The 70,469-nt window shown below is 36.8% G+C and overlaps 2 protein-coding genes across 2 annotated transcripts; one reads left to right on the top strand and one right to left on the bottom strand.

Moving 5' to 3' along the window:
• Positions 1 to 27,058: 27,058 nt before the first annotated feature.
• Positions 27,059 to 27,652, bottom strand: LOC147794811 (uncharacterized). The gene has a single exon (XM_087125040.1). The coding sequence runs from the start codon at positions 27,650 to 27,652 to the stop codon at positions 27,059 to 27,061; it is 594 nt and encodes a 197-aa protein (XP_086981166.1).
• Positions 27,653 to 58,643: 30,991 nt separating this feature from the next.
• On the top strand, positions 58,644 to 60,584 carry LOC111805772 (zinc finger protein WIP6). Its single transcript, XM_023690996.2, has 2 exons — positions 58,644 to 59,722; positions 60,039 to 60,584. Exons 1-2 carry the CDS (start codon positions 59,309 to 59,311, stop codon positions 60,501 to 60,503), a joined length of 879 nt encoding a protein of 292 aa, XP_023546764.2. The 5' UTR covers positions 58,644 to 59,308; the 3' UTR covers positions 60,504 to 60,584.
• Positions 60,585 to 70,469: the final 9,885 nt, after the last annotated feature.

The following is a 70,469-nucleotide window of genomic DNA, read 5'->3' on the forward strand; positions in this document are numbered from 1 at the left end:
TTCAGATATCTTCGTACTTCCTGGGTGGAACGTACCATATGTATTGTGCGCTTCAGCTATAATGTCTTTTAGGATTTCCTCGTCTGGGGGGAACACACAGGCAATTTTTGCCAGTAGGCCTCCATCTGACGAGATGGGATACCCAGTTGGTCTCTCCATCGATGTCCGACTCCACACTTTACTGAGTTGTTCATCAGACCTTTGGGCGTCAATAACTCGTTTTCATAAAGTGGGTTGCATGGTCATCTATGCTATCTTAGCGGTACCACATTTAACTGCAACCTCGATTTCTAGCATTCTTCATCTCATCTTGTAACTTCCCTTGCTTGGTGATCAATGCAAAAGTATGAACGATCTTCTTGCTTTATGTATCAGCTACATTGTTGGCCTTATGATACAGAATCATGATGTCTTTATCAATTCCGACCATCTTCACTGTCATATATGTCATTCCATCTGCATGACCAAGTACTTGAGGCTCTTTAGTCGATGTATGCTTGCACTTTTCTTCATGCTCGTAATGTTGCCATATCTCCATGGCAAGCACAGCTGCCGCTAATTCAGGGTCATGGATACGGTAATTTCGTTCGTGCTCCTTCAGTTGCCTTGAAGTGTAAGCTACTGTCTTACCCTTTCCATAAGCACATGCCCTAAGCCCTTACATAAGACGTCTCTATACGTTACAAGGTTGTCTGACCCATCTAGAACTGATACAATCACCAACCTTTGCTTAAGTTCTTGGAAACTCTGTTTGCCTACTGGTATCCAATCGAAGGGCTTGCCCTCCTTGGTTAACCGTGTAGGCGTTGCAGAGATCCTAGAAATATCTTGTACGAGTCTCCTGCAAAATTTTCAGAAACTTCATACCTAGGTGACTATGTCAGTTTTGGCCACGTCATAACTATCTCGGATGGCCAAAACTTGCACTTGGAGAACTTAGCATACAATTGATGTGTTCATAACACCACCAAAACCATCCTCAAGTTTTTGCTGTCATATTGTCAAAGGTGACTACAATGATGATAGCAGGAAAGTCTCATGGACCTTCGATTTGTCTAAACTTAAACTTTTACAAGGCATTCTTCAGGTCGAAGGGACTTATCAGTAGACTCACCTTCCTCATGACTCTTGAAGGTAAACCTCCGACATGTCCCTCTCTTTAAATCCTCATAGAAGGTATCTTGATTTGTTGAGACCTTTACGGTCCTTACTACCTCACCAAAAACGGCCTCGTAATTGCATCTCATTTGGTCAACACAGGCCTTTCCTCACAGTGATATGCCCTGTCACCTAGTTCTCTTGAGTATTAATACTCATTTGAGCTACGTACGGGCTCTTTTGGAAGTAAGGGATCCTTGCATGAGTTTTTTGCGCGCACCTTGGCTAGCTCCTGCAGTATCTTTATGACTGAGCTAGTCGCGTCTCCTCTCGTAATGATTTCTCATCACTAGCTTTTTCGGGCACGTGAACCTTTCAAGTTCTTGTACCGTATCTTAGGGAACCCTCTGAAGACTCTTGTTTGGTAGCTATCCTCCCTCAAACTTTGAGGATGCTACGTCAGTGTCTTCTGTAAGACGTATCATGTCTCTACTAGTTTTACCTCTTTACAAGTCACCATCTGACTACCCTCCGGTGGTCTTCAGCATCACGTTGTCTAGGAATTCTACCTTTGTCTGAGCATGCTTCACAAGTACGACGTCACACTCATGTGTGTAGTTAGAATCCTGCTCTTTGTAATCTAGGTAATGTATGCGAGGGTAGGTTCTTAATAACACGCATCTGGGCTTTCTCTCTCCAAATGGCCATAGCGTGACCACAGCTTGACCTCTTTTCCTGCTGTTCTCGACCCCAAGGTTTACCAAACTACCTTGACGATTCTACGTCCTTTACTTTGTGAGCATGCCTATGCTGACTAAAGAATAGATTAGAACTCAATTTTATGGTCCTAACAACCACATGCTGCCTTTGGACTTGGTCCTCTCCACCAAAGTCCAAAGTCCAAAGCGACTTGTTATCTATTAGGTAATCCATCAATAGGAATATCTTGCACCCCATATCTCATTAGTGGCAAAGCACACATCATACTTTTGGAAGTCCATAACTGAAACTTAGCTCGTGAAGATTCCGACCGACCTTGAAGCCATGACCTCCATGGGTTCACTCTCAATGTTGGTGAATCTTATTTCTCGACCTTCACTTAACCAAACTCACTAGTGAAATTGGTTTGCTTGAGAGGTGCATAATTTCTATAGTGGTCGCCCTTGTCTGTAAGAACTTTGTCTGGGTCTACTATGTGGTTTGCCCTAAGGCATGCTCTATACTGTCTAGGCCTACGATGTGGTCACAAAGGAGGCATGCTTGACATCTAGAATTATGGTCATGGGAGACTGAATCATAGGTATACCATCTATTACTAGACCTTAGAAAGTATGATGTACATCTCTATGGGTTGGACATCACGCACTCTGTGGAGTCACTCCTTTGTCTTCCTAAGGCCAATAAGCTATAACGTGAATCCTCTCGGCCTCCTCACAATAACTCAAATCTAGCACCGACAGTAATAGAGTGAACATTCACTGTAACCATAGTTACCACTTAACACCTTAAGGCGTAATCATAGTTACCACTTAACCCAAGGCAAACATCAAGTTATTACATATCATAGCCTACTTAACCCAAGGCGTAACCATAGTTACCACTTAACCCAAGGCAAACATCAAGTTATTACAGACTTACAACATATCATAGCCTACTAAAACCTGACTACTCTGATACCAATTTGTAACGACCTAGGCCCACTGCTATATTGTCCTCTTTGGACTTCCCCTCAAAGCTTTAAAACGTGTCTACTAGGAGAAGGTTTTCACACCCTTATAAAGGGTGTTTTGTTCTCCTCCCCAACCAAGGTGGGACATCACATAATTCAATCTCACTTATATCGAGCATTCACCTATTTTGAATATAAAGTTAATTAATTGAATAAAAAAATCAAATTCCATGTTTTCATTTTCTCTATTGTGTTTGGTGATAAAACTTAAATTTAAAAAGTAAGCCCATTATTTCACGCTGATTTTGATCATATTCCCATATTTTTACTTTTCTTTATCTCCGTACATTTTTTTAATTCTGTTGGGCCATTTTGGATGAATTCTGATATCCTTTTCTTTCCTAAGAATGAATGTGTATCATTCTTTTCTTTACTAAGAATGACGATGTATCATGCTAACTCTGTTTTCAATAATTCTTATTTTCACGAAATCTAACCTATTGTGACAAATTGTTTTGCACATCCTTATGCCTAAAACCATTTTTATTTATTTTTATTATTTATTTATTTATTATTATTATTATTATTTATTTTATTTATTTTTTTTTTTGTAGGAGAGAGTTATTGATACGTAACATAGAGGTATGTTAGGGAAGGAGAGGTGTTTTGTTACTTCTTTTACTTTTCTTTATTTTATTATTATTTTTACGATTGTTACCGCTATTATCTTAGCATCACCTTCATGCCTTCCTCCCTCGCAAACAACTATATTTACTGTTTTAGTCTAAGAAAATAAACACGATTACCCTATGCATGTGTCATGGTCTCGAGTTGCAATATCGTCGTTAGCCGTACAAGAATATCTTACCTTAACTTGAAATAGAAGTAGCACGTGGCTTGAGTATAGTAGTAAGTGACCCCACTATTGAGGGTTACATGTAATAACATGCAAATGCAATGATGGGACCTATCATAACAGTCTATTTTCATATGGTACTCTCCTAAGCTTGAATGTGTACCATATACTCTGCACACATCTCATACGTGCGAGTATAGACTCACTAATCAGTTTGCACACCGTTGGACACTAATCAGTTTTCACATGTCGTATCATAATAATATCATATCATAAATACTTTGTGGTCATATTGTTCCGGAACTTATCATAGTCTTAACATTCTTATACCTATCGCAATCAGATCGTTACATGAACGTACCTTAGTCATATCGTTATAGGAACGCATCCTAACACTATCGTTCTATCAATCTATTATAATCTTATCCCTTTCTACCCATAACCTAACCATATTCTTTTATCAATCGATCGTGACCATATCATTTTTATCAATTTCTCATATCCATAGCACTTCGATACGTAACCTAACCTTAACGTTTCATGAATATATCTTACTCCTATCATTACATCATGTTTAGTGCATTCTTCTCATATCCTATCTCAAACATATCATTGAACACATCGTATTGTAAGTATTTTTATACAATTCACATATTATAACATATACATATCATATCATAAGCATATCGATGCATAAAAAATTCACACATATCAATATATATGACACGTGCAGAACTATGGGGCAAGTGTCAACATGAAATGTAACCATACCGATAGTAAGACCACTTAATTAGTTTAGGTTGGAGCCACCAATTTTTCGTTAATGAAAATTCAATTTTGTCCTTTGCATCCAAGTCAACCTATGTAAACCCATAACATCAATTTCAAGTCAACTCTCTGTATTTTATGAGACTCTAGTGTTAGATTTGATGTGAAGCGAGCAAAGTCTTGGAATGTTTATTTATATTTGTTATAATATTATTTCTATAAAAGCCAATTAAAATTTTTAACACTTTCCAAATCTTGTTTTTGGTTGTCTGTTTCACTTCTTTTTTCTTTTACTTTGTTCTAACATTTCTTCTCCTTCTTTTTTCTTTTACTTCTGTTAATTTTTTTTAAAAATTATGTTAGCCATTACTTTTGGTCAATTTAATCCATTCTTTTTTTTTTTTTTAATTCATTCTTCCTCTCTTTTTTTGTTTCTTTTTTTTTAATGTTAACAATTACTTTAGGTCAATTTAATTAATTCTACCTTTGGTTCTGCTATGGATTATGACATATCTTTGATAAATAACACTAAATAATTGGTGAGCTCCAAATCTCTCCTCAGTTAAATCTGCACCGTCTCCTCTAATTACTAAGAGGCATTTTTGTTTGTTTTTTTTCGTTTGAGAAGATGGTTGAGAGATCTCACAAGTAGATCAAACCGTTCTCTCTTTTCTTAATTTATTAATTGATTTTGTCTTATTCATTATTATAATTTATTTATTATTATTATTTTAATTATTTTATTTTTCGAGTGTTACAGGACCTCATAAAATTCCTACCCATTCGGGTTTGACTTTCTTCTCACTATTAGTGATGATTTTACTCGATGTATTTGAGTTTTTCTTATGCAACATAATTCAGAAGTTCATCATTTGTTAATGAACTTTGTTAAGTTCGTTCAAACTTAATTTCATACTACTATCAAGATAGTATGATTGAACAATGGGACTAAGTTCCTATCTTTGCAACCATTTTTTACTTCCTGTGACATTAGCATATTTGTGTCTATACTTCACAACAAAATGGAGTCGTAGGACGTAAGCATCGTCATATCCAAAATGTAGCTAGGTCTCTTCTCTTTCAGTCATAGGTTTCACTTAATTTTTGGGAGAGACTAACTGTTGTTTATCTTATAAATAGAACACCATCACAATAGTTATCTAACAAGACACCCTTTGAAGCACTTTAAAAATGACCACTTGCATTTCCTCATCTTAAAGTTTTTTTTTTTGCTGTAAATGTTATGCAACTGTAGTACATCCTAAGCAAAAATTTGAACTTCGGGCAATACCTTGTGTTTTCGTAGGATATCGTTGTGGTCACAAAGGTTACAAGTTGTATGACATGCAATCTCACAAATTCTTTATCAGCCGTGATGTTAAATTTTGTGAAGATAATTTTCCTTTTTCATCAACTTCACAAACTTTGACATTAGCTCATTCGACTTTCATTTTGCCACTTCATGATTCATCCTACTCAAACATCTATTCTAATCCTATCCCACCTTCTATTCCTTCACCTTCTATTTCACCATCTCTTCCATCTTCTATTCCTTCTTCAGATTTACCCACTAATTCTAATCCTAATCCACCTGATACGATTCCATTCTGACGTTCAACTCATACCAAACAACCTCCAGGTTGGGTTAATGATTATGAGATGTCTTCTATAGCCAATCATTTAACCTCTAGTTCAAGTCCCAGCATTGGCACGAGGTATCCCTTCATGATTACCTTTCATTCTCTCATTTTTCACCTACTCAACGTGCTTTTCTAGCTTTTATTACAACCTAGACAAAACCTAAAACCTATGATGAGGCAGTTGGCGACCTATTATGGCAGCAGGCTATGAATGCTAAAATTGTAGCTTGGAACGTAATCATATTTGGTCTCTCGTTCCTCTACCTCCTGGACATAAAGCTATTGGTTGTCGTTGGGTGTACAAGATTAAATACAACTCTGATGGTTCTATTTAACATTATAAAGCTTGATTGGTAACAAACGGATACTCTGATGGTTCTCTTACAACAAAACTTACTACACTTCGTTGCTTACTCACTGTTGCTGCTGCTCGAAAATGGTTCACTCATCAAATGGATGTTCAAAATGTCTTTCTCCATGGTAATATAGAAGAGGAAGTCTACATGTCTTTACCACTAGGTCTTCGCCGATAGGGGGAGAATACAATATGTCAGCTACATAAATCTCTTTATGGGTTAAAACAGGCTTCTCGCCATTGGTTATGGATATTCTTTATCACTATACAAGATGCAGGCTACACTCAGTCCAAAGCAGATTACTCTTTATTTACTAAGAGTAAGTTACTTCTTTCACTGCCGTTCTTATCTATGTTGATGATATTTTGTTGAGACAATGATTTCAAATAAATTCAACATTTAAAGACCAGTTTAATCGAGAAATTCCTTATCAAGGACTTATGGAATTTTAAATATTTCCTAGGCATTGAATTTTCTCGATCTAGAAAATGAATTTTTATGTCTCAAAGGAAGTATGCTCTAGACATTCTTCAAGACACAGGTCTTACAGGAGCACGTCCAGAAAAATTTCCTACGGACCAAAATCTGAAACTTTCTTTAAGTTTCAATTGGAAGATTAATATATTTAACTATTACTAGGTCTGACATAGTGTATTCAGTTCATATGCTTAGTCAATTTATGCATGAACCAAGAAAACCACATTGGGAGGCAACTCTTCGAGTTCTGAGATACCTCAAAGGTATTCCTGGTCAAAGACTTCTACTCCCATCTGAAAACAACTTGAGATTACAAGCATATTGCGATTCTGACTAGGGTGGTTGTCGAACTTCCAGACGGTCTATTTCTGGGTTCTGCATTTTCCTCGAAAATTCAATTATTTCTTGGAAGTCTAAAAAACAAACCAATGTATCCAAATCATCAGCAGAAGTCGAGTATCGAGCTATGACAAATACTTGTTTAGAGTTAACTTGGCTGAGATACATTTTTCAAGACTTGAAAGTTCCACGGTCCGAACCAGCATTATTGTATTGTGATAATTAAGCAACATTACATATAGCCGGCAATCCAATTTTTTACGAACGTACGAAGCACATTTAAATAGATTGCCATATAGTTTGAGAAAAGTTACAAGCTGAATCATCAAATCGTGTTATGATTCGACTAAAATGTAATTAGCAGATATTTTTACTAAAGCTTTGGTAAGACAACAATTTGATTATGTGAAAGACAAGTTGGGTGTGATTGACCTACACTCTCCAACTTGAAGGAGAGTATTAAGATGTCAAGATATTGGGGAATATATTTAGTGGTATAATTAGTTATAGAATATATTTTAGATATCTGTAATCAGTTGGTTAGTAACATATTTTATCTTATCTTATTTTCAGAATTTGGTCAGTAATATATTTTATCTTATTAAGATGATTAGTAGCATATTTTATCTTATTTTTCAGGATTTTGTTAGTAGTATATTTTATCTTATTTTTCAGGATTTTGTTAGTAGTATATTTTATCTTATTTTCATAATTGGGTCAGTAGTATATTTTATCTTATTTCTAGGATTTAGTTGATAACTTGTACCCTATTTATATATTGTGAACCTAATGAAGATCACACTTTCGATCCCACTTTTGCTTCTCATTCTTAACACACCTGCTCTAGAATTGACTCCCAGCCTCGATTAGTTTCTCACTAACCTGAAAAACATGGAAAACATGGAATGCCTTGACTCGATTTTCACGAGCTGCAACTTGCTAAAAACTTAAAAACATGAAAAGACACGTAAAAATGAAGTGTAAAATTTTTTGCATTTAAAATAAAACATAAATACAACTTAATTATAAATTCAAGTTTAATGTTCAAATACATGGGCCATATAAAGAAAATAATTTTAAAATATTTAATTAGTTGGAAATGGTGTAGATCTGTATGGCGCCTGCTCCATATCTGCGTCTCGACCTCGACAACTCCTTATTTGCCTGACAAAGATGAGAGAACTTGAATGAGTACAAAGACTTAGTAAGTAGGCTACGTGTAGACTTTTGATCATATCCTTTGTATGCTAGGAAACCACACCCCTTCTTAACTTGTTATATTGCAAGTACCTAGGTTCTTCGGTTCTGTTTTTGACTGGTGAGTTCTTATCATGACCTAGCATGAGGATCTAAATCTTTGGATTTTGAGGTATCAACCTTGGTTATGATCTAAGTACCTTAGTACTAATGTTCTGGGTTCTTGTCTTTAAAACTTGGATTTTAATCCATATCCTAGTTCTTGATTGTGAGTGTAATACTTCCTAGATTAACATACTTAAATTTCAGAACTTAATTCCTAATAATCTTCGTGGTTCTAAGAGAAATTCGAGGACAAAGGACTCAAGAACTTCGGATCTTCCTAATAATCTTTGGATCTTCCTCGTTTCTTGACAGTTTTAGATGGTTCAAAAGTTCAAAGTGCTTCTCCTTGAGGTTCTCTGAAGGTTTTGTGAAGGAAGCTCGACCGAAATTGGACTCCAAGTGGGCAGAACGGAGTGGATGACGATTTGAAATAGTAGAGATCATCTTAATCATGACCGACATCTAAACCCTAAATTATTTTAGAGTTTACATCTAAAATATTAGATCCATATTGAACTCTCATCCTAAATACATGAACATATACTTAAATCGCACCATCCCACTTAAAATGTTGCCTACTTTTTTTTTTTTTAACATAAAATAACTTACAAATTATGTTTTTTATTTATTAAATATGATTAAAATTTCAAGTGCATTTAAGAAGTAAATAAAAAGAAAACATAAAATTATTGGAAATTGGAAGGGTTTGCCAAAGTTTGACCTTTCTCTACGAATGGTCCGACAAACAATCAATAATAAAAGTGAGAAGCAAAGTAATCAAAGTGATAGAAGAAAAAGTAGAGGGATGAAAAAGTAGAGGGATGCGTGTATACTAATTGAGTTCAACTGAAAAAAATATTTTAAACTAACTAAAATTTTTTAATTGGTTAAGCTAGTGACTCGAATAACTCTAATAGAGTTCATAAACCAACCAAAGCCAACCTTTTATATAAGAGATGGGTTGAGTTGGGTTGTTTGGTTGTTCTTTTTTAATTATTTAAAAAAATCTTACTTATCAATAATACATGTTACATTAGTAACTAAAATTTCAATGAAACATTCAAAGTCATAACGTATCACTAACATCGATGACAAATATCAAATATTCCTAATCTTCATAATAATTTTTAAAATAGGGTAGGGTTGAGTTGGATTGTAACCCTATTTTTGGATTGGTTGGATTAACCCAACAAAAAAGAATGGCAATACATCAATTGACTCGAATTTTCGATTTTCTAAAAATTCAACCTAATCTAATTGAAAAAGAAAATCTAACCCAATCCAATTCATTGGCTAGTCCGGTTCTCGAATCATATGAACACTCTAGTCAGGCTAAATGTGCCCTCTAATCCTTTTGGATAATGCTTTCAAAATTATTTTTGAAGATGTGTAATAAATTATTTTTTGACGAAAGTGTTCAAAGTTTATGAGTGGTAAAGTTGATCTAAGAGAGAGGGTAGCGTTTTGCAGTGGGAGTTGGAAGTACTATAGACAGTGAATGGAAAGGAGTGGTGTAAATGACATATCATTGGAAGAGATCATGAAGTCTGAGATAGCATTTGTTGGCTTCCCAAAGTTTCCTTTTATAGTACAAAAGCTTCAATTTAGCAAACGTTTCCTCTCCTTTCTAACTTTGAACTCACACATGCACTACAAATTACAGAGCATCCCCCATGCCTCGCCACAGTAGCCTTTTCTACTTTCTATAATACCCAATAATGCACAATAATTTCAAATTAAAATAGCCACAACAATGCTCAAATTATTGCCACATGACGTTTTTTTTCTTTCGATTAAAAGTCACTTTTCATGGCCACTTCTTATCAGTTAAGAAATATAAATAATAAAGAATAAAATTTTTTAATAAAATGGTGGAAATTAAGCAAGAAATGGAGCCAAAATTCCTTCCCTCCTACCAAACCTACATAACATATTTTTGCATCAACACAATCCACAGTCTCAACAAATCGGGTTAAAAACTCAGTGCTCCAAAGGAAGTGATAAGAGAACATACCAAAAATAGAAGACAAGATGAGTTTGGTTTAGGTGGGATTGCTTACGAATTCTATTTGGAAGTCAACTTAAAAAAACAAAGTAAAAAAAAAAGGACAAACTATGTCGGTTCATTTAAACTACAAACGGCTTATGTCAACAAAAAGACTAGGCCTGCAGTCTTCTTTCTTGGCTTCCCAACAGTAAAAATCCAACACACCTTACTTTTACTCACTCTACCTCTCTACAAACCCATGATTTGATGAACAACGTACGAACGGATAAATTGGGCATTAAAAAAACATATTTCTACTAAGGTTTCGTACATCTAAGAGCGTGGAATGATTTGACATCTATGCTCCTACTGCTTTACTTTCGTAGCTTCATCTAAAATATTTCATCTTTTATGTCATTTCAATTATTGTTTCATTTTGTTCTCTTTTTATATTATTTCTTCCTTTCTATTTTTTAAAATTCTTCTTAAAACAATGTATAAAATTTCATAGTGTTTTCATTTAATTCTTTTAATTTCTTGTTAATCGTCATTTGAAATCTACCATACCCATCGCCGACCACTGTCCACCACCGTCGTGCCCCCATCCAGCAACCACCCTGTCGCCCACCCCCTATGGCAACCACAACTGACTGCCTACCTCCAAAGACCATTCCCCCACGCACCTTAGTGTTATCTTGATGTACCTATTGGATAGACAAACTTGGAGGACTATGACAAATAACTTCTCAAACAAATGAATAACTCACATTAGCATTTTGTTTAAACATGGTCTATTAAATCGGCCTATACATTATATTATAGAAAATTCTAATTAGGTCTTACAACTTTTAATTTATGCTCTCGTTTTAATGAGAATTCAGAATTTGGATTTGATAACTAATGGTTCCGAAATTCTCCTGCGACATGATCAGGTTGTTTACTCCTCGGTTCGAAGAGTGGAAATTATTCCCACATACTAACATAAGTTTTCTAGCATATTTTGTTCTTATTCACATGCATTCTAGAAAATTTTTGAAGAGGTCACCTAATATAAAATTACTTCAAGCAAGCAAGTTTAGTTTTCTTGTTTCAATGATTGAGTTACCCCAAATAAAGGTGTACCTTATTGGTATAAATAGTAACTTTTAATTGTTTTAAATCTTTAATAGTAATAGAATCTGGCAGGCTTCCAAAATCTGACCCAACCGTGACTAAGAGGACCAAAGAAAATCAAATAAAAATAAAAGTAAAAGATAAAAATCCAATAAATTTAAATAAGAAAAATATAAACAATGCCCAAATTAAATCAAATTATAAGAAATGTTGTTCAAAATTTATAAATGGGGATACAATTATAAAACAAAATACAAAAGACAACAAAATGTAAATTAAACTGACGCTACGGAACTACCTCCTCTGTGGCCACATAGCTTTCGAATGCTCCTCCACCTCGACCAGCATCCTGCGAACAGTTGAAAAATAAAGAGGAAAGGGGTGAGTATATAAATATACAGAGTAAGAAACTTATTTATAAGTTTTCATCGCATCCTTAACTTAGTAGGTATTCACGGGGTTTACTTTAGGCTCTTGGAAGTTCAGGCCTAGTTTCTACTACTACCTGAGTATCTAGGATGACTCGAAGTTCCAAGCAGTATTTAACTGCTCATGGACCCACTCTGGGTACAGAGGGTATAGTTCACCCATTTCTGGTGTCGCTGGTCTTTTGGGCGACAAATTTCATCTCTGGGATGAACTACTTTTCTATTCATAGACTTAGGTACCTTGCTCTGCCTAAGTAGTATGTAACCAATGTCCTAGGTCAAGGCACTACTTTGTAAAACTCTCTCTTTCTAGTGGGGACAACGTGGTGTGTGCTAGCCTGCTCTCATCATCCATGGAAAGTTAGCTGACGAACCCTACTCGCAGGACCATCTAGTCACCCAAGGTTGGGGGAGTGACCCCCCATGTGCTTGCCAGTTTCTAAGACTACCCGCATAATTTTACGTCGCCTCTCAAGATGATATGTTATGCACGATAATCCAACTGAACTATTGATCACATAACCCTAATCGACATAGGCCTTGCTCGACAGTACTGGTATTGGAGTGAAAAGGGAATTAGTAGCTCAGTTGACGCCGTACCAACTACTAACAATCTGGAGGCTACCTTTGTTTTGTTGAGTTGCTACAATCTCTCTTTGACCTTGGCAGCTTACTTTGCTTATGTAGTGAATGACGGGTGACTTGAATTGGAGTAAAACCTCATAAAATCATGATGAGACAATATGGTGATTTCCAGTCTAAACATCATCGACGGGAGGTTGGCTGGTCAATCCCTCAAAACTATAGAGTCACTTAAGCTTGGGGGATGCCATCTCCATGTTCTGGCCTACTACTAGGCTGTTCGACGTGGTCTCATGTGTTAGGATCGCACAACAACGCACACGCTCGATCTAGATGATCACAAAGAGAAGGATAGAGAGAATTGCAAGGAGAACTCTGGCTAAAAGGATTTTTTTTATTGATGACTTCAGGCATGTACAACAAGAGAGTACAAAGAATAGAAAAGTACATTTAAGAGCTTTACTGGACGGGATATATATATGGTTCAGTCTACTAAATATAGCTTTACCAGATTTAACCATCTACTATATATAGCGATTTAACCATCTACTATATATAGCTATGTACCATATATAGCTTTACCGGATATAGCCATTGACCAAGCTATAAATACAGGGAGCAGACTCCATAACTCAACAATTCTCCCACTTGGAGACTGATCCTACACCATACCAATTAGGGCTTTGCATAGCTTTAATTTTCCAACATCAACACATTTTGTCAACATGTCTGCTGGATTCTTTGCACCCTCTATCTTCTCCAAACACATATCGCCTTCTTCAACTAACCTGCGAGTGAAATGGTACCGTCTTCTAATGTGTTTTGTTCTTGAATGATAGACTGAGTTTTTCACCAACTGTATGGCACTCTGACTATCTGTATAAAGGATCTTCTTGCACTGCTTCCGGCCTAATTCTTCTAGATAGTCTGTCATCCATATCATCTCCTTTCCAGCTTCAGCTATGGCCACGTACTCAGCTTCAGTAGATGAAAGAGCAACGCATTTCTGAAGCTTAGACATCCAACTCACTGTTGTTCCATCTATAGTGTAGATATACCCAGATGTGCTCTTTCTGGAGTCTACATCTCCACTCAGATCAGCATCCACAAAACCTTGCAGAACTACTTTGCCATTGCCATAACAAAGTGTAGTATTGGATGTACCTCTCAGATATCTCAGAAGCCACTTCACAGCTTCCCAATGTTCCTTCCCTGGATTTGCCATGTACTTGCTAACAACTCCCACTGCATGTGTTATGTCAGGTCTAGTGCAGACCATAGCATACATCAAACTCCCAACTGCAGAAGCGTACGGAACTGATGCCATGTGCTCACGTTCCTCAACTGTCTTGGGAGATTGCCCCTTTGACAATTTAATATGATTTGCCAAGGGGGTAGTCCTGGGTTTAGCGTTATTCATCTTGAATTTGGACAACACCTTCTCAATGTACTGCTCTTGGGATAGATTTAATGTGCCAGCAGATCTATCTCGAGAAATCCTCATCCCAAGGATCTGCTTCGCTGCACCTAAATCTTTCATCTCAAATACTGAAGACAAGCTTGCCTTCAGGTGGTTTATCTCCCTCATACTTGATCCAGCAATTAGTATATCATCCACATACAGGAGTAGAAACACATAAAAATCAGTGTATTTCTTGAGGTATCAACACTGATCCTTTTCACTTCTGTGGAAACCACTCTTGCTCATGAAGGAGTCAAACTTCTTGTACCATTGTCTCGGTGCTTGTTTCAGTCCATACAAGCTCTTATTGAGCTTACACACCATGTGCTCCTTGCTTGGAGCTGCAAATCCTTCGGGTTGTTGCATATAGATCTCCTCATCTAGATCTCCATGTAAAAATGCCGTTTTTACATCCATTTGCTCAAGGTGCAAATTCTCCGATGCAACAATACTCAGTAGAATTCGGATAGTAGTTAATTTCACAACTGGAGAAAAGATCTCAGCATAATCAATGCCTTTTCTTTGTGAATATCCTTTAACTACTAACCGAGCCTTAAACCTCCTTCTGCCATCTGGTTCAACCTTGATTTTGAACACCCATTTGTTCAACAGAGCTCTCTTTCCTGTAGGCAACTCAGTCAGCACCCACGTATTATTCCTTTCAAGTGAGCTCATCTCATCATCCATGGCTTGCTCCCACTTAGTTGAATCTTCCACTTGTAGGGCCTCATCAAAGGACTCTGGTTCTCCTTCGTCAGTCAGCAACAGATAGTGTAATGAGGTTGAATATCTGTCTGGTGCTCTGGTAGTTCTGGATGATCTTCTCAACACCTGTTCAGGTGCAACTTGCTCCACGTCTGGTTCTTCAGCAATAGGATCAGCCACGTCTGGTTCTTCAGCAATAGGATCAGGAGTTTCTTGAGCTTCTGTTGTACCATCACTGTGTGAATTTTCTTGCCACTCAAATTCAACTCCCACTTGCTTCGTAGTCTCAGAGTTTATCTTCTCTCTGTCCTTGTACATGACATTTTCATCAAATGTCACATCACAGTGTCTTAGGATCTTCATATTTTTCTCATCCCAAAACCTATACCCGAACATGTCAAAGCCATAGCCTATGAAGTAGCATTTCACAGCCTTAGCATCAAGCTTATCTCTCTTCTCTAGATCAACATGAACATATGCAGTACAGCCAAAGGTTCTCAAGTGAGAGTACTTGAGTTCTTTTCCTGTCCATACTTCTTCGGGCAATTTGAACTTCAAGGGTACTGACGGCCCTCTATTAATCAAATATGCTGCTGTGTTCACAGCATCAGCCCAGAATGCCTTTGGCAATCCAGAATGAATTCTCATGCTTTTTGCTCGCTCATTCAAGGTTCTGTTCATCCTTTCTGCAATACCATTTTGTCTTGCCTTACCGGGAATTGTTCTTATTAATCTAATTCCCTCAGCTGCACAAAATATTATAAACTCTGATTTGTTGTACTCTCCTTCATTGTCAGACCTCAGGCATTTGATCTTCAAGCCGGTCTGATTTTCAACTTCAGCTTTCCACTTCTTGAAGATGGTAAACACATCTGACTTGTGTTTCAGAAAGTAAACCCATACCTTCCTGCTGAAGTCATCGATGAAGGTGACGTAATACCTTGATCCACCAAGTGATGAAACTGGAGATGGTCCCCAGACGTCTGTATGGACCATTTCCAACCGCACTTTCTTCGGTTCTCTGGCAGCCTTTGTGAAACTAACTCGTTTCTGTTTGCCCATAACGCAGCTCTCACAAAGACCCATATCAACAGATTTTAAGCCTTCTAAAGCTCCTTTCGCAGTCAGCATCTTCATTCCTTTGACGCTCATATGTCCAAGTCTATTGTGCCATAGACTTGAATTGGAAGCACTCTCAGCAGCAGCAGTCATGTTTATACACTCTGCAGTAGTGTATAAGGTTCCGGATTTTGTGCCACGCGCAACAACCATGGCGCCCTTCACAATCTTCCAAGAACTCTTTCCAAACTCTGCTGCATAGCCTGTGCTATCCAACTGACCAATAGAGATCAGGTTCTTCTTGAGACCAAGAATGTATCTGACATCTTGTAATGTCCATTGATTTCCTGCTGGAGTTTGTATGGAGACATCTCCCTTTCCTTCAATCTCCAAGGTTTTATTGTCGGCAAGATACACCTTCCCGAAATTTCCTGATTTGAAATTTCGAAACAATTCCTTACTTGGAGACGAATGGAACGATGCACCTGAATCCAAAATCCAGAATTCAGCTGGGCTATCCACACTAAGGATTAAAACGTCCTCAGCATCTTCTGTTGTGTATATAGAATCATCATCATCTTCAGATTTATGATTCTGCTTCTTCTTTAGCTTTGTACAATCTGTCCGAAAGTGTCCTTTTCCCCCACAGCTCCAACACGTTACGTTGGGTTTGTTTGGAGATTTTCCCCGGTTCTTTGATTTTGAACACCCATGTTTGTTTGAGCTCTTTGATTTGCTTCTTCCCCTTCGATCAACACTGAGAGCATTGCCTGATGAATCTCCAGTTTCCCGTTTGCGAATACTTTCGCTGAGAACTACATCTCGAATTTCATCAAACTTCAGTTTATCAGATCCTCGGGAACTGCTGATTGCGGCAACAACAGTATCCCATGACTCGGGTAAGGATGACATCAAAATCAACGCTTTAATTTCATCTTCGAAATTAATTTCCACCGAACCCAGTTGACTTATGATCATATTGAATTCATTTATATGATCCGCAACACGTCCACCTTCAGACATCTGTAGATTGAACAATCTACGCATCAAATACACCTTGTTCATAGCCGACGGTTTTTCATACATATTTGACAGCGCCTTCATCAGATCTGACGTTGTCTTCTCCTTGATGATGTTAAACGCCACGTTTCTGGATAGCGTCAATCGGATCATCCCTAAGGCTTGTCGATCCTTGAGCTTCCACTGTTCCGTGGTCATGGTATCCGGCTTCACCCCCAACAGAGGTTCGTGAAGATCTTTCTGGTACAGATAATCTTCAATCTGCATCTTCCAGAAACCGAAATCGGATCCATCGAACTTCTCAATTCCAATCTTTGAACTTTCCATCTTCATAGATCGTGGTGAATTTTGCCTTGCTCTGATACCAGTTGTTAGGATCGCACAACAACGCACACGCTCAATCTAGATGATCACAAAGAGAAGGATAGAGAGAATTGCAAGGAGAACTCTGGCTAAAAGGATTTTTTTTATTGATGACTTCAGGCATGTACAACAAGAGAGTACAGAGAATAGAAAAGTACATTTAAGAGCTTTACTGGACGGGATATATATATGGTTCAGTCTACTAAATATAGCTTTACCAGATTTAACCATCTACTATATATAGCGATTTAACCATCTACTATATATAGCTATGTACCATATATAGCTTTACCGGATATAGCCATTGACCAAGCTATAAATACAGGGAGCAGACTCCATAACTCAACATCATGCTCCCCTTTCAAGAATAGGTTTATGGCACAGTTGCCCTATTTAGTTCCTAGAACGCTTAGGGGTAGATCGTCGAGACAAATTCAAGTCTCTAGATGCACTCAGATCTAGACTTTTGATCGTTGCTCAAGATCTTGAATTGTAGGGTCTACTAAAACGTTTTGACCTAGGTTAACGGGTAAACCATACTAGTTTTAGCGCCCTAATCTTAATTGAGTTTTCTTATATATGCTTTACTAGGGAGATATACATATCAATCACCTAAACGCGTAATCCATAATTTAAACTTCGCTTTGGTCATATCTAGGAGCTAAGGAGATTTATTCGATTTCTAGGGCAGCTCGGTGGCTTAACACGGTCTTGTGGCTCTAGGTTACTCTGTTCTGAGTCGTTCTTAGTTTGGGAGCACTAGGGTTTAAACCCTCAAACTGTTTCTCACGATCCTAATGTGCTCAGTCTACCGAAGGCATCTTAACCTAGGTCATCGTCTAACCAACCTAACTCTAAATCCCTAGCTCTGTGCAAATAAATACGCTTTACAAGAACAAATGTTATATCATGCACACATACAAGCAAAGAAATTCAATGGGGAGATACATCCCTTAATCACCCGGAGCACATATCAAAATAACTCATCCTTCTTTCTAACACAGTGGAAAACATATAAAACAACATTTATGAGGAATCTCATCCTAAGGGAATTTTGCTAATTTCTTACATCATACATAACGTACTCATCCATATTGCCCAACTCTTATTTTATTCATATATATTCTCTTTCTAACTAAACATAATACAAAACACAACATGTTTCTTAGAAATCTCAACCTAAGAAATTAACGGAATTTTACCATAACATACATACAATTCATACTTACCCCTAATAAATAAATAAATAAATAAATAAATAATCGTTTTGAAGTTCTGAACATGCATTTTCCAACGAACTATGGTAAGGAATGCTCTCATGCTAGCATGTCCTAGTGATCTCTACAAGTATTACTTGTCTAAAATTCGTGTGGTTACTTACAAAGATGATGTGTGCCTTCATGAGCTAGCTTTTATGCATTTTAAGAGCTCCAAAATTTCTAAAATCTATCTCCCACGTGCTATCACCAGATCATTCGAGTCCGTCAAAATTTCTAGATTCCAATAAGTTTTTTATTTTGTTCTATTTTCTTTGAATTTTCATAACTTTGTCTACATGAAAATGGTAAACTTTTAATCCTTTTTTACTAAGGTATTTTCAAATAATTTTTAGTCAATCATAGCAAAAAAAATAATAAAAATAATAATAAATAATAATAATAATAATAGAGTCCAAAGATGGTCAAAAACTAAAAGTTACAAAAAAAAAAAAAAAAAAAAAAAAAAAAAAAAATCAGCTTTTTGATGTTCATCGAAATTCAAATTTTCGGTCGGACTCAACTTCGACTTCCTTCATAAATTGTGCAAAATCCTTCCAATATCAACATTCTAAAATCTCATAACTTTATTTATAAAAAAAAAAAAAAAAACTCTCGAATGCTAAGGAAAATCGAAATAAAGAACCCAAGAATCATACTTTCTGTTCTTCCCCAATTCTTGATAGGATGGAGTGTTTGGAAAGTGTCAAAATGGTTCAGCTAAGGCCACTTCTTGTGAAGAATCTTTTGTGAAATTGTGACTCCAAATAGCTATTTGGAGTGGATTTCAACTTTTATCTCCCGACTCTCTCTCAATCCCTAAATCCTCATCCTCTTTTATCTCTCTCTCTCTCTCTTTTTTTTTTTTTTTTTTTTTTTTTTTTTTTTTTTTCAATTTTAACAATCTGATTAGGGTCAATCCAAACCCCTAATTAGGAATGCAGGGTGAAAACGACCGATTTACCCGTGAGGTTGACTTTGACAAATTTTCACTATTTATTTTTATATTCTACTTGAATGGTTGAGATTTTCTATATATATTTCTCTTCGGTATAATCTTTAAATTCTGTATTCGAGACTCTCAATAAAATCTCAAAAAATCAAATTTTTTATTTCTCGAGTAAATGGACTTATCGAGTTAATGGACTTATCGAGTAAAAGCTTCATTAACAACATTAAATTATATAATATAAAACTAACACATAATTTAAAGTATTTGAAATTTATGAATTAATAATAATAAACCATACAAATATAAGCGTAAAATATTAGAAGAGAGATTCAAATCATCACTTTCTCGTAGGACTGAAAAATAAAATACAAAACCATCATAAACTTACTTTTTACCTTCGGGAAATTAGGTTGAAATTTAGAAAATCTTAGGGTTCTAAAATTATATTCACAACAACAATGTACAAAACACTTTTTCAGAAGCACTGTTGTTTTATCTTAGAAATGGTTTTGCTTTTGGGTTTAGGTAAAATTCCATCCAAGCCCTTTTGTTACAGTGTGGTTTGTGTCATTAGAAACCCCCAACTGTGACAAACCTTCCAAACAACGTTATTCATAAGACTTTGGCACTTCATGTACATCCACTGTTTCACTTAACCAATAATAACTAAAAAGCTTTAAAACTCACTGTTCTTTTGTCTCTTCTTCTTCTTCTTTCTTACCAACACAATGGCGTAGAATCTAAACAAACGCTATTTATATGATATAAACAGTAGCTATATGAGTCAAAAACAATTAGGTACTGGGTTTCATGTGACTTATTTCAAATTGTGAAAAGATTTTTCTTTTAAAACTTTTCAGGGTACGTGAAGGGTGTTTGGAATCAAACTCTCCAAATGGTATGATATTGTCCACTTTGAGCATAAGCTCTCATGACTTTCATTTGAGGTTTCCCAAAATGCGTTATACTAATGGGGATAGTATTCCTCACTTTGTTCGAGGGCTCCAGAGAACGGATTTGACCTCGATTAAGGAGATGCTATTGAGAGCTCCATAAGTCTCATGGGAGGCTTATAATGTACTTTATTCGATGGGAGGATTGTTGAGAATTATTGGGAGTGAGTCTCACGTTAGTTAATTTAGTGGAAGATCCTGGATTTATAAGTGAGAAATACTATCTTGTTAGGAATCACGACTCTCCACAATGGTATAATTATCCAATTCGGGCATAAGCTCTCGTAACTTTGCTTTGAACTTTTCCAAAAGGCCTTGTAGCAATAGAGAATATATTCCTAACATATAAATCCATAATAGGATTCCCTCCTAATAAAAGGGTAAAAGGGTGAGTTTTGAAATTTTGTAAATCTGCAACGAGAGAGGCAAGCCAAGAAAGCGCATCAAAATCACTGTTTAAGGAATAGGGAAGACAGCAAGGATGTTTGGGGAAACCTTGTACGCTCTTCTCAAACCCTTTTGCCAATACTTTTGGTGCAGATTATCTGAAGGACATTGATGGGATGGTTAGAACAATACATCAAATGTTTTTTTTTTTTTTTTTTTTTTGTTTCTCGTTTTTCTATGTTTTGGGATATGTCGAATCAGAAGGAATGACCCATCTACTGTTTTCCGTGGGCCCATAGGATAAAATAATCTGTTTAGTTTTGGAGGAAGAACCCTCAACTTTTTATAGCGGTTTAACTTTTTGCCTAACCATGAAAAATCCGCACAGACTCGCTGTCTGTGTTGTCGGTGTTCTCAGATGTTCGGGTGATTTGAAAGGTATGAAATCTTGACCTGCAATTTTTAACACTATTTTTTACCCTCCATCTTTATGGGACCTAGAACATAGTAGGCGTGGGGGTTTATTTCAATCAATATTGTATTTAAAAAAAAAACGGTTAATATTATTATTTTATTCTTGAGATTTGGAAGAATGCAAAACTGCGTACGGTCAAAATGTGCGTTACTTTGTTCCTCTATGATACACATCTTTATCTTGGTTTAATTGGACTCTTTTAAGGCCTTGTTAGGAATCTAGAATCTACCTCTTTCGTCCACTTTTTCTTCGCTCATGTTTTCTAAATCATTTTTCTCAAATGTGACCATAGGCTCGAGCACATCCTAATATTATTTATGAAGTCCGAATCTCACACGGATGACTTATTCGCTGGGTTATAAGAAGTGTCGCACAATCACTATTCCGTTGTTACAAGATTGCGATTATGACAAGTGGTATTAGAGCTTAGTCAACTTCTTGACTGTAGTACATAAACATGTTCATTGCTAAACAAATAGGCAAGTCCCAGGATCGATGAGATGGCAGGCCGCCTTGAGGCAATGCCTGTTTGTGAATTAGTGGTTTGAGTCGAGGCCCTAGAAGTTATGGCCACAACTGTCGGTGGCTTCAAGTGTGGAGATAGCTCGACAAACTCTGTTGCCTGGATGGAAGGATGCATCGAGGGCTTAGTAATGCCCAATAAGCAATTGTTAAGATGGTCTAAAAATGTTTGAGGATTTGAGAGCATCTTAGGAGTGGTCAGAATTGATGTAGCAAATCTAAGCGTTTGACTAAACTCCACCGCGGGATTTGAGAGCATCTTAGGAGTGGTCAGAACTGATGTAGCAAATCTAAGCGTTTGACTAAACTTCACCATAAGAGCGGTGGAGGACCAAACCCTAGACGAAGATGTAGTCTAATTAACGACATTATATGATCATCAGATAAATGTTGACTGGTCAATTGGTCAATTGGCAACTATGCATCTAATCGAAGATGCAAAGTTGTGGTGGAGATCTAAGTACATGGACATTCAAGATGGTCGATGTACTATAGACACTTGGGAGAGCTTAAAACAAAAACTCCACTTTTCGTTCTTTTCAGAGAATGTCGAGATAATTGCGAGAAGGAAATTAAGAGAGTTAAGAGATACTGACACTTTTTTGTGCTTACGTTAAATATTCGTGATATGTTTGAGAAAGACAAGGTCTTAGTGTTGTTGAGGACTGAAGCCGTGGGCGAAAACCAAGCTCTACGAACAAAGAGTTCAAGATATCTTCACGACCTATGCTAAAGCCAAATGACTATTTGATCTTAGCATCGATAAGCTCCAAAATATAAGGCAAAATCAGGCTTCCTCAAATGAGGGTAATAAAAATTATCGACACAACTCCCACAAAGGTGGGGGACGTGACGGTCTTGAAGGCAAAGGAGGGGAATGTGAGTCCTCCAAATAGAGAGGTAGAACTCCATGGCAGAGATCTCACAGCCAGTACAGTCAAAGCCAATACCCCTCATCCTGCATGCTAGAGGGCCCACTGAGAAATCGAGTGCCCACAAAAAGCGGCACTCTATGCCTTCCAAAAAATTTTTGGAAGAACTTAGAAGCTAAGTACAAGATGACAAAAACTGAAACACGGTTAGTTGAGAACGTTGAACACCCCTACGTGTGAGCGCAAAATTACTTGTCCACTCTCTAGAAGAGATTGAAAAAAGATATAAGAATCAGTGGAACATGGTCTTATGTATGTCGAGACTTGGGTTAACCGCAGAGCGGCCAGAAACACAATTGTCAACTCTGAAACCACCCAGAACTTCATGGTAAAGATCGGAGTAAAACGCTTGAACATCCTTTGGCATCAAGATACAAGAAAGATGAAACTCGTTAATTTGGCAGCTTTACTTGTTTTAGGAGTTGCAAAGAGAACTCCGATTAAGCTAAGGATTTGGATTGGACAAACCAACTTTGTGGTAGTCAAGATGGATGACTTTGTTAGGGATGGACTTCTTACTAAAACAAAAAGTCATTCCTATGCCCCTAACAAAATGCTTAGTGGTAACAAGATCCAACCCAACAATCATTCAGACAAACACCCGTCAACTAAAAGGGGTAAAACTAATGTAGGAACTATAGTTGACGGAGGCGAGATCGCCTGCCACATATGTGTGTCATACCGCTCAACCTGAACTTGGTAAGTTCCACAAACAACTAACTGTCTTGTTGAAAGTTGGGTGCATTAGACCTACTGAGACTCTTGTCATTGGTTACCCACGTGCTAGGGAGAGACACCAAGTCAACACATTCGTTGAAGGGGGAGAGAGAGAAACCTCTTAAACAAATCATGTTTACTCAAGAAGACCATCTAGATAGATGAAAAGAATGGCTAGTCGGAAGGGTCGACCACAATAATTCCAAAATGGAGAAAGAGTTCTAAATAAGTTAAGGTCAGATCAACTCTTGTTTCAAGAAACCAAGAACCATCAACTGATGCGAAAATACTATGGACTAGTCAAAGTCATCCAAAAGGACGAAAAGAAATAATATAGGATCCAATTGCTCTGATGGACTAGCTCTGTTGTCCACATCATAACTTAAAGGTTACTATCCTGATCTCGAAGACAAAAGACACCATGAGGTGGTACGACCTCATGCCACGAAGAAATGTTCCACTACAAAGAAAGCAGGAGAGATTCTAGCTAAGAAGACAGGAAGAGTTGATGAACCAAGAAATGATTTTTAACCGTTCCTGAAATATTGGAAGAGACTCCTTAAAGTAGAGATTAGCTGGAAATGTGTCGAGAGACATGAAGCCAACCTCATCCTATATTGCTGAGTTTGTGAAGAGTTGATTGACGGGGGCATCGACCAATTAAGTGAGGGAGAATGTCATGGTCATGCTTGTCCAAGGCGTGTTGCCTATGGCCACGTGTCGGATTCCTGGTCATGCATGTCAAGGATGTGTTGTCCATGGCCGCATGCCCATTCCAAACCCAATATACTTGCTTTCATTATTGTTAGATTTTTAATATTCCTGTCATGTCAATACGGATGTGTATGACTATCCTCCGTGTCTACACTACCCAAGGCTAAAATGCCCCAAAATGTACTATAGGTGATGTGACTAATCGTTAATTCTTCTTACTCGGGTTATATGCTATCAAAGCTGTAGTTGTTACTTATTCGCTTTTAGTCTATAACATTATTTTTTTAAAAAAAAATTATTTTTAATGTATTTTCTTGCTCACTTTTTTCTAAAACATTTCTCTCAAATGGTACTCGAGGCTTGAGCACACGTCAATATTGTTCACGAAGTCTGAATCTCACACAATTAACTTATTCATTGGGTTAGAACAAGTAATACACAATAGTTGTCGTATTGCTACAAGAGTCTGAAAATTCCTCTAATTTGGATGTCTAATGGGAAGACCTAGCCTTAATAGGCATAGTGAAAAAAAAAAAAATAATAAATAAAAGGATTGCCTAAGGCGATCCTAAAACTCAAGATGGACTCACGTAGTCTCAACCACACTCTTAACATGGAAACACAAATTACCCCACCAAGGTACAATGGAAGAGTCTTACTCAAGGATGTGTCCGATAATAAGTATAATATCACAGATGAAAGAGTTAAGCTCGATACTCAAGGCTGAGGATGAGACATAATTGAACAGTTTCCCCACCATGATGTGGTGCGACGTGTCAACATGGGAACATGGAATCGGACAAGCAATGAACTCCCTATCACCTAGATAATCTCCCTAGTGACCTGGTTGAGCATTGAGTGAATTATTCCCCAAATAAAATGGCCAAGGGAGTAGAAGGTGAACACATTTAGATGTGAAACTTACAAGAACTAACACAAGATGTGAATTCTAACTGATTGACGTTGCAGGGACTATGAGTGTTAGTAAAACCTTGGTCGACTCCAAGGGAAGAACCAAAACAATAATCACACCATAGGCGGTGTTGAGGGACAAGAAGATAGCTTGCAACTCTTGGGGCATTGATGGCGATAGCGAGAAAAGCCCTCTTGCTAAACCACGAAGCGTTGAAAGGGGGAAATCAGAATGAGTCTTGAATAACACTAGAGATGGGCATTGCATGAGGACATACGATCGAGTTTGAGCTGTGCTTCAGAGAGACATAACTTGGTGATAGACATTTACAAGTAGTATCTAATAGAAAAGCTAAACTGTCATTTAGGCATGACATTTGAGGTGGTTACCTATGCCTCGTGTTGTGATAAGAGTTGAACCTAGACACCGAGATTTGGTCAAGATTGCAAACCTACTACTAGTGGTTTAATATAGTAAGGACACTAGTACGAGAATATGCCCAACTCTAGATGAGTTGGTAAGGACTGTGTAAGCGATAAGAATAAAAAGGTAATGGTCTTGATGCATTAACTAAGTTGGGCATCGACATAAGCCTTAAGAAGTAACCACAACCTAAATTGAGATTCAAAAGTCAGACAAAATGTTTGGCTAGTAGATCGTTAAACGACCTTTCAATGAGCCCCAAAGCAATGAAATATTTTGGTAAAACGGGTTGTGAGGGAAAGCTAGGAAGGAATGAACTACTTGGAATGCAATACAACTCTGAAATGTGAAGCGTATGGTTGATGTTTGGACTAAAGATAGAGATTTGGTACGAAACCAAAGATCGTGATGAAGCTCTGTATCCCTTGCGCAATTACTCTTACTGAAATAGTAAATTGAGGATGGTGAAAGTTAGCACGAGTGTGCTATCTAGAGCAAGATGAGGACCAGATATTAAAAAATCATTCAAGACTAGAAGAGAAAAGTGTTGAACACAACTTTCTATGGGAAACATTCGCACACTTTATTCAGACCAAGTGAGAAGAGAATAGAAGCCACTCGATAGAATATTGATTGGGATGGTAAACTAAGTAGGGTGGAGGAATATTTATAGAGAATCTATTCCTAAAATTTATAACCATTTTTATAAATTATTTAACTTATTTTTGTAAATTTATTCCTAAAATTCCTAAAAATTTATTCCTAAAATCCTTTCTTTAACATAAATAGAGTCATTCATACCATGGTTGGGCTTAACTAGTGATGATATTTTAACACTTCCCTCGGCACTAGTCCTCATTTGCTACACCACAACAAAAACTCTCTTATGTGCAAGTATTCAACTATTTTGTAGACAAGTCTGCCATTTTGGTCATCTGTATTCTTCCTTCAAGACTTTGTCTCTAATAAAATGGCAGTGCACCTCCACATACTTTGTCTTGCCATGAAACATTGAATTTTCTATCAGACGAATCACAAATTGGTTGTCGCATTGAAGTGGTATCGAATAGTCAATTTTCTGGTGCCAGTCTTTCTATCAGAAGTTTTAGCCGTGTACATTCCTAAGCTGCTCCCGCCACTGCTCTGTACTCTACTTCTCTAGTTGACAATGATACAGTTGGTTGTTTCTTGTTACACCAAGAAATTTGCAACACCCGCTCATTGACAGCACGATTTACAGGAGTTACCATCGACTCTAATAACAAACTCCGACAACCAATCATAATTTTGCAAAAGATTTCCACCAACTCACAAACCCTTCTCTCCTCAACGTTCTGACATCTCCAACCCACGTGTATCACTATCCACTCCCTCCATTACAGCATCTGCTTAATGCAACAACTGTTTTTTTTTTTCAATTAATTAATTAATTAATTTCATAATTATCATAATAATAATAATTATTACTATTAAATATCAATACAACACATATACACATTTATTTATTTATTTTAGGTCATTACAATTATACCTCCTTTCAACAACTTTCGTCCTCAAAGTTTCCAAATCTATAAACAAGTGTAGATATTCTCATTTAAACTCCTCTTCTCTTTCCAAAGTAGCTTCACTAGCTTGATTCTTCCATAAAACTTTAACAAAGGGAATATCTCTGCTATGCAAAGATCTCACTTCCCGCGCCAAAATTTTAACAGGTTGTTCTTCATAGCTTAAGTCCTCCTTTAACTCCAAGTCTTCATAATGAAGAATATGCATAGGATCTACAACATACTTCCGCAGTATCAAAACATGGAAAACATTATGTACAGCATCCAACACTGGTGGTAATGCCAACCTATAGGCTACTGAGCCAACTCTTTCGAGGATCTCGAAAGGTTCAATAAAACGCGGGCTAAGCTTTCCCCTCTTACCAAATCGCAAAACACCATGAACTGGTGCAATCTTCAGGGACACATGGTCCCTCACCTCAAACTCTAGGTCCTTCCTCCTAACATCAGCATAACTCTTCTGACGACTTTGGGCGGTCAAAATTCTCTTCCTAATCTTCTGAATCGCCTCATTGGTCGTCCGTAGCAAATCTGGACCTAACAGTTGTTTACTACCTACCTCCTCCCAATAAATCGGAGTTCGACACTTCCATCCATAAAGCGCCTCAAAAGGAGCCATCTAAATGGTTGCTTGATAACTATTGTTATAGGCAAATTCCACAAAATATAGGTAGGTGTCCCAACTGCCAGCAAAATCAAGTACACATGCACGCAACATGTCCTCAAGAATCTGATTTAGTCTCTCTGTCTGTCCGTCTGTACGAGGATGGAACGCTGTACTAAACTTCAGTTGTGTACTAAGGGCTTCCTGAAGACTCTTCCAGAATCGAGAAGTAAACCGTGCATTCTTATCAGACACAACAGAAACGGGTACATCATGCAACCTTACAACCTTCTTTAAATACAATTGTGCCCACTTGTCAACTGAATACGTAGACTTTCCTGGTACAAAATGAGCTGTCTTAGTTAATCTGTCCACAACAACCCACATCATTGTAAACCCTGACTGGGTTCTAGGTAGTCCTATAATGAAATCCATGGTCACTTCTTCCCACTTCCATTGGGGCACATTAAGAGGTTGCAATAATCCAGCCGGTTTCTGTCTAGGTGGCTTAATTTGTTGACAAGTTAAACACCTACTCACATGTTCAGCAACATCTTTCTTCATTACAGGCCACCAAAAGCATGTTTTCAAGTCCTGATATATCTTTGTGGCACTTGGATGTACGGTATATGGAGACTCATGTGCCTCAAATAGAATCTTCCTATTGATCTCTACATCGTTTGGCACACAAGTTCGATTCCGCCACTTCAAACATCCATCGCCCATTATCAAGAAATCCTTGACTTGTTCAGTCTCAAGTTGCTTCACGACTTTTGCAAAATAAGGGTCTCTCTATTGACCCTAAATCATTTGTTGCTGCAACGTCGGACAAATAGTCATAAGAGCTAGCTGAGTTGTCGCTTCCTTGACCAACACAGCTATCTGAGCTCGTTCAAACTCCATCTGAATGTTGGGTTGTCTCGTCAACATTGCAGATGAGTGAGCTGTCTTACGACTCAAGGCATCATCTACCACATTAGCTTTACCAGGGTGATGTAGGATCTCCACATCATAGTCTTTCACTAATTTCAACCATCGACGTTGCCTCATGTTGAGCTCTTTTTTGGTGAACAAATATTTGAGACTCTTATGATCTGTATATACTTGTATCCTCTCATCGTACAGATAATTTCTCCATATCTTCAGAGCAAACACCACATGATCTGTATATACTTGTATCCTCTCACCGTACAGATAATGTCTCCATATCTTCAGAGCAAACACCACAGCAGCTAACTCTAAATCATGAGTTGGGTAGTTGCATTCATAATCCTTCAACTGCCGAGAGGCATAAGCAATAACTCTCCCGTTCTGCATAAGTATGCACCCCAACCCATTCTTAGAGGAATCACTATAAATTACTAGATTCCCAGTATCGCCAGGTACAATAAGCACTAGGGCTGACGCTAGTCTTTCCTGGAGTTCCTGAAAACTACTTTCACAAGCTCGACTCCAATCAAATTTCTTTCCTTTTCGAGTTAACTGAGTCAGTGGTGCTGCAATCTTTGCGAAGTCCTTAATAAATCGCCTGTAGTATCCTGCTAAACCTAGGAAACTTCTCACCTCAGTAACTGTAGTTGGTCGAGCCTAACCTATAAATGCCTCCACTTTTCTTGGATCAACAACTATACAATCCTTGGATACCACATGACCAATGAATACTACCTTTTGAAACCAAAACTTACATTTTGAGAATTTGGCATATAATGTTTGTTCGCATAGAACCAACAAAACCTTCCTCAAATGTTCTGCATGTTCATCGTTTGTCTTGGAATAAACCAAGATATCATCAATGAACACAATGACAATAGAATCCAGAAAATCCTGGAATACCCGATTCATCAGTTCTATAAATACTGCAGGGGCATTAGTCAAGGCAAAAGACATCACGAAAAACTCATAATGCCCATACCGAGTACGAAAAGTCATCTTCGGTATGTCTTCTTCTTTGACTCTTATCTCATGATAACCAAAACGAAGATCAATCTTCGAAAATATCGCTGCCCCTTGAAGCTGGTCAAACAAGTCGTCAATTCGCGGCAAGGGATACTTATTTTTAATGGTCACCCTATTCAGCTCCCTATAATCAATATAGAGACAGAGTGTATCATCGTTCTTCTTCACGAACAACACCGGAGCTTCCGACGGTGACACACTAGGTCATATGAACCCCTGATTCAACAACTCTTGTAATTGCAGCTTCAACTCTTTCAATTCCGCGGGAGCCATCCTATAAGGAGGTTTAGAGATAGGTGTCATCCCTGGTTCAAGTTCAATGCCAAAGTTAACTTCCCGCTCTAGTGGCAAGCCAGGCAACTCATCAGGAAAGACATCCAGGAACTCATTCACCATAGCTGATACATTTGTATCAACCCGTCTCACTTCTACCACACTAGCCAAGAATGCCACAGCATCGTGACTAATCAACTTCCTAGCCTTTAAAGCAGTTATTGTCTTGGGAACACTTCCCGGTTTCGTACCCTGAAACCGGAAGCTCTTCCCCTCGGGGGGTGAAAAACTATCTCCTTCTTATAACAATCGATACTGGTATGACGAGCAGATAGCCAATCCATGCCCAAAATAATATCGTAATCATACATATGTAGCACCATTAATAACACGTCTAATGGTTGGCCGGATACTTCTACTTTATCCAGTTTCACCTTTTCACAAGTCATTAGTATGACTCCTGAAGGTGTAGAAACCAGAACCTCATAACCTACAGGCTCTACTCCAAGTCGGGCTTGACGAACAAACGATAATGATATAATAGAATGCGTCGCCAGAATTGAACACAGTATAAGCAAAGTAGCTATAAAGGGGTAAAGTACCTGTCACCACCGTGCTGGCATTCTCTACTGCCTTGCTCGTCGTGGCAAAGGCTTTACTTCGAGCCTGAGGCTGTCCCCCAGCACTCGACTGACCTCCTCCTCCTCCTGGAGCGAATCGCTCGGGGCGTATCACATTAGGATTCTTTGCACTACGACACACTCTAACGAGATGACCAGACTTACCACAGTTATAACATGTCTTGTCTGCAGCATTACAAGATCACGCATGAGTTAACCCGCACTTACTGCAAACTGCCTTCCCATCACCTGAGGAAGACCGACGATCAACTCGTCGCGGTACTGCCTGCTGTTGCAAACCCGAGGATATTTGAGTAAATTTTTGTTTACCACTTGGTCGCATCTGACTGCTGGAACCCTGATTACTCCTCGCGGTGGTAGCATCTAATTTCACCGCAGCACTATAAGTGGTAACGAAATCTTGAGAAGCATGGGCAGACATGGATCCCTGTATCTCTTGACTCAAACCCTGGATAAAGAGATCTGTCTTCTCTTCCTCAGTAGCAACCATAAGAGGAACAAGTCTAGATAATCGAGTGAATTCCGCCTCATACTCCTCTACTGACAGATTACCCTCTTCTAGTTGCATAAAGGCCTTTCGTGATAGTCATTTTACATTGTCTCGTGGTTTAGCAATTTAGCCTTACCCAATGAACATCAAACTTCATATATAATTTTAACATGTCACATTATGCTTATCTTTAAAATTTCATTGGCAGCATAGTTCATTTAGTAGGTTATAAACTTGATTTCTGAGCAAAATGCTTAGTTGAGCACTTCTGTAACGACGCAGATCAATTCCCCTCAAGGCTTTAAAACGCGTCTGCTAGGGGAAGGTTTCCACACCCTTATAAATGGTGGTTTGTTCTCCTCTCCAACCAATGTGGGACATCATCACAATCCACCCCCCTTCGGGGCCCAGCGTCCTCGCTCGCACTCGGTTTCCACACCCTTATAAATGGTGGTTTGTTCTCCTCCCCAACCAATGTGGGACATCATCACAATCCACCCCCCTTCGGGGCTCAGCGTCCTCGCTGGCACTCTTTCCTTCCTCCAATCGATGTGGGATCGCCTCCAAATCCACCCCCCCCCTTTGGGGCCCAGCGTCCTTACTAGCACACCGCCTCGTGTCTACCCCCCTTCGGTGAACAGCGAGAAAGCTGGCACATCGTCCGATGTCTAGCTCTGATACCATTAGTAACGACCCAGATCCACCACTAGCAGATATTGTCCTCTTTGGACTTTCCCTTTCGGGCTTCCCCTCAAGGCTTTAAAATGCGTCTGCTAAGGGAAGGTTTCCACACCCTTATAAATGGTGGTTTGTTCTCCTCCCCAACCAATGTGGGACATCACACATTCACTCATTATTCTTAGGGGTTTTCTTTCATATTTCCTTAGTTCATACTTAAGTTAAGGGTCATATAGAAATCCAAGCAATTCCTACAAGTTTCTTAAGAAAAGTATGAGTTGGCTACTTACCTCTCGTTCAATGTTTTGGGTCTCGTTTCTCGAGCTTTCGAAACTCGATTTTCTCTTAATTTTCTTTGACAGCTTTCTAAAGGAGTTTAGTTTATAGAACAAAAAGCATAAAATAGGTTTAATTTTATGAAAAACTAAGGAGGGGTTAGTTTTTGGGCTAACGTAGAACCAGCCACATCATCATCTTCTTCCTCCCAAAAGGGAAGAACATGCACGCACCAACGTTGTTGCGGCCTAAAAACTGCATTCCCTAGCCCAGTTCAGGTCTTTTTCCCTCTTTATTCGTTCATGAAACTTAAAAACAGAGTGTTAAGGAAGAGTTAGGGACTGATATCTCACATTTTCACAGATTGTAGACTAAGTTATCGGTTTTCAAAGTTTGTATCCTTGACCTTATCTTCTGGACTGTGGCATTAATGACTTGCACAAGTTCTGGCACATGCAATTATTGTTTGCCCCCTCGTCCTAAAAGATAGGAGATCGACACCTTCGTCCATAGAGTACTTCTCATGGTAACATTTGTATGGTGACTTGATAACTATTATTGTAGGAAAACTTCATAAGGTGTAGGTACTCTTCCCAACATCCTGCGAAGTCCATGACACATGCCCTTAGCATGTCTTACAATACTTGGTTGAGCCTTTCCATCTTACTATCTATTTGAGGTGGAAGGTTGTACTAAACTTTAGTTGCATACCAAGTGCTTTATGCAGACTTTCTTAAAGACAAGATGTGAACCTTGAATCTTGGCTTGACACTATTAATACTAGGACCCCATGTAGTAAGAATATTTCCTGCATGTAAAGTTGAGCCCACTTGAATACCGAGTATGTCAACCTTTTAGGGATGAAGTGGGAAACTTAGTCAATCGGTCAACGATGACCCATATGACAGTGAAGCCCTTCTTAGTCTTAGGCAACATTGAGATAAAATCCAATATAATTTCCTCCAACTTCCATTGTGGAATACTTAGGGGCTGTAGAAGTCGTGACCAGCGTTGCCTTGAAGCCTTAAGTATCGACTTACGTACTCAACTACGTATTGTTTCATCCCTCGCTGAAAGTAATAGAATTTTAAATCTTGGTACATCTTGGTGCTTCCAAGGTAGATGATGAATGGTGAACAGTGGGCCTTTATGAGTAGTTCCTTCAATAATTATTCATCCTTAGGTATGCATAACCAGCCTTTCCACTAAATACCTTTATCTAAAGACACGAAAAATCCTTCAGGATGGTCGACTTCTTGTTGTTGTAAAACTTTGTTGAGGTAAGGGTCCTTTTCTTGAGCATCTATTATAGGCCTTCTTAATGTAGATTGGAAAGAATTTGTGCACCTGCTTCAATTTGGACTCGAAGGCATGCGGGGTTCCACATGAAACCGAGGAAGAATTATGACCTAAACCATCAACCTGATCTCCTAACCTGACCTAAACTATTTGACGACTAGTAAGTTGAGACCTAAGGTGTGCATGAAATCTGCACGCGGATTGTCTACAGCCACGAGTGCATGAAATTCGCAAGTGGATCGCCTCGATCCATGCATGTTAGCTCATGGGATGCGTGAGGTAGGTATTTTTGGCCCATTCGACTACCATTTGTTAGTTTTTTTTGCCCCATATTTGATATTAATCTTAACTTTACTTGAATTAAGACCTACTAGTGAATTTTTAGAAAATTCAGAGCTCCTAACATGTGAAATAGCTATCTGAGTAAGGTACACTTCACCCAAGTAAGTAACTATACAAACTTTTCTTGAGTAATACTTGTAGAGATCAAGTGCGTGCTAACATGTAAGCATTTCTTATCATAGATTATTAATTTTTGGGCTCTAAATGGGAAATTTTAGATAAATGTACATAGAAAGAAAATTATGAAAATATTTTTAGTAAGAGAATTTAAGATGATTTTATGGCTTTCCATTGTGCTTGAAAGGTGGATGGGATATTGTGATATGTGCTACAGGTGATTGATGGGTGTTATCTCCCCATAGAGCTTGCATGAATGTTTAGTTTACGTTTCTCCTGCTTTAAATAATCGATAGGAATATCTCCCTAACAAAACATACATGAGTGAACGAAGTTAAGATTAGGGTGCTAGAGTTATAGTGATTTTCATGTTAACCTAGGTCAATATATTTCCAATAGACCGAGTATCCTAGAATCGTAAGCAGAAATCAGAGGTCTAAACCTGAGTGTTCTCAGAGAGTGGCATAGCCCCATTAGCTAGTCCAAAGCACCCTAAAAATGTGAGATTAAATTTAAACCACCTAAACACCACTAAGAACCTAGTAAATCTGCACAACAAGAACGACTAAAAGAAAAGCTTATCAGGCCTTGTAGCAGTGTAAATAGTGTCACCAGAGTCTTCATCTTCTATCTCCTCCAGACGCCCTTAGTGCTAACAGCACCTTGCCAAATGGTAGGATTCAGGTATCATCGAGTCAGGCTTAAGCTTAATAGTGTAGCCCATCGAGGTGACTAGGTGGCGAATTTGGTGGAAATTGCTAGGGATCTCCTAAACAAAGCCTTTATGTTGTAAACTCATCCTGGATGAGGCATCAGAATATGTACGTAACCTAGTAGCTGTCAAGCACACGAGGTCGCACCCCTACACATGGAGTGACTCTATGTCCCTATGGAAGGATTTGCTAATTAACCTTCTACAAATGATGTTCAAACACGCTAGATGCCACATTGTTCTAATAGAGATTATGAGGTAGCAATCAACCTAGGATATTGATCATTTAGTGTTGTGACTATTTGAGCAAAGATATGAGAACAACTTGGAACTTTGAGCCAACCAAAATCTACTATCGTACTAGGCTCGAACTTCCTAGAGGCTAGGAGAAAAGCTTATAGTAACTTATTAGGATAAGGATTCAATGATAACCAACAAGTAGGTTTCTTACGGTGTAGTTTTAAATACTCACCTCATTCCTTTTTTTTAGTGTCGATCGATGTGGGAGAGCATTCGAGAGTTGCGCAGCCACAAAGGGGGTCATCCTGGACCGTTCATCTGTCTGTGTATTTTGGTTCTTTCATATTTTGTTTAAAATTGTATCCCAAAATTAGTCTTCGTTTATAATAAACTCGAATAGTACCGACTTATAATTAGATTTCATTTTATTTTTAATAGTGGCCTTTGTTTGATTTTAAATTGTGCAATATTTGAGGATATTTTCATATTTTATTTTCTATTTATCTAGTTTTCTTCTATTTTATTTTCTTTTAGGGTGGTTTATTAGGTATTGTCTAAAATTCGAAGCCTAAAAAATTGGGTCGTGACAATGAATCCTATACGGAAGCAAATCCATTTTCACACGCAATACATGGTCATAAATCAGTCCTTGTCCTATATATCAACGTAGTCCCTCACCCTTTGAAAGCAGATTTACAAATGATGAATTCTATATGAAAGCCCATGTTTTTTTCCACACATAATATGTAATCTAAATCTCGAGTTAGAGACACACCGCTATCAAGACCATTCTAAGAAACGTGGCTGGTATGTTTATGAAGCTATCAATCTAGGAAGCATAACAATACGTGGCATTTCACCAATTGATGCGAGGTGTCACGGTCCTACTTTTTCTACCGTGCGGCGTCATGATCTTGACACGCTCATGATCGTCCTTAAGGGTAATTAAGCCCCATATATATTTTTCGCCCTGGCTTTGTGGTTTCATCGAACATTAGGCGAGGTTTTTCTTCGCCAATCGAACGTCGCTTGTGTGGAATCCAAGCTTGTTCAACTACACACGCCGCCTGTGTGTGCATGTTCAATCGTTTACAACACAATCGACTTGCCTCTGCACTATGCCAAGTTATTCGGCTCGACCTTGCCTCAACTCGGGGCCAAGGTCTCTCAGTACACCATCGCGCCTCATCTTGTCATCTCGATCTCCATCGATATGACCCATATATCTTGACGCCATCCCAAGCCTCAGGGTATCGTCGGCCATCACAACTCCCTTAGACATCCCATCGAGAACGGGCCCACGTGTCACTCATCTCATCAGAACGCCCCAAACATCTATCCATCCAGGTTCTATCGAGGCATTGGCTCTCCCGTGCCCGTCCCTGTGCCATGTCATTTACGTATACCATACCGGAGAGCGGGTGAATGTAGCAACCTCCAACATGCGGGCTAGGGCGTAATTCCGGCACACCCATGTCGCGTGGTACTGTCCTTGAAAAATTCATTTCAAAGGAAGTCGCCCGAGACACTCGTCTTGGCATGCTCGCCCACGCTGTGACACACGTATGTGCCACAAGGTAGCTCGCTTAGGCCACATGACCTAAGGGTGGTGGAGAGCTGACACCATGGTACCCCAGGCATAGACTTCCAGGCATAGACATGATTTTGGCGAACGGTCATACGGTGTAATGGAGTACCCGTCCGGTGTTCGATTGACACTAAACTTGGCGAGCATTCATATTTCGTATGGACGGACTTAACTCCAGAACCGTATGCCCGATTTCCTTCTAGAATTTCAAATTTTCAGGTTAAGGCTCGGGACCCTACCCGACCCTTCAACAAGCCTATCTTTGCCCCTCTCTATATTCGATGTCTCTATCTTGCTTATGTCTCGACTTGTCTTCAATGCTCACTCTATGTGATGTGTTAGATGATGCACCATCCTCCTTAGTCACATCATGGCACTCGTCTAGGCCCTCATGTGGAGGGATGAGCGCCACTTGAGGGTTGCCGCTTCTCTTGTCGCAACGTGAAGGCCACAACCTACTCTCTTCATAGTTAAGTTGTGACAAGAGGCATCCCACCAATCTAGGTGAGGAATCTTGTAAGACTCTTACACCCGAGCTCCAACGAAAAACACCTAAAAAAGAAAGGGGAGTGGGGTGAGTGTATAAATATACCTAGTAAGCAATAGGCTCTTGTCGTGTCTTTGACCTAGTAGGAGACATGAACTTTACTCTAGGCTCTAGGTGTATTGCTCTTGTTGTGCACAGTCTTGGGTAGATTGCTTAGCCTATGTAGAGGTAACTAGTTTTTGGTGTTCTGATGCTACCTTAACAAACACTCTCCAATGGTGGGACGACATGGTAAGTGCTAGCCTACTCATCATCCACGGAAGGTAGCTGACAAACTCATCCCACAAGCCATGTAGTCGCCCAAGGTTAAGGGGGCTACCCCTGTACATGTTAGTTTTGTTAACTACCTGCATGATCAACATCCCCTTACAGGAAAAGTCCACGAGGCAGGGTAATCTAGCTAAACTCTCTCAAGTCATGTCCCTAATTGGCCTCACGCCTAGCTCAACGGTACTGTACAATAGTAAAAAAGGTGGAATTTATGCAAATATTGTACCAGCTACTATCGACCTACATGCTACATTTATTTTTCTCTAAGGTTTTTGTAGTGGTCTTCAAGGTTTATAGGGGCGTCTAGACGGTTTAAATCTAATCTCTCATTTTTAAGACATTCAGAGTTAGCTCCTCGAGCCGAACCAATCTTTGGGTGCAGACAGCTCTAAACCTCTAATCGCTCACAATCATTAGGTGCAAGGTGTAATGAAAATGTACTGACTAAGGTCAACATGTAAACTGCACAGGCTGTAATGCTCTAATCTTAACTGAGCTCTCTCATACATGCTGGCACCATGACTATATTAGGTAGATACTAAGGGAGAGAGATTCTATTGTAGTGGGAACGGAACAATGGTGACACCATGACTTCGCAAACCAATCCTGAAAGAGGACTTGGGACCCCACATGTAGCTGCCTCGCAATAAATGTTCTCTGAATTTTGTAGAAATAGGCCCGAACTTCCTAGAGCCTAGAGAAAAACTTGTGAAAATCCAAGTAGGTTGCTTGGTGAGTATTTTTATACTCACCCTTTTTTATGTCTTTTTTTAAGTGCATACAAATACATGTCGAGGCTGGGGAGTGCTCAAGAGCTGCATTGTCACAGACATCCATTGTATTTTCATGGGTTGTCATGTGTACCCTTTCGTATCACGTTCCTGTTCCCCACTTGTAAATAACTTGAACAACACCTATTTGTATTGTTTTGGATTTTGGATTTTGGGACTATGGTGTTGTATGTTTTTAAATAGCTCAAAATTTTACCATTTTTCTTTGCTTTTATTCTCATTTATTTATGGTTGGTTTGTTCTTTTAATCAAGATATAAGATTTGAAGCCTAAAAAATCCAATCATTACAAAGACCCAAGGTTAAGATACTTTGATTAGTTTAAGGTTTCCAAATAAGATTTCACTACAAGAAATAATGGATACGATAGCAAGCTTTTTATAGCATTTTTCGTACGTCGTGACAGCCCATATTATTAAAAGTCTAAGACTTTTTATAGCGTTTTTCTATAACAATAATAGACGCTATAATAGAGTATAAAACTATAGCTTATATACATTGTTATAAAAACATTTGATAGCATTTTATCAAAGCTATAATATGTTTAATATACCTAAAATATTATGGTATTTTAACTTATCATAACAATTTTTTAACACTATAAATAGTATTCCTAACTTTAATTTTATGCTATAAAATATTATTTTATCATTTTATTATTTAAATATCATTTCAATATTTATATTTTGATAAAATATTTATTCAAGTAGTCATTTTTAGCCAAATCCACCGCCTCAATTACTTCCTTTCACAAGAATTTTCATTCACAATTGAAACCTCATGTCTATTTACATTATAAAATTAGTATTCAATAATTTCATAGAATAAAAAAATTATTTAAACATTACAAAATTAGTATTCAATAATTTCATAGAATAAAAAAATTATTCAAGCAATACAAAATAAAGTATTTTCCATTATTTGCATTGATGTTTGATTGTCTTGTGGGGCTATCATTTTATGCCTTTGAAGTGTAGATCTTCCATAACATTCCATTTCCTATAAATAACCAACCATCTTTAATTTTATATTGCATTTGCTTTGTTTAACAAAAGAGAATAAAGAGAGTGTAGCATTTGTACCTCCATATGTGTAGGTCATGGGCTCCCCGTGTTATTTTCATACTTTATAATTCCTTTGTTTCTACTTTGCTGTGATATTTAACGGGATGATAAACAATCATTGAAGAAAGAAAAAACTAAATTATTAGGAGATATTCTTGTAAACTATGAGCATTTTCAAAAACATATAATTACATTAAAAAAAAAAAGACAATATATTGAAATTCCTGTGCTCCATCCAAACTAAAAGTCAATTAACCAAAAGAAAAATTAAATAAATTTAAGACAAAAGTTACCATAATATTATTTGAAAGAGAGTAAGATATGAGACACCATTACTATGTTATACTAAGACTTAGTCCCACCAATCTCATTCTTTAAAATAGAAAAATATGAGAAGCTTGACAATAACATCAAACTCTCAAATCTACATAAAAGCAGCAAGTTATACCAAACTCTCACACTAAGAGAAATTGAGTTAAAAATAACAAAAATAGAATAACCTTGCACCCCTATTATTTATGGTCAGTATTTATGTAAGTCACTCACTAGTATTACATTGCAAATTCATTCCTCCCACCCCACAAAACAGAAAAAGAATTCTCCACATATTTATGTTTTTATTAAACTAATATGACTAATATGATATTAGGTAGAAGAAAAAATAATACAAGCAAAAAGTAAAAGGATGTATGTCAACATGATACCTAATGTGGAGTCTTCACATTCTTCGTGCTACTGCTACCTTCCAATATTGAGGAATAATAACACAACAAGACAACCAATGAAAACAAGTTTGACCATGCAACTGAGCACAATATCACAACAATTTCAATGAGAAATAGTGCACTTACACTTACCATTACACTAAATATGTTGCTCTAAGTAAAAGTTGCTTATAGCTAAACCAAATCTTTGGCAACCAACGTCATTCATAATATTAATAAAAATAAATAACATTCCAGTATTTATATAAATTGTGCAGTAATTTATGCTTATAAAAAAATAATATCTCTCGTGTTTTCATTAATAATTTGTTATAAAAGTACCCAAAAGAAAAAATAATAAATTTTTTAAAAGTATTTGAGAGGGGAGAAACAATTGTACTTTCATACATAAAACTAAAACTGAAAACTAAAAAGACAGTTGAAGCATTTATGCTTTAACATCTAGAAATTATACATTGATGTTGATCTGATTCTCATAAAGCCTCTAGAAAACTTTTTTACTGGTCTTCTCTTTACGATTACTAATAGTTAAATAATATTGATAATTTTGTATGGTGTGAATAAATAATTGATATCACTAAAGAATGAAGTCTTTTTAAATGAAATGGTTAAGTAAGGAGTAATAAAGCTTTAATTTGGTCCTCTAACTGGAGGAAGTAATCCATTCAATAACTAGAGTTCATTATCTTATTTTTAGACAGCTTAACTCTAAGTAGGAGAGAATGAAAGCTAGAAAGATGACACATTTGACCAATTAAGAGAAAGAAAGTGTTTAAATTTGCTAAAAGCATAACTTTAGAACTTCGATCTGTAAGGATGATACGTTGATAAATCAAAACAAACATAGGGAAAACGATGCCCACAAAATTGGAAGATTTACTAAAGTGTAACTCACAAAAGGTTGAAACAGAGCCTAAGCTCCAAAGGTTGGTGCCAAAGAAGTGAAACAAATTCTACAAAAAAAAAAAAAAAAAAAAAAAACAAATAACAACAAAATTCTATGAGAATTATACCCTTGAATCTAACTAAATCTCTTAAATTAATCAAAATGCTAGAAATCAAAAGCATCATCTTCCAAAATAAAATGTTGAAATCCATGGAGAAAATGATGGGGACTAAACATAGAGAGCCAAACATCAAAACACAAAACACAAAACACAAAACACAGAGAAACCCTAAGCCCTAGAATAAAAAGAAAGAAGTATGAATCCAAATGTTTAAGAAATGAGAAATAGATTTAGTGCTCGGCTGATAATTGTTTATTTTTTATGCGATAAACCTAGTTAAGCAACATCCAACGAAACCCTAAGAGAGATCATAAAGAAGAAAATTTCTAAAAGAAACGAAGTGATGAATGAAGGAAACCCGGAGAAAGATTTGGCCAAATGAGTTTCTGACAAAACTTTAATATCAGCAACAAAAGACTAGTGCCATGAAAATGGAAGGAGCCTACTGAGTTTCTCATGGCTTTCAATAATGGTTGACTTTTGGTGCTTTCGGTACTTTTGCACTTCCGGACCAATACCCACAAATCTATTGTAGAAGGCTATAACAATAAGAAAAGATATTGGGTTAATAAAATAAGATGAAACTAAAATGAGAAAAAATAGTGGAGATTTGAGATAGATACAATCCAGAGGCCTTCCAAGGGCCTTCTTCGAGAATAACAAAAAGATAATAGAGGAGTGAGAGTAAGAGTGTGAGTCTGTGGTGTGCAAATCGAAAAGTAAAAAGTAGTGATGCATGTTTTTTTTCTTACATTTTTAATAGCTTTTTTTAAAAATGCTATAACCAAATGCTATAAATGCTATAAATGAACCAATTGTTGAGTGCTTATTCCTCGGTTGTAAGAGTAAAGATTATTCCCATAGACCAACACGAGCCAGTCTAACATGTTTTATCCAAACTTAAATGCATTCTAAGAAAATTGAGTTAAAAATAATTATAAAAAGTAGTTAAAATAATAATAATAAATAAATAAATAAAAACAAAAGTTTCCCCACTTCTCTCCACTGACCTCTCATCTCTTCACACACAGTTATCTCTCCTCAACCCATCCTTACCCAGAAAGTAACAGTTATGCAAAAAGAAACAGAAAAACAATATTGGTCACATTTACTTGAGAAAAAAAAAAAAAAAGAGAGAGAATGACCTGTACCCCGTTGAGAATTGTTACAAGCAAAACACACTTATCATTGGAATGGACAGTAACTTTTAATTTTTTTAAGCTTTTCTTAACATCCTATCCTCAAGATTATTTTCATCCGGACGTAGTCTCGATTCATTCATTTACTCCTTCACTCAGATGTCAGAAACTTTAATAGTTGTAATTTATATAACAATACATACTACTCTGGTAGAGGTAGTTAAGGTCATTCCATGAAAAGATTAGTTACATTCCATTGGGGTTTGAAGCTACGTACCATAATTGACCTACTTTCCAATGAAGATATAAAAGTTATTGAGTCACCATATTTGTCAAACAAAATATGTATATAAATATAGGCTCTACAATGGCAAATGAGCAAACCAAGTATACATTCAAACACATAAAATTTAGTATATTACAACACTGATATTTTAGGAGATGACGAACTTCTCTTGCTCCCTCTTTGTTCTTGTCCTGGTTCTCTCAGGTACGTACGGTTGTTTAGATGCCTTTATGTTTTGTGTTGTAAGACTGGATGGGTATTAAAGTATGTATAACTTTGAAATTCTTCGCAGCTGGTTGGATGGTGCCTCTAGCAACCCACGCAAAACAATGTGATGTGAAGATGTTCGAATATGCATGCGACGCCACTGGATGTCACCAAAAGTGCCTAGAGGTTTACCCAAATTCAACATCTCAATGTGTTGAAACTCCGGAATTTCCCACCAACTTTGCTTGCCATTGTTTCTTCCCTTGTGAAGAAAATTGAGTTTTGATATGATGCCCTTCTTTTCCTTGTACTAATCCACGTATTCTAATGCCTTAATTCCCCACATTTCCTAAATAAAATGGTCAGATGAATTTGCTTCTATTCAATTTGTCATTATGATTTTAAAGGATCCAAAAGAAGGATTATGAAACTCAAAGCTAGTTCAAAGTGTCTACAAAAGATGTTTGTTTTCAATGCCCTAAAGAATTTTAAGGTCTCAAAGTCTTTGAAAAAGACTTAGAAAGAAACATCCTTGGTTTTTTATTCCTATAGGTAAATAAAAATGACCCATAGAGGTGAATAGTTTATATTAAAAAAAAAAGTAAATAAAATAATTTTTTTGAATAAAATAATTTAATAGTTTATAATTTTAGAAAAAGTTTATATCTTTTTGAATAAAATAATTATAAAAAAGTAGAAAATTATTAAAATAGCCTTGATCTTTGAATTAAATTTGAAAGATGAGAAAGTCCTTCCCATATCTACTTTAGAATCAACACCCTATACAAAATCTAATGAATCTAAAAAACCAACAGTAGGCTCTCTCCCAAATTTAGATATGATATCTAAAAGATTCACAACTCATCACATTCAACAACTAACTTTTGAGGATTAAGTCCACAACCCTTAAATGAGTAAGCTTTTCCGACAAGAACTCTAGAAAGTTGGAGATTTTAAATTTAGGGTGGTTCTCAATGTTTTAAAATTAGTTCAAGCTCCCTCTATAAATTATGAAGTTTGGGCAATCATTTGGAGCAAGAAACAAGAGTTGGCCATCCTCCAATCACAAGTCATAAGAGTTTAGATTTTGGGTCTCTTCCTCTTGAATTTCTTTCGACTTCGAGAGTTATATTGGATTATTTCCCTTCAAACTTATTCCTACATTTTCTAAGTAAGACTACCCACAACTTTGTGAAAGAAACAAGTATTGAAAATTTTTAAATCCCACTTCCCCAAACGAAGTTGCCATTAAAAAGCTCAAGAAAAACCAAGAAGTTACCATCTAAGATTTACGCAAGTTTGTCATATCTAACTTATCCCATTTAATTCTTGCACTTTCAAGGAGTATTTCTTGTGAAGACCACTATAATGACCCAAAATTTTCTGCTTAATTTCATAAAACATAACCTTTATCTTAAAACACAGCCATGGTCTTACGTGTTTTGAAAACATCTTTAAAACGACACAACAAAAGACCCAAAATAAAATAAATAAGCGTTTAAGTTTAAAGCATCCTATTTTAGCCTAAGTCTAAGAAAATAAATACCACTATCCTATGCATGTACCATGGTCTTGAGTTGCGATGCAGTCGTCAGCTGTACAGGAATGCCTTGCCTTAACCTGAAAAATGTAGTAGCACCTTAACCTGAAAAATGTAGTAGCAAGGATTAAATGCAACAATCACATCTTCCAATCTGTCTTCCTACGGTGCTGTTCTAACGGGTAAATTTGGATGTGTACCATATACTCTACACACAACCCATACGTGCGAGTATGGGCTCACCAGCCAGTTCGCACACCGCAGGTCCACTTTTCTTGTCGGGCGAGCATACTCTGGGAGCTCCTTAGGCCGGACACCCGTTAGAACTAGTAACCGTCACGACAGCGCTATGCAAAACATAACGATCACTGTCCTGTTATTGGATGTACGCATCTGTATCCTCGTGTTGGAATAGGGGTATCCCCCAAATGCATGAGCACACATAATGCATGAGGTCCCCAATATTTCTACTTTTATCATTAATGAATATAACCCCGCTATCATCTTTCATGCTTAACATGTCATTTCTCATTTTCAGTCTACGTATCATACATAATCCTAACGGGGTTACATTTCATTTCATTTGTCGTGATATCATGTCATTCATAACATGCTGTATACATACAATTTAGAAAATATAACATAACGCTCCATGCTTTTAACATGTCATTTCATAACGTGCAATTCATACAACAATTACCTCAATGGTCACACAAAACAATCTAAACATGACACATCACATCACAATATATCGTATCATAAACATTGAGTATCGTAAACACTTCATGGTCATATTGTTCCCTAACTTATCATAGCCTTAACGTTCTTATACCTATCACAGTTATATCGTTACGTGAACGTACCTTAGTCATATCATCACAGGAACGTATCCTAACGCTATCGTTCTATCAATCTATCACAAACCTATCCCTTTCTATCCATATCCTAACCATATTCTTTCAACAATCTCTCCTATCCATAGCACTCTGGTATGTAACCTAACCTTAACGTTTCATGAACGTATCTTACTACTATCATTACATTTCGTTTTGTGCATCCTTCTCATATCCTTGAACACATCGTACCACAATTATTATCATACAATTTACATATTATAACATAACATAAACATAATATAAGCATACCGATTCACAAATAATTCACACATATCAGTATATATGACACGTGCAGAACCACAGGCACGTGTCAACATCAAATATAACCATGCCGATAGTAAGGCTACTTACTTGGCTAGCTTAAGTCGTTGTCATGAATATATTTTTAATGAAAGTTCGATTCTGTCCTTTGAAATCCGAGTCAACCTACGTGAGCCCATAACATTAGTTTCAAGTTTGAACTCTACGAAATTATTTCTCTAATTTACATTAATCCATTGTTAAAAGTCTTGAAATATTATATATCTATAATTATATTTTTATTAAAAATCTTATTTTCCATGGTTACTATTGTATAAAAAAAGTAGATACAACTATTTCAAGTTATTATGTGCTTTACTACTCTCTCCATTTACCCCATGTATTTACCTTTCTCTCTATATTTAGTTTGTGGTTTTTAATTCTTTATTCTATTTACCTTTCTCTCTATATGTAGTTTGTGGTTTTTAATTTCTTATTCTTCTTTTTTTTTTTTATGGGTTTGTAGTGGATCTCTGTTTTCAAATTTTTCCTTATCTCATGTTTCCTGTTCACATATTTTCTTGGTCATTCTATTTTTAATCTATTAATTTGACTATGGGTATAAATGATTGACATTTAGTTTCTACCTCAAAGCTAAACCATTGTAATAATTGAATGAAGATCTAACTATAATTGGCCGTCATTTCTACAAAAAAAAAAATAGGATAAAAGAGAGTGAAGATTTAATATATACCTTATTGATCAGATCTATCTTCACGTAAATCTCCAGTGAATCTCAACTCGGTAAAGGTAGTTCTCTTTTTTTTTTTCTCAAGTAAATCTCACCATTATTGTTTTTTTGTTTCTTTTTTGCAGTACTTGTTACTTTCTAGCGTAAGGACGAAATGAAGAGAGATAATTGTGGGAAGAGATGAGAAGTTAATGGAGAGAAGTGGGGAAAGTTATTTTTTGTTTATTTACTTATTATTATTATTATTTTAACTATTTTTTTTTATTACTTTTATTTGTTTATTTGTTTATTTATATTTGGGTTATTACAACCACTAAGGCCAATAAGCTCATGAGAAGAAAGAATTCAAGATTTTTGTTTTAGAGTAAATTTGGAGTTAAGTTGTAATTTCTTCTTTAAAGCCTCTCTCATATCAATTTGATGATTTCTTTAGTTTTAGGAGACTAGGAGGAAAGGTTTTTAATGAAGAAATCGGTGACTAAGGAAGTCCCTATCGTTCTACCAAAAGAAACAACCCTTTTTGCGCAAACTAAACCTCAACCTCAAGAACTTGAAGGAAAAAATTAGATGACCATAAGTAAATTCATCATTCCAACACAATTTATGTAGCTTAAGAGAATTGAAATGAAGAGAGTTGTAGATGACATCGATGGCTGATAATGTTTGGAAGTCCTCAACCAATAAGAAAAATGTACGAGTTTGCTTTGGAGAGAAAACGTGATTTTCAACCAACTTTGGAAGAAGATAACTTAAGTTACATACCACAACAAGGTATGAAATTAGTTCTTACCTCTTCTTGTTATGCAATCTTCAAGTTTCATGAAGAAATTAAGGTCAAATAACCATTGTATGAAGATAGAAGAGTGAGTTTCAGAGATATCGATGCTAATCCTTAATTTTCAAGCAACCAAGAAGCTACCCCAACTCAACCTAAGCTCAAGATTAGCTCTTAATTTTTAAGTAATCAATATGCTACCTCAATAGACTTGGTCTTCAAGCAACCAGGAGGTTACCCTAACTCAAAATGAGTTCAAGGTTAGTTCTTGGTTTTCAAGGCTAACCTACCCTAAGACGATGAATCAAGAAAAGAAACAAGTTTTATGGTTAGCACTTGATTTTCAAATAATCAGGAGGCTACTTTGAAGCCATGAAGCAAGTTAAGTAAGTATATCATACACCCACACCCTAAAGTAGCACTACACAAGCCCCAAGTACATTAAGACACTAGGATTGCTAAGTACAACTCAAGAAATAAGAACCACGAACAAGAATCTAGGACAAAGACCAAGAACAAGTACTAAGGATAAGGACAAGAACAAGACAAGTAATAATAAGTGTGGTACCCTAACATTCACTAAGGATACAATTAAGAGCCTATTGAGTCTTTGTACTTACTCCATATTTTTCATGTTTTTCAAGTAAGTAAGTAGTTGGCCAAGGTAGGGAGCGAACTTTAGAGCAAATAATATAGACAAGCCACACCCCAGTCTTCAACCTTTTTTTATTTTAATGTTTTTGCGTTTGTTCCTTATTTTGTGTTTAAAAACTCTATTTTATATAATATAAATATTTATGTACATTAGGCTTTAAATTCCTTGGCTTTATTTTCGAAATTTTTACCTTTTTGTACATCTTCGAGTCAACCTTAGTCGCGACCATACTTTGTACAACTTAAAAATTGGGTCGTGACAAATCTTGAACTCATGGTATACCAAAAAAGAAGAGAAATCTTAAATGAATTAGAATATAGATAGGCTAATCTCAGTCCATTGAAGTGGTATTTAGCTAATAGGGTGTCGGGTCAAGGTCATGATTTAGATGTGCTTATTTATAAAAATAAGCCTAACTACTTTAGCGCAAACACTAGGTTTATAAATCAACTTCAAGAGATTCAACTTAAACATTTAGTGTACAACAGAAAACACGACACATAACTTATCTGAGTTTGTTCTATTTAAAAGTATAGAGTATCATTATCATACTTAATCGAACAAATATCATGTTCAAATCATTTAAACTAAAACCATCCATTTGCAAAAAAAAAAAAGTAAAAAAAAAAATCCTCTAGGCAGAAAATCTACACAAATTCAAAGGTATCATAGGTATCTTTGTAGTATTTAACCTTTTTGAGCTATTTTTGAGGTTTTGATCTTTTAAGGCTATTTTTTCAATTTTGATTATCAGTGCTATTTTTTAAAATTCAAATTTTACCCTTCTTTATTAAAATACATAATTTTAATTTATTTCAATCTAATTCAAATCATCTTCAATTCTACCGGGACATTTATGATTATTAGAATCTCATTCTTATTTTTTTTAAAATATATTTTAATATATTGATAATATTTTTCATATTCAAAGTATCGAACTTAATAAACATGTTTACTCGTTTAATATATAGAATATATTAAATATTAATTTGAACATTTTTCAATTTTCTTTCAATAAAATTGATCGCCTATTATTCGTATAAATAAGTAATGGAACCTAATTGTCCTATAGGTTATAAGCTCCAATGATATAAAATTAATTAATTAATTTTCATTTGTTAACTATAGGTCGTTTCACCATCGACTTAGAGTTACATTATTATGCAATGTGAAATAAGTTGTACTCATTGATGTAATCATTTCATGTAAATTCACCATTCATGAGTTGTTCATAATTATTTATGGGTTAAAGTACGTATTAACCTTGTAATTTCATATATATCTTAAGTACTACCGATCATCTAATGAATAATTTTTTTTATGATCCAATCATAAATTAAGCTCCTCTCGGACAGTGAGAGGGAGAGACTTCATTGTTTAAGTTTTAAAATCAATGCTTAAGGAAACTACTCATCTACATGCCTTATATGGGAAGAAGTAAATTTTATCTTATGAGATTAAAATCCTAGCTCCTTATATTGTTAATGGTAGGCTTATTAGTTTAGCCATAGAAGTCATCTCACTCATCCAAATTAAAAGGCAAACCCTTGCCGGTAGAAGTTCATATCTTGTTACGTAGATAACTAGGCACAAATACATAGCAAACGTAACCAAATACTCGAAAGTAGTTAACAAGGGTTTCATGTCTCAAAATATCTCAAATGGTGAGATGAAACTTAACCTTGGTCGACGAAGCTTGTTAATCTCATGGACAGTAGTTTGCATAGCTTTAGCCATGTAAATGGGTGACATATCCCACAGGTAACATCCAAAGTAAGGTTAAAAGTAACTCAAAGAATCCAAGGAAAGAAATTAAAGCATTCGGGACAAAGGTCTTAAGCAAGTCATTTCAATAACCTAATGAATAATATTAGGAATCAAGGCCTTTGAAAAATGATAAAAAATGAAATAGTAAGCGACAGGGACGAAAATGTCATTTTTCTAATTTTTTTTTAAGGAAGTTCTCAGATTTTTAATTCATTATTGAGAAGGAATTTCAAGTGCTGGAGAAGGGAAAATGAGAAAAAAAAAGAAAAAAGGAAAAAGAAAAGTAAATAATATTTTAGAATTTTTTTGGATTTTTTTAGAAAAATAATAATAAAATATTTCGAAAATAACAAATTACCAAAATACTCTTGAACTTCGAGATATTTAAGAAAATACTACCGATCAGAAAAGAGATAGTAAGCCTTGATCAAACAATCCTTCGAATCTCCATTTTCAACCGTTGGATATTCACCAAAGTTGAGTATGTTCTAGAGGAGACACACTTCATCACATCCAATGTTCAAAATTAAAATTGGAGGTCGGTTGCTCGCTGATCAGAGAGGATATTTCTGACAGAAAAATCATAAAACTCAATCTCCAAATTACGATGGCTCTTGAGATTTCAACGTGCGTTTAAGTTCCCTCTATAAAGTCTAAAGCATGGCCATTCATTTGAAATAAGAATCAAGCTAAGTCTAGCTATCAATCGTTAGATATAGCCGGGAGTTTTTGAGTTTTCTACTCTTAGTTTTCTTCCAAATTGGAGAGCAATAGTCCACCGTTTTCCTTCAAATTTGCTCCTATAGTTTCTAAACAAGATTAAGCACAACTTTTACGAAGGAAGCTCAAAAATAGCTTAGAACCCATTCCCCCAATACGGATCACCATTGAAGAAGTTCAAAGAAAGATTGAAAATCCAATCCGAGCATATATGCAAATTTATCGATTGAGACCAATCTCGTTCCGTTTCTACACCTTCAAGGAACATTTTCATAGAAGACCACGAAGGCTAACAAGTCTGGAAGCGTGCCTAATTGGAGAAAATAAGTTTGGGTTCAAATTGGGGGTAAGGATCAAATTCCCATGTACAATCAATTTTTCTTAAAATTAAGCACTCCTTTAGCTTCAGAGGATTAAGTTGAGTACCTTTGACAAAGAAATCGAAAGGTAACATGCCCTAGAATGAGCTGCCCAAGAAGAAGGAAAAATTAGTTTTTAGAGGTGGAGACCGAGAAGAAATTCTCAAAATTAAGGTCACAAACTTAAAGACGTTCCTCTAAATCAATTCCTTTAGCTTGAGGGAAGAATAAGGAAGAAATTTTATGAAGAAATCGAGCCCAGAAAACCTCTAGAAACAGTTGTGCAATTGAAAATTTCTGAGTTGAACTCCAGCGAGAAAACAAGTTTCTAACGGAATTTGGATGTGAATAACTTAGGGCGATCCATGAGAGAAAAAAAAAAAAAAAAAAAAGAGACAACCTAAGGATTCTAAAAGAAAACTTGAGGTAATTGGGATACTAGAAGCTTGAGAATAGAGGTCCCGAGTCGACAACGAGGTAAGTAGGCGATCTTGAACTTTTCTTACGAAATACTTGTAGGAATCACTTGAATTTCTGTAAGCATCTTAAAGTAAGTATGAATAAAGGAAACATGAAAGAAAAATATCAAGTATCGTGAGATATGGCCATGAACCAATCAAATTGCTTGAGATTTAAGTAACATTAAGATAACTCACTAAATGAACTTCATTGCCTATGAAACTTTAATATGCTTCGTTGCCTATGAAACTTTAATTCTGAGTATATTATGTTATGTTAATATTATATATGTAATTTGGTATTCATTAGACAAGGTTAAGTAGGTAAACCAAGGAATGGTGTAAAATGACCATAATGCCCCTAATGTAACTTATCTTCGGTTCATGCTCTAAATGACCTCCAAATGCTATGAAACATTTTAGAATGCCTTATTTTATGATGATCGATGACTTTTGGTAAAGTTTGAAAGACGTTTAGAGGCTAAACCAAGAATTAGGGATAAAATGACCAAAATGCCCTTAAGAATCCTTACGATAATTCAAGGTCTAAACATGCTCCAAATGACTTACCACTCTTTATTAGGTGATATGAATCCAACAACTGATCACGTGCATGTACCCAAAGGACTGATTACAAGAAGCAAGGTTAAGAAGATTCAAAGAGGCCTATACATTGCATCTTCAAAAGCTAGCTAGTGTACCGGTTGAAACAAAGACTTTTGAGCCCAAAAATCTTTATAGCATTAGCATATCAAATCAAGAAGATAATGGAGTGGCTGATATTGGAAAGTAATTAGAAGACTAGCCTTTGGTAGTTGAATTACCAATTAAGGAAATTTATTAATGTCTTATTTGCTTCCATTTGTATTTAATAGCATTTATTAACCTTTATTAGTGATTGGTGTCAGAACTTTATTTTGTTAAGGTTATCTTTTGGGCCTATTTAAAGGCATGTAATATTCATGTTTGAGGGATTTTGTTGAATACAGAAAAAACCTTTGTGTTTTCTTGATACCCTTTTGGTGTTATTCTTTTTCAAACCTTGCTTTAGGTTTGATGTTTAAACCGATTCATTGAATTAGTTTTGATCAAGCTAATTCTGGAGTGAATTGTCTTGGTATCTAAGAGTGACCATCATAGATTCCAAGTTCGATCTAAGAGTCATTCATCTTCTAACCAGCTCTTGGTTGGAATCAATCCGTTAAGTTAGCTTTCTCTGTGAGCGTTTTGCAAGGATTCTAGAAGGACCTCTAGCTTTGCAAAAATCAGCATTGTAGGCGCTTATCATTAGGCCTATTCCAAAGTTCATAAAGTTATGTTCAAGATTTCAATTTGATTAGAACAAGTGTGAAACCTAAACCAAGTTGGGACCTAAGAAACGTTTAAAGGGAATACCTCGTGTAATTCTTCCCAAGGAGACACGTTGGGGCGATGAAGCCCTTGTCCAAAAATTCTAAAAATATACCTTGTATTCTTTCAATTATGTTGGTGCATGCGGTATGGGGCCTTGGAGATAGGATTAGTACTCGGTTCAAGCTCTATAAAGAAGTCAACACTTTGGGAAGGCCTAGTAAATTCTTTAGAAATACATCAGAGAACTCTTCCGCAATTGGTATTACTAACCATGAATTTTCTTCCAGTTTTGTATCCACAGCACTGGCCAATATACCCCCAAGATCTTTGTTGGATTAATCTCTTTACTTTCATCATACTATCTTAGGACAGTCGACCCTTGAACTTGTAGCTGGTTTGTGATGGTGGCGAAAACACTACATGCTAGTCTATACTAGTATTATACTCAACTAACCAATCTATCCTGGGTGTTACATCAACATCACTCATATCTACAACTAATTAAATTACATTTTGGGTCTTCCTTGAAATTGACACTCGCCCACTCTTCACTTTATCCCTAGCAATTAAATCTACCTATGTAGGGATATTCACATGTAAGACATGCGAAAAGGATTCTAATTTAAACTCAACTTGACTAGTAAACATTACCGATATGAAATAATGGGTAGATTTCGAATCAAACAATGTTAAAATAAGATGCTCAAGAATAGATAGGATACTTGTCACCACGGCATCGATGTTTCCCACGTCCCTACTTGTGGAGGCATAAGCAAGCTCTAGCTTGGGGTGGATTTGCATAGTCCTCCCTACACTTCTTGGACCTCTTGGCTGGTAAACAAGGTTCTCAGTGCATCTCTCCAAGGTGATGTGAACCTTCTGGTTGCACCTAAAGCACGCTCGACCGCCTGTGAACATATTTAGAAATTTGTGTAAAAATTCACAAAAATAAGTACAAGTATACACTATCATAAGTATGAAGTAATAAGTAAATTATTGATTATACAATAAGTTCGGATGAATTCTTTACTCAATCACAAACATCAATAATGGTGGTGAAGTTGTTTTTTAATGACTATGGAAACTTTAATGAAATATAAACTATACTTTCGACAATAACTAAAGCAGAACAAGTCGTTATGCACAATCGTTAAACCATTCCGCTTACCTGTTGAGAGCATTTGAAAGCAGAGGAGAAGGCGGCAACAAACGGTTTTCTTCATTAGAGTAGAACGCTAGAGAGATCAAGGGAACAGCTCAACGTTCAACGGAGGTCGAGAAGCGTAGTGTGAGATACGAACAACGACTCCAAGTATTTTAGTGGTAAGCTTCATCGTGTTTAATGACTATTTAATCGTTTAAAACGTCGCCGACAAGGATGGGGGTTATAGAGAAATTGTAACATTAGAAAACTCATAGTTGTAGGTGCATGAGGGTACTACAACGTTGTGATTGTGAAGAAAAGGTTGACAAAAACTCGAGGTAGTCGGATTTGGACGGAGGAACAACAAGAAAACAAAAATTGTCTCCATGTGATCACTCCCCCATTAGTAATAAGGATCTTATGAGTAGATTCCCACCATAACTCTATATTGCCCTGCACCATAAACGAAAACATAATATCTTCTGATCGTCAAGGAAGTTTATCAACCGAAAAATCAATGATAGCCATAGTTGTGTAACTATCGAATCCTCCAAGGTCTTGTTAAAGATAGGGGGCTCGTACCTCCTTACCAGGTACCTTGCCTCTTGAGTTTACGTCCTAGTGTTTGCCTGATCGATGATCACCAATGTTTGCATCGCTGCCTAAAACGAGCATACCAAGGCCCTTGTAGGCTCTAGTCTAGCTCGAGACACCACCAGGGGTGGCGCTACTACGTGACTCGAATCACCAATCCCTTGCATATCATAATCTTCCTCCCAAAAATACTGTCCTTGTATATATAACATCATGCCTGTTGACCACGTGTTATAGTTGTTGGGATATAGAGTCTAATGACTATTTATACTCCAATGTTGGTAGATATATATTTTGTAGATATTTATATATAGTAGGTAATTATATATGTTAAACCTATATATAGTAAATCGAAACAATAATATACCCCTTAGGCAGCACTTTGAAGATGTATTTTCATGATTCTCTATATTCTCTCTTAGTGTACATACCTAAAGTCATAAATACAAATCCTTCAGCTAATATTTCTTCTTACATTTTCTCTCTCCTATTCTTTGTGTTTATCTAGATTGAGTGTGTATGTTGTTGTGCGATACTAACAACTAGTATCAGAGCTAGGCGAGATTCACCATGCTCTGAGAGATGAAAATTTCAAAGATTGGAATTGAGAAATTTGATGGATTAGATTTCGGTTTCTAGGAGATGCAGATTGAAGATTACCTGTACCAGAAAAATCTTCACGAACCTCTATTGGAGGTTAAGCTGGATACTATGACCACGGAACAATGGAAGCTCAAGGATCAATACGCCTTAAGGTTGATTCGGATGACGCTGTCCAGAAACGTGGCGTTCAACATCATCAAGGAGAAGACAATGTTAGGTATGTTGAAGGCGTTGTCGAATTTGTATGAAAAACCATCAACTATGAACAAGGTGTATTTGATGCAGAGATTGTTCAATCTACAAATGTCTGAAGGTGGATCTGTTGCTAATCATATAAATGAATTCAATATGATTGTAAGAAAACCTAGTTCGGTGGAAATTAATTTTGAAGATGAAATTAAAGCATTGATTTTTGATGTCATCTTTACCCGAGTCATGGGATACTGTTGTTGCCGCGACTAGCAGTTTCCAAGGATCTGAGAAACTAAAGTTCAATGAAATCCAAGATATAGTTACCCGCGAGAGTATTCCCAAATGAGAAATTGGAGATTCATCTGGTAGAGCTCTCAATGTTGACCAAAGGGGAAGAAGTAAATCGAAGGGTCCAAACAAATGCCGATCAAAATAAAAAAAATCGTAAAAATTTTCCAAACAGACCAAACGTGACGTTGAAGTTGTGGAAAAAATGGTTACTTTTAGACATATAGTACAAGACCAAAGAGGAAGCAAAATCACAAGTTAGAGGATGATGATGATTCTATAAATTCAGTAGAAGATATTGAGGATGCTCTAATCCTCAGCGTGGACAATCCAATTGAATCCTGGATTTTGGAATCAGGTGCATCTTTTCATTCGTCTCTAAATAAAGAGTTGTTTCAGAATTTAAAATCTGAAAATTTTGAGATTACGTACCTTGCCAACAACAAAACCTTGAATATTGAAGGAAAATGGTATGTCTATATAAAAACTCCAGTAGGAGATCAATGGACATTAAAGGATGTCAGAAATATGTTCCTGGTCTCAAGAAGAACTAGATCTCTATTGGTCAGTTGGATAGCACATGTTGTGCAATAGAGTTTGGGAAAAGTGTGGAAGATTGTGAAGGGTGCTATGGTGGTAGCACGTGGCACAAAATTTGGAACCCTATACACCACTTTAGGGTGTATGAACATGGCTGCTGTTGCTGAGAGTGATTCAAATTCAAGTTTATGGCACAATAGACTTGGACATACGAGCGTTAAAGGAATGAAGATGCTGGTTGCGAAAGTAGTTTTGGAAGGTTTGAAATATATTGATATGAGTACTTGTGAGAACTGCGTTATGAGCAAACAGAAACTAGTTAGCTTCACAAAAGCTGCCAAATAATTAAAGAAAGTGCGGTTGGAAATGGTCCATACAGACGTTCGGGGACCATCTCCAATTCCATTACTTGGCGGGTCAAAGTTCTACTACACCTTTATCGATGATTTTAGTAGGAAGGTGTGGATTTATTTCTTGAAACACAAGTCAGATGTATTTGACACCTTCAAGAAGTAGAAAGTTGAAGTTCAAAATCAGACCGGCTTGAATATCAAATGCTTGAGGTCTGACAATGAAGGAGAGTATGACAAGTCACAATTCAAAGCATTTTGTGCAGCTGAGAAAATTTGATTAATGAGGACAATTCTTGGTAAAGCAAGACAAAATGGATTGCTGAAACGATGAATAAAACATTGAATGAGCGACAAAGAGTATGAGGATTTATTCTAGATTGTCAAAAACATTTTGGGTTGATGCTATAATACAGCAGTCTACTTGATCAATAGAGAGTCGTCAGTACCCTTGGAGTTCAAGTTGCCAGAAGAAATATGGACAAAAAAAGAACTCAAGTACTCTCACTTGAGGACTTTTGGTTGCACTGTGTATGTTCGTATTGATCCAGAGAAGAGTGACAAGCTTGACGTTGAGGCTGTGAAGTGCTATTTCATATGCTATGGGTCTAACATGTCCGAGTACTTGTTTTGGGATGACAAGAACAGAAAAGTCCTGAGACATTGTGACGTGACCTTTAATGAAAATGTCATGTATAAGAACAAAAAGAAGAAATGAGAGAAGAAAGGTTCCAAGACAATGAAGCAATTGGGAGTTGAGGTTGAGTTGCTAAAAGATTCACCTAGTGATGTTGTAGCAGATACTCTAGAAACTCTTTAGACTATTGCTGAGGAACCAGAGGTGGAGTAAGTAACACCTAAGCAGGTGTTAAGAAGATCATCCAGAACTATCGTAGTGCCAGAAAGGTATTCACCTTCATTACACTATTTGTTGTTGACTGATGAAGGGGAACCGGAGTCCCTTGATGATGCCTACAATTGGAGGATACAACCAAGTGGGAGCAAGTCATGGATGATGGAATGTCTAGGGTTCATAAATGCATTGCTCTTTCATCTACTGAGGCTGAGTACGTGACAATAGCTGAAGTTGGAGAGGAGATGATATGAATGACAGACTATCTAGAAGAATTGGGCAAGAAGCAACACAAGAATATTCTTTATACATAGTTAAAGTGCCATACAGTTGGTGAGGTACCCGGTATATCATTCAAAGACAAAACATAGAAGGCGAAACCATTTCACTCGCAGGTTAGTAGAAGATGGTAATGTGTTTAGAGAAGATAGAGGGTGCAAAGAATCCCGCAAACATGTTGTGCATGATGTTGGTAATGTGTTGATGTTGGAACATTGAGGTTGTGCAAAGCCTCAATTGGTATGGTGCACGAAAGATGGTGATAGACGTTTGAGAATGAAATTATTGGTTGGCTCAGAGAATGATATCTATTTATAGTAAAAAGTTGGTAGAGATATATTTGGTAGATATTTTTATATATAGTAGATGGTTATATCGGTCAAAGCTAGTAAATCGAAATCATATATATAAGTGTTTTGAACATGTACTTCCTTCTCCTTGGTGTACATGCCGTCATCAATACAAATCATTTATCCAATATTTCTCGTTGCATTTCCTCTCTCATATTTTTTTTTTCCTTTTTTTTTTATTTTTTTTATGTTCATTTAAATCGAGTGTGTGCGTTGTTGTGTGATCCTAACAATAGTTGTTGTGGTTGAGTTTCTTGATTCCACCTGTGACTTGTAGGTCACCTGTTGTGCTGACAGTACCTCAATATACCAAATAAATTTTTTTGACACATAACTTGTAGAGTCATGAACTACTCACGATCCAAGCAAACTAACTCACTAATAATCTCAAAGAATAGCTTTTGATGTGGAAGATCAAAGAGTCGCAACGACAAAGTATACTATGAATTTCTAATCTCAAAGAATAATTTTGATATGGAAGATCAGATAGTCAAAACCACAAAGCATCCTATGAATTTTAAAAGATCAGACAACCTATCTCACAACCTTACTCTAATACCAAATTGTACGGAGCACTCACTCTTTATTGAGACCAATAAAGAATATATTACAGCACAATCTTTCATACTACTACATTTTACCTCTCTTGGATTAGGAGAGAGAAATATTTATAGCAGAGACTAGACAAGGTAGATCAATGCACATTTGTAATGTTTTAGATTTTACACATTTGTGATTTTCTAGATTTATTTTTAAAATATCTATCTATAATAGGTAGACAGATAAATCTTAACTTTGTAAAATATTTAAATCTTTCCAAACATTTTAGAAACGCTTACATTGAGCTCATGTAATTATTAGGTTTATTCAAGTGGGGTTAGCTATGATCTTTTAACTTAAAAAAAAAAAAAAAAAAAAAAAAAAAAAAAACTTTAGTAATAAGACTCAACCTCGGTTGGAGTTGAAGAAAAAACGTTAGAAATATTGTGCATACCATTTTGAGGGGTGTTTGCTTAACATTATGTTTTAGTTTTTATAAATAAATAAAAATTCAATTCTAATGGTTTGGTTGTGAAGCGAAACGTCCATTGTTATCAATTGTTATAAAACCAAGTTGAGCAATCATTTGAGCTGGTTTTAGGTGTGGGCGGTGAGATAAAAAATGTGTGGTTTGGGTTTTGAGAATAAAGTGATCCCAATCCTTCACGAGGTGGTACTACATCTAAGTAATAAATTGATTGAAGATATTCTCCCTTATACCACGATTTAATATGAGTTTCTTTATTTAATTTATTATAGTTGGAGTAGAAGCTCTCACACCCTAATGCTATTTCTCTTCTCACACCATGATAATAAAGAAACCTTTTTGTTTGTTTATGAAAAGAAGGTCTGGTGGTATGAAAATGTGGAAGTGTTAGAGCGATGTACAATGGGGTATTAATTTGAGTTAAAAGAAGATGAATGAGGAAAAAAGGTTAAATCTGAGTGCATGTGAGCTCTACTACATGAATGAGGATACCACCTAACGGGTAACCCAAAAAGAAAGCAAATAAAAAGTTGCAATTTCCAGAATTAGGAACAGCATTACCCACAAAAATAATGTCACAAAACAGATGAAGACATAAAAATTTGGAAAAGGAAGCAAGAATTTGACACAAATTTCCCCTCTCTTCCTCATCCTAAACAACCCTACACAACTTATAGCATCTTTCTGAATCAAAACAAATGGCGATCTGGAGTTGCAAACAGTGTCCAAGTCTAACCTTTGCCGAAAGATAAAAAAGAAGGAGAAAAAAAAGAAATGAAAAGAAAAAGAAAAATGGTTTTTTTAGCGTCGCCATCACTGCCACTATCAGCATCTCCTTTAATAACAAAAGTGGGAGAGAGTGACCCACGCCTTCGATTCTACTGTTTTCCATGTCCTCTCACTCTATTTTGCTTCTCTCTATCTATCATTCCTCACTCTCTATCTTCCTCCCCTCAGATAAAAGAAAGAGAGGTACGCCATTCTAGGCATGGACTTGGCCCACTCCTTCTCCTTCTTTGCCGCTTCCTTGTCTCCTCCATTCCCATTCCTCTCCACCTTAACCTTTACATATCAACTTCCCACCTCAATATCTAATTCAACTCAACTCTTCTCTCGTCTTTTATTTTAATATTAATATATCCAACATGTTAATATATATTTAAATATTTGAAGTTTATAATAAATATTCTAGTTGTGTTACCCTTTGTTTATTTATTGCCTGTTTTCCTTCCACGCTCCACACCTATCTTCTCTCTCACGGAAAGGTCTGTCTTTTTAATCAACAAAAACATGCGGAGTGGGAACTTGACTTGCATATCGTCGAGTGAGAGCGCGTGTTTGGAGGGTGATGAAGAAGGAGGAGGAGGAGGAGAAGACTCCATTTTCCTATCCCTTTGTCCGCCAGGCCAACGCCACACAGTTTCTTCCAAACACCGACAACTCCAAAACAAACAAAATCCTGTTAGCCCTAATTCCTCTCTCCAAAACCCTAATATTCTTCATCATCAACATGCTGCTGTCACCGTCGCTATGCATATTGGTCCCCCTGCCACCGCCGCCGCCACCGAATCCAACGACGTCTCAGCTGCCCGCCCGGTTGATGGGCAGTACTGGATTCCTACGCCTGCCCAAATCCTCGTTGGTCCCACCCAGTTCTCCTGCTCTGTCTGCAGTAAAACCTTCAACAGATACAACAACATGCAGGTTATTTCCCCTCTTTTTTTTTTTTTTTTAGTTTGTTTTTCGTCATATATTTTTAAAATCTTTCACTTTGATTTGCTACATACACATATGCTTTTGGTTTTTCTGTTTTTTATGAATTGAAAAAAGCATGGAGTTAAAAAAGAAAAGGTTCGTTTTAAATTTTTTTTTTGTAGTGATTCTTTTTTCAAGTTATGATTTAAGAACAAAATGGAGTAGAAATAGAGGCAAAATTGAGACTAAAATCACGATTTGAAAGGAAAATTTGAGGTATGAGAGGCTAAATTTGACCCAAAGAAGTTGAATTTTGCAAAAACAGATGCACATGTGGGGACATGGATCACAATACAGAAAAGGGCCAGAATCATTAAGAGGATCAAAGCCAGCTTCATCAATGCTACGACTTCCATGCTATTGCTGTGCAGAAGGGTGCAAAAACAACATAGAGCATCCAAGGTCAAGGCCATTGAAAGACTTCAGGACTCTTCAGACCCATTACAAGAGAAAGCATGGAGCAAAGCCTTTCAGTTGTAGGAAATGTGGGAAGCCCTTTGCAGTCCGAGGGGATTGGAGGACACATGAGAAGAACTGTGGAAAGCTTTGGTTTTGCATTTGTGGGTCTGATTTTAAGCACAAAAGATCCCTTAAAGACCATGTTCGAGCCTTTGGAGATGGGCATGCACCTCATACCGTCCAACTTTGTGAGGTTGAAGATGATGATTGGGATGATAATGATGATCATGAACATGTAAATGGATCTCAACCCTGGTCAATTTATCATTAATTTTAATTTCCATGCTTCTTAATTAATCTACCATTTTGTTCCCTAATTCTTAATTAATTAATTAATTATCCTTATCCCATATATGCATGCCTTTTGATCAACTTTTACTTGCTCTTTGCTTTTTGTTCACCGTCCTTTTTTTTCTTTTTTTTTTTCTTGAAACACTATAATTTGAATTACTCCCTTGTAATCCAAACACTATAAATTAATGTAGTAAAAAACAAAATTGGTAGTGTCAGTTCACCTGTGAATAGTTTTTTTCTGTAAGAGAGAGAGAGAGAGAGAGAGAGAGAGAGAGAGAGAGAGAGAGAGAGAGAGAGAGAGAGAGGGAGAGAGAGAGAGAGAGAGAGGCGGACTGACAAGAGAGAGAGGGAGAAAAGTGGGAGAAGATGAAGACAAACAGTAAAATGAAATCCAAGGTTCTATGTAATGTAATGTAATAATAATTAAAGATTAAAGGAAGAGGAAGAGGAAGCATAGGATTGGAAAAAAGATGGTTTGTGGATCAGATATATAGGGAGAGACAATATGGCTGACAAAAGGGTCAGGGAAGTCACAGATTGTACTGTTGATGGGTGGGTTTGCAATTCCAGAGAAAGGAGAGAAAAAGAGAAGAGCTTGGCAGTGGCGTCAGTGAGAGTGAGTCTAAGTAAGACTACCACTACTACTACTACTACTAACACTTTCAACAACCACAGGTTTACCCCGTTGTGTCAGCCCAGAGGTTTAAACACAGGAGAGGACCAGTGGGTTTAGGGCTTTTAGGGCTTTTAGGGTTTTTTAGGGTTTTTTTTTAGGGTTTTTTAGGGTTTGGATTTCTATTGCTCTTTTTAGGGTTTCACCCCCAAAACCCCAAAACCCCAAAACCCCAAAACCCCAAAACCCCTTTCCTTCCTTTTCCTTTTCAGACCAACTACAAACAGATACTACGATAGATCTTGAGACACCTGTTGTTTGCCTCTTTTAACTCTATTCACTCATAATTATGTGCATACCCTTTCCCCTCTCCCTCTCTCCTTTCCATTTCTGTCTCTTAACCTTCTCTTCTCTCCTTTTAAACTACTTTTTCCTGCTCCATGCATGCAGTTTTTTCTTTTTCACTTTTTCTGTTTTTTTTTTTCTTTTTTTTTTCTTTTTTTTTTTTTTTTTTTTTTCCTTTTCCCTCTCATTATTAACATACATCTTTTCATTCATTAACTCTCTCTTTCCATCCCCTCTCTGCCTGCCTGCCTACTTATCATCATATCTATTTTGTTTCAAATTCTTACAAACAGTAGGGAAACAAAAGATATTGATATCAATAAGTCAGTGTGTTAACCTATCATTTTACTCAAACATAATCACAACCCACGTCTAAATCTTCTTTATTTCTAAATAAAGTAAAAGATTAAGAATGTGGAAACGAAATGTAACAAGTTTAAGATCCGAGGCAAAGGGGGGATCCGTTTTTACTGACACAATGCCTTTGAGATCTGTATCTTGGAAGGACCCCAACTAGCATTTCCTTTCTTTCTTTAACTCCAACCTTTTGTTTGTCTCCATTTGTTTGTTTGTTTTTTTTTATTTTAACTGTGACTTTGTGGTAAAAAGAGTGATTCCACAAACTTCTTCAATTTCACTGCTTTGCAACAGATGGGGTTTCAATTTGACTGTTTTTTTCTCACCCAAAACAAGTTTAAGCCTCGGCCCATGAGGCTTGACCTTCGGGCCTTTGTTCATTTTGGCGCTTTTGAATTTACTTGACCAACGAACATGGCCCAACTCAGTGAAGGGATTGGTCTAGAGCCCTTTTGATTCGCTAAGCCCATGGAGTCCTCATAGTCCAAACATTTGACAACATTCTAAACAAGGGAGGGGTTTAGCCCACTCCCTTTGAGCTCCTCATTAGCATTCTGGCCATTTGCCATGAAGTCCTCCAGAAGTTTGCTTGACCTCCTTTTTATTTTCCTTAATATAAGTCCTCATTTTGAGATTCCTTAATCAGCTCGAGTCGTTCTTCGTTGAGAGGTTTTCCCTCTACCGACCGGATTCGAGGAGAGCTTGAGTGAACCGAACACCTTCTGAAGTTCACATGATCATTCAAACTACTTATCGAGTTCCAATAAAGTTTTCATTGCTTTTATTGATGAGAGTAAACAAGTTACTTGTTGGGCTATTCCAATAATCTTCTCCTAAGACAACTCCACTGTTTAGATCCTTAGTTCAATTTGATGCTTTAAACACGTCTTTTAAGTCTAAGAAGAGTTTTTCCTCATCATAGATATTCAATCTCGACGTGTGAGGAATGATGATTATGGAATGATGATTATGATATGTTTATGCCTTGAATAGGTATCCATGAAGCTTATATATCTCTAGTGGCATGTACTAATTTGTCATATGTTTTATTCAAGTGGTAAAATCAATATACATTCTTCATTTTTCATCAACCATTTTTTACTAAGACTACATTAGACATGTATCGAGAGTAAGTTGAGTTCTCAAATGAATTTGACATTCAAGTAAGTGACTCACTCACTTAGTCAACTATTATTTCATTTCTTGCTTAGTCCGATGCTTGACATGTTTGTCACACACGAGTTTAAAATCTTTGTCGATATTAAACCAATGCATCAATTGGGGCACAAGGAAAGTTAAGCTTTCCCTCAACTCAACCCTCAGCTTGGTCTGATAGTAATTCATCTTAAGTAAGATTTGAAAGTATATGTTTAATTGGCAATTGATGCGGTTACAGCAACCATTTAAGTTACCCATTTGTATTCGAGATCCCTTTAATTAAGTGTCTCATACATATACTCCCTATGTCATTTACCTTGCTTTTCTTTCATAACAAAAGAAAATGGTAAAATTCTCAAATTTAACAACTTGCCCTTCCATGTATTTAATTTCTTAATTATACAAGCAATTAAAAATGAATTAGAAAGGTTATTAAATTTATCTTTAGGTAATTAACTCTAATCTAATGAATTCTAGTGAAGTGAAGAGACGAACGGTAAGGATTCGAATTTTTGTTTTATTTATTTTAGATTTTATGCTAAGATTTTTATTTTTGCTGCCAAAACGAAAAGATATTATGCTGCATTTATTGTCGTTGGAAAAGGAATGATTTCTAGCAAGGAAAATTACTGCCTTAATGGAAAAGTCATAAAGACTTTTATATTCCCATATACAACTCTCCTCCTTCATTGAAAACAACTTTTGCTCTCCAAACGTTTAGGGTTTTCGAGGGTGTCTGAGAGTACGGAAAAATCGAGAGGGTTAGCCAGGAAAAACGTGTGAGGTGGTTCGCTGGATTTTCTTCGGTGAGTGGCCGGAGGGAGAAGCGACCGAGGCTATCGGTGTTGAATATCGTTGCGCGTCGGTCGGAATAGGCAAGGGGTGTCGTCGCGTCGTCGGAATCGGGGTTGTGACGACGTCGTTGGCGGCGCAGCGACGATTAGGATTTTTGCGAGATTTCGGGTAAGGAAGACGAAGGAAAACGGGTTGGGTTCACGTTTGGCCTCTGGACCAGCCCACGGAACGAACGCGGGCCCTGTGCGTTTCGGCCCAACGCGGACGCGCGCTGCAGCCTTGGTCTCGGCTCCGCACGCGTGCTCTCGGCTCGGCTTGACGTGTACGCGGCTCGGCTCCGTCAAAACCCGCAGCTCGGCTCCGTCAAATCCCGCAGCTCAGCTTGGCGGCTTAATTGGTCGGCTCGGAAGCTCGGCTTGGTGAATCGGTATCACTATAATATATCGATTCCAAGGTTTTTGGTCCTTCCGAAGCCGTTTCTGCCCTTACTTTTACCATCCGAGGTCAGTATGGCTCCTAAACGTTAAAGACAGATTAGGTCGAGGGTTTATTTTGATAAATAGCATGAGGTTTAGCTAGGGTACCTTATGAAAGGTTCTAAATTTTTATGTGGTTATCATAGGACATATTTAACCGCGGGGATTAGCTCGTTGTGAGTGACTTCAACCAAGACCATCGAGGTAAGTGACCTTACTGTTGGAGTTAGCTTTCTACGTGTTGTATGATGGTGCATGCCCTGTGGCCACTGCATGCACCATATTTTATGTGATATGATTATGTGATGTATAGATTGTGTTGACCGTAGATTGTGTATGTTATGTGACGTATGAACTTGTGTTGACTGTTGACTGTTTATGTTATGTCATGAATGAGATGTTAGTATTGTATGCCATGAATATGTTGATTGATGCCATAGATACACGTAGAATTATTGAGTCATGTCATGAGATGTTTATGCAACTGGAATGTTTATGTAATATGCCATGTAATGTAAGTCATGTGAGATGCCATGTGATGTAAGAAACGTAAATGCGATGTTAGCACTGCTTATGTAATGCCATGTTAAATATGTTAAGGGACCTCATGCATATATGTATGTCACGTGCATCAGGATTCTTCCCCTTTATGATACGAAAGAATGAAATACGATATTTATGTTCGCCATGATATCATGCGGGCCCTTTTCTGTTCAGTGGTGTCCGGCTAAGTGTAACACGTTGTGCCCGACCAAGTCAGGCCCAGGGGGTACGTCTAAGAGCCCGCCTGGTGGGTTCATGTACACGTACATGGGCCATGTGTGAAGGAGTACCACACATCCAACCCTACCCGGAATAGAAAAGCGCCCAAGGTTATGAAAAGTTTATGAAAAGTTAGGTCCCGCTCATATGTTGCATGTGTTTGCATTCCTAACCCCAACAGTGGGGTGACTTACTGAGTATTTCATAAAATACTCAAGCCACGTGCTACCTACATTTTTCAGGTAAAGGCAAGGCGCCAATGTACGGTTGACGGCGGAGCTGAGGCCACCATGAAAGTTGGAGACGGGATATTTTTAGGAGTTTACTTTTATTAGACTGTTTTAAGTTATAGAATTGAGTATCGTTTTATTTGGATTTATTTTGAATTCAGTATTGAAGGTTTATTTTCGGAGTTTAGGTTTTGTTTTGGATTCATGAATTTTTATGAAAGACTATTTCAAGGTTATTTATGATGAGCTTCCGCCTAATGAGATAAGTATACATGGGTGACGTCACTAATTAGGTTAAAGAAAATTAGGGGCGTTACACGAACAGAGGGTTGTATAAGGCAAAGGACAGAGGAAAATGACGTCGGAACAATTTCAAGAAGAAAGAGAAAGTCGCCAAATTTTGTCGCAGTGTAAACGAGTGAAAAAGAAGAGATCCGACGGATCTAGATCATTCATTCTAATTTCGTAATAAACAGTCTCATCAAAGAGAAGAGAGCACAAAGTAAAAAAAATAAAAAATGATGGGATTGAAATCAATTGTTGTGGCATTACTACATTCTTTGTTATTAATCGCATCAATCGCGAATGGCCAATCCATTTTTTATGTCACAAGTATGTCAAACATGAGCTTGATATTACACAAGTATATTGATAAAAAAATATTATTATTATTTTTTTTTAAATTTTAAAAAAAGCTTTTTATCTTATGAATCAATTAAATTTACAGGCTTTAGCCATGCAAGAAATCATGTGGTCGACTACTCCCAATAAAGTGTTGGTTCCAAAAGGAGTTAACTTTCTAGTAGATTCTTCTTTGGTCTCATATTGAACGCAATTTAAATTTTAAATCTCAATTAATTTTTTTTGGATTGATAAGAATTTGAAGTTCAATTTCATCATCAATTCAAATGAAGGATATAATTTCTTTGGATAGTAAGAATTTCCACATCAATCTTTTGGGTTGCAAGAATCTTACTTTGCAATACGTGATAATTACTGCACCCGACCAAAGCCCCAATACTGGTGGAATTCACGTGAGTATTTCATAAGAGATTTACATTCTCGATACACAAATCGCAACGGGAGATGATTGTGTTTCTGTAGGAGACAGTAATAAGAAAATAACTTTTACCAATGTAACTAGCGGATAAGGACATGGCATTAGCATTGGAAGTTTAGGAAAGTACACCAAGGAAAAATAAGTGATAGGAGTTATGATAACAAAATGTAAATTGATCAATACAAACAATGGTGTAAAGATCAAAACATGGCCAGATTCTGCCATTGCTTTCTTAGCCTCGGACATGCATTTTGAAGATATTAAAATGGATAACGTCTCCAATCCTATTATTATGGACTAAGAATATTGTCCCTAGATCCAATGCAACTAAAGGGTATGTATTTGAATTATTCCTAATTCATTTTCAACTGATTTAGTTCCAAGGTTATTTTTTCTTAAAACAAAATTCATACATTTAGGTTCGATAAAAAATTAAGATAAGCATGGTAGTTTAAAAAATATTAGAGGCACTTCCGCTACTTTCGTCGTAGTCAAACTTATTTGCAGCAGTAGCATACCATATGAAGGTGTGGAAGTTTCTGATATTGACCTCACTTACAATAGAAATGAAGAACTCATCAAATCTACATGTGCGAATGTTAAATCCACCATTTTTGAAAAGCAAAACCCTCAGATATGTGCTAAACCGGCTCCTAATCTTTTCCACCGGCTCCTAATCTTTTCCACAATGAACAAGTTCACAAAACCTTTGAAATTTGTCTTTTTCACACCATTTATAGTTTTACGTTTGAAAATTTCATTGGTTTGCTCCATGTAATAATGCATGTAGTGGATCATTCACATTCGTTCAATAATTTGTACTTATATTTTTTAAAACAAAATCGCATCGCTCAATATGACATTGAAATATGAATATTTTTTCTGCCATGATTAAACGATTCCATCATAATAAAAATCATTAGTAATGCAATCGATCTCTTAAAAAGAACATAAAAGTTTGATTACGAATTTCACCACTTAATTGTCTACATGGGGCATGAATTTTGGCAGGCGGACAAACTCCTCGACACCTGTTAGTATGATAGACACTGTGTCGAGTAGTGGCTAACAGGACAATTTCTTTGGAGATTGGAAGAACTTCTGTACAAGTTTTTATATGCATAAAATCCAATGGTTTAACTACTTGACACCACGCCACTACTCGTGGAGTGTGAACTAAAATTTGAAAGGACTCTGAAGAAACGTTATGTATGATATCCTGCAAAATTTGTTATGCATGTACGCAGGTAGACATCTCTCGTAAGCTAAGTAGAGTTTCTAGGACATCTTAGGCGGACTTGAGATGGTCAACTGGAGATCTAAATGATTATTCACGATTTTTTTGTCATTGTCCACAATATTTGTGAGAAAGAAAACTAGAAATCAATATCCATATTTAAATGAATGTTTAATTTTGATGAAGTTTTGAGATGGATATCCACACATCTTAGGTGACTTATTCTACCCTTTTTTTTTTTTTTGCTAACTCATTAAATGTAATGACCCATGTCTAGAATTTGGAAAAAGATTTTGAATCTAGATTCATGACCGGATGATATTCTCTGAGCATGATATTCTCCCGCATGCTCAGTGATATGGCAACGTTATTTACTCATCGCTTTTAAGAGAGAAGGTTGCGGCAGTGGGTCTTCGTCTCCGGTGTGGTTATCATACTGCAGCAGAGTTAATCGCCGTCGTCGTGGGTCTCCCGATTTGGAGGCCAAAAACACCGTGACTGGTTTTTCGCATCTCCGCCGAGGGCATTTCTTCCGGGTGACTTGGAACAGCAATTGGCTGGTGGCTAATGCTCTCAGTGTTGAAGATTGTTCGGAAATGATCATAGATTTATAACTAAAGAATACATTTTCATTAACATGACTTCTTGTGGGAGCTCGAAGCAAACCCATGATATTATGTTCAAAGTGGACAAATATCATATAACATTGTAGAGATTCGTGATTAGTAACATGGTATCAGACTATGAACTTAACTTAGCTATGTCGAACAAAAAGTTGTAAGCCTAAAATCGTAGTAAAAAATGTCGAACAAATTGTGTATTTTGTTTAAGGTCTCCAAAGAAATAAGTCGAGTCTCGATTAAAGGGAGTTTCTTTTAGAAATCCATAGGCTTCAGGGGAGGCTCTTGGTGTATTTTGTTCGAGGGGAGGTTCTATGATCATAGGTAATCTATAGGCTTCAAAGGTGGCTCTATGTGGTGTACTTAACGAGAGGGGAGACTCTGTGATCATGAGTTTATAAGGAAGTCAAAACAAAATCACAAGAGTTTATGCTCTAGACAATATAATACTATTGTAGACAATATCGTAGCTTTATTTTAATTCATAAATTCATGATTCTCTCACAAACTTTATTCCAATTTATAAAATTTTTAAAACCACATCTCTTCCTACCACCCAAGAATCATAAAGCTTTTCCCAATATAGTTGCATGGAGGATCATAATTGCAAACAACAAACTGAGAATTAGCCTTACAGGGCACTCTAGCACATCCAAGTCGCACCGAGCTCCGCCACACCATCTGAGTGTAGTGCCCACATTCACCACCCACGCATTTATTCGATGCATGATCATACAACGGCTTCTTGTTCGCCCACAGCTTCACCGCATCCGCCCTGGTGAACTCAGGGTAGTAGCCCGCGGCTATGTTTTCCCCGTACGACCCGATTGAATGAATCATGGTGTAGTCACCCTTTCTTTTTTCCGCATAGGCTTAAGCGTACGCGGCCACGGTGTTGCTCCATTGCATGGGGCCGACTTCGACCTGGGCTCGAGCTCAGTTGTGAAGTGCGAGGTAGTCACCGGGGGCGTTTTGAGCGTTGGTTAGGGCGAGGAGGAAAATGAAAGTGGCCATGAAAGCGGCCATGATCGGAAGGGTTTGAGTCCACATAATTCCGATGAGAGATGAGATGAAGATTGAGAATGAGGGAATGATTTAAATAGGGATGGAAAACTCTTGTGAATTTGTCTATAATAGTATTATATTGTCCGGTTTGAGTTAACTCTTGTGAATTTGTTGTGGCCTCTTTGTTTATAAACCCATGATCATAGAGTCTCCCCTCTAATTAAGTACATCGCAGAGCCATCCCTGAAGCCTGTAGATTTCTAGAACAACCTTCCCTTAATCGATGCTCAACTACTTTCTTTGGAGCCTTTAAACAAAATACACCATTTGTTGACACTTTTGACTGCAATTTTTAGGCTAACAATTTCTTTGTTCGACATAGCTAAGTTAAGTTCATGGTCTGATAATCATGTTAAGAATCACGAATCTCTACAATGGTATATGATATTTGTCCACTTTGAACATGAGAAAATCTCATAGGTTTGCTTCGGGCTCCCAGAGATGTATGTTTTACTTATAAATCTACGATCGTTTCCGAACAATCTTCAATACTGAGGGCACCAGCCACCAGCCAATTCCTGTTCCAAGTCACCCGGAAGAAATGCCCTCGGCAGAGATGCGAAAAATCAGTCCACGGTGTTTTCGGCCTCCAAATCGAGAGATGCACGACGGCGTTTAACTCCGCTGCACCGTGAGACCCACACCGGAGACGAAGGCCCACTGCCGCAACATAAACTTTGAAAAAACTACATATTCCTAAACTTTGAAAAGAGTAGGATAAGAAAATGTTTAACAATTTGTTATTTTAAAAATGATGAATTTATGGATTAGAATGGAAAGTTTAATGGATCAAGTGAGTCAATTAGGTTAGCCACTAGCCGACTCTACCACACTATACCACTAAGTGAGTCAATCGGACCACTAAGTAAGTCAATCGGCTAGAATTTAAAAGTTGATTTTCTATTCTTCTTATGATTCTCCGTTATATAATCAATCATAAAATTTTTGGGTTAAATTAATTCATTTCATTTACTCAAAATTTTAAGTAAAATATTAACATTATTTATTTATTTTCAAATATTTAGTTAATAAAACAATAAATATATACGTGCATGAATACCTAAATGGTGAGTAAAAATGTATCTTAAATTTTAAGATAACCTCCATGTGGATTAAGATTCATTAATCCTAAAAAAAAAAAATTCATGCTAAATCTAGAAAATTTTCATTAATTTGGATCTAATTCAAACAAAAATCTAGCCTAACTAAACATAAAGTCCGAATG

Source organism: Cucurbita pepo, chromosome 1 (assembly GCF_057944985.1).
Source record: "Cucurbita pepo subsp. pepo isolate OVF chromosome 1, ASM5794498v1, whole genome shotgun sequence".
Lineage (NCBI taxonomy): Eukaryota > Viridiplantae > Streptophyta > Magnoliopsida > Cucurbitales > Cucurbitaceae > Cucurbita > Cucurbita pepo.

Excerpts from the sequence above, each read along its gene's own strand:
- LOC147794811 (XM_087125040.1), bottom strand. The coding sequence starts at position 27,652 with ATGGCTCCTTTTGAGGCGCTTTATGGATGGAAGTGTCGAACTCCGATT.
- LOC111805772 (XM_023690996.2), top strand. The coding sequence starts at position 59,309 with ATGCGGAGTGGGAACTTGACTTGCATATCGTCGAGTGAGAGCGCGTGT. Across the intron at positions 59,723-60,038 it reads ACAGATACAACAACATGCAG|ATGCACATGTGGGGACATGG; the intron begins GTTATTTCCCCT and ends TTGCAAAAACAG.